Raw genomic sequence first — 69,931 nt, forward strand, 5'->3', positions numbered from 1 at the left:
CCTGCCAGCCAAATGCAGGAAATCCAATGATTTACATCCAAAATGCATCCAAGTGTCAACATACTTACCTTGCTTCATCCAGCCAAAACCAAACAGTTCAGTTATCTGCCTCCAATCCGAGTGTGCGTGTGTGAGTGTGTGTGTAAGGCAGGGAAGCAAAGCAACCAGATCTGAGAGATCCTTCATTATTTCTTAAGTACAGCCATCCTTCCTTTCCTTATTCCGTGACGAGGCTCATTCCTCAACATCTTACTTTGCCTTTGCAAAGGCTTCCTTCCACACGACGGGATTTCCCTAAGCAACATTCCCAGAGGATGGTTTCCAGCGATCGTCTGTATCAACTCAGCCAGCACAGGCAAAGATTTGGCTTCTGCTAATCCCATCACCTCGCCGCCACCACACACGCACTGTCCCCAAGACAGACAGACAGACAGACAGACACACACACACACTCTGCATCCACAGAACCTGTGTGGCGCCGACTCCGAAAGCTATTTTCTTCTCACGTTTGCCCCTCTCTCCCGGAAAGAATGCTTTTTCCAACTAACCCTTCGGCGGCGGCGGCGGCGGCGGCGGAGATCGCACGCCCCGCAGGGTGAAGAGCTGGAAAACGGGGGGATTCTTTTAGCATCCCAATCTCGGCGACCTTCTTCTTCGCCTCCTCAACCCCGAGTCTTAATTCTCCGAGTCCAAGGGCAAAACACCCGAACATTCGACCGACCGCGCTCTTGGGCTGTCCTGCTCCCGACCAACTCACTGCGGGCACCCGCACACGCACAGCCCAGCCACGCCGCGCCCGACCCGCACCCGCACCCCGGGCGAACGCGCCAGGCGAGCACCCGCCCAGCCGCTCACCTTCCCGGGCTTTCAGCAAGACCGTGTTGGCCACGATGTTTTCCAGCTCCATTGACAGTCGGCGGTCTGCGAGGGGGCCGGTCGGCGGGGCTGTCAGCGCCCGAGGCGCTGCCGCTGCTCGGGCTGCCGCCGCTCGGGCCGCCGCCGCCGCCGCTGCCGGAGCCGGGAGCCAGCCGCCCGCCGGGCTACCGCATTATTCCCGTCGGAGTCCTCGGAGTTTCCCCCTCTGCACCGAGGAGCCGCCGCCGCCGCTTCTTCCTCCCTCTGTGTCCCCCCTCCCCCCTCCCTCAACACTCTCCCCCCCACCCCCCACCCTCCGCGTGTCTCTGTCACTCCATTCTCCTCCCCTCCGGCTCCCTCGGATGCTTTAATGCCTCGGATGCTTCAGCCTCCCCTCCGTCCCTCCCGGGGGTGTGGTACTCCGGGCTCCGGCCGCCGCACCGCGCAGGCTCAGGTCCGGACGCGCCTCCCGACTCGCGCTCCGGGCGCGAAGCCTGCTGGGATTTGTAGTTCGCGGCCGCGCGAGGCGGAGCCGACGCCGCGGGGCTGTGAAGCCTCCGGGCCGCCCGAGACCGTCCCGGGAAGTCCCCTTTGCCTGAGCCTACCACTGGCTGAGTGGGAGCCCAGGATCCCGAGGCGTGGGTAACTTTCGACCCCCAGGAGTCTGGAAAGCAGAGTCCACAGGGCCACGGCAGCGGGGTGCTGGGGTGAGAGAACTGTCCGGCCGGCCGACCGCAGCTCGCTTCCCAGGGGCCTGGCCACGAGCGGGAGCCTCGGGGCGGCGACCCCACTCGCGGCCGCCGCAGCCGGCGCCGGCCGGCGCCCGCGCACGTGCGCCCGGGCGCTCACAAAGGTGCACTTTGTTTCCGCGAGAGCGGGAAGGTCCGCGAGCCCGCGCCGCGCTCCGCGACCACGCGGCCCGAGCGCCCTCAGGCGGCGGCGGCGGGGCCCAGCGGAGGAGCCGGCGCCGCCGATGCCGGGATCCGAGCGTGGGAAGCCGCGCGCTGTGTTAATAAGCCGCCTAGCACGGGAGGCCCCCGAGCCCGCGATCCTCGCCGCCAGCCAACTCCTTCGGATTAAGTTGTTCTCGCTTGAGTCCGCCGTGGGGCGTCTTAATGAGTAACGGCCTGGCCACGCCCGGCCGCCGTGGAAATGCATTCAGATTCCGGGCTTATTTATCTTGGGGTTCTTAGCTCCTTCCACAGACTCAGCACATCAAACTCCAGATCTGGGCTCAGCACCCACCCCTTTCCCCCGTCCCAAGCCCCGCTCCTGAGAAGTGGGATCTCTAGCCACCTGGGATATGGGGCGGAGCCGATAGGCCCCTGGAACAATGAGACTTTTGCCTCCTCTGCATCTTTCAGGCCGGATGTCCGTTCTGAAGCCAGCTCTAGACCTTCTCTGTCCAAAAGGAGGAAACCTTCTGTCCCCAAGGCTGCCAGGAAGTAGCTGGGAGGTGGTACAAGAAGAGATACTGAACAACTATTATGCATTGAATACTAAAATTAATTCTTTCCAGACCTTGAACTCAGGACTTGTGCTGATTCCAAACAGCTGTGGGTTGTCTTTCCTGGTGGACATAGCAGCTGCCACCACTTCCTAATTTCTAGATTTAGCTATTCCTGGACCTCAATTGTCTGTAGAACCAAGAACAGAACAGATCAGATAACACCCTAGGTACCTTGCATTGCAGAATGTATTGTGCTAAGCAACTCACACGTGCACACGCGCGCGCACACACACACACATACACAAACGCACAAACTTGTGCGAGCTCAGAGTCCTAACTTGTGATGAAAGGGCTTGTCTCAGAAACAGTACTGTCAGTCTTGGGGCTTAAATTCAGGGCCTGAGCACTGTCCTTGGGCTTTCTAAAGACTAGAGCTCTACCACTTGACACACAGGGTGCTGTCCTTGAGCTCTTTTCCTCAAGGCTAGTGATCTGCCACTTGAGCCACAGCTCCATTTCCAGCTTTTTGGATGGTTAATTGGAGATAAGAGCCTCATGGGCCTTCCTGCCTGAGAACTACAATCTTCAGATCTCAGCCTCTTGAGTAGGTAGGATTACAGATGTGAGCCACTGTCACTTGGCTAGAAAGACTTTTTTTTTTTATAAACCAAGGCCTGAGCACTGTCCTTGGCCTTTCTCAAGTCTAGAGCTCTACCACTTGAGCCACAACACCACTTCCAGCTTTTTCTATATATGTGGTACTCAGTAGAGGAATCAAACCTGGGTCTTCCTGCATGCTAGCTGAGCACTCTACCAGTAGGTCAAATTCCCTGCCTGAAAGAAAGACTTTTAAAGGTGGCAGCATCATGGAACTCCCAACTACAATGTTCAGTTTTAGCCTAGGGCCTGATATAACTCAGTGTCGGTTTACTTGGTTGACATTTAAAAAGTAATAACTAAGGCTGGCTTGATGGTTCATGCCTCAGGAGTAAAGATCAAGAAGATACAAGTTTGAGGCCAGCCCTAATGAAAAAGGCATGAGATCTCGTCTCATCCAATAAAAAAGCTGGGTATGGTGGCAAGCACCTGTCATACCATGTATTAAAAAGTAATATAAAATTAAAAAATAGAGCACAGTCCAGGCCAGCTCAGGCATAGATCTGAAACCTTACCTGAAAAATAATGAAAGCAAAAAAGGTTGGAGCAATGTTCCAGTAGTAGAACATCTGCCTAACAAATGTAAGGCTCTGTATTCAAACCCAGTACAAATTTAGTAATACTAGCTAAATTGGAATACCTTTAAATGGCTTATGCTGTGAAACAGCCTGCTCAGTCTTTCTGTGCTTACCAATCCTAAGAATCTTGCAGCAATACAGATTCTGATTAAAGTGCAGACCTAGGTCTGAGGCTGGTTCTGATAGTCTCCTGTTTCCATCAAACAGGGTCCCTGGACTACACTCCTTGAAGCAGTGAAGTTCTACAGTTAATTAATTATGATCCTCCTACTGGTCACGGTTTTATACCCAGTTCCAACTACCAGTGATTTTACTTATCTGGCCTCAAGTCTAGACACTTGCAATCCTGTAAAGTCCTGCCTGTCTCCCACATTTTATAGACTGTGAAACAGATCCAGAGGGCATCTATGACTCCGACTGGGCATGCAGCAGGTAAGTATCCAATTCTCTATCCACTCTGGGGTGATGCATCCTGCCTACAAAATAAATAGTTGTAGGTCAAGTATCTGTACTTCTGTAAGGAAATTAGGACATTCCAACACAAGAATGGAACAATGGCTAGCATTTACTCAACTCCCAACTGGGGGCCAGGCTCTGTGCTAACTGTTTGACATGGATTATCTCAGTGAACACAACATCCGGATGAGATAGGGAACATAGTTCTATTTTCTAGATAAAGTGAGGTTTTATAATTTGCCTGTGATCACATAACTAGCAAGTAAAGGGCCTGGGGTTTGAATCCAGCTGACTAACTCAGAGTTTGTGCACTTATTTTCCGCTTGGCCAGGCTAGACGGAATGACTTGGTTGTGAGTGTTCTGTTCAGTTACCAGAGTGAACTTACAAGAAGACAAATCAGTTGTGTGACAAAGTGGTTAAGACTTACAGGGGATTTCCATTCCAGTCCATAATGCCATCATTGAAGCCTTATTTTTTCCAATTAACTACATTAACAGTTTGATGTCTGCTTAAAAATGGGTATGTTTCAAGAAGAATAGTGAAGAGGCTTATTTGGGGGGCAGTACTAGACTTTGAACTCTGGGCCTTAAGAAGCAAATAGGCTACCACTTGGCCCATTCCCTCCCCCTCACCGCCATCCCTTTTATTTTATTTTTTACCAGTCCTAGAGCTTGAACTAAAGGCCTGGGTGCTGTCTCCAAGCTTTTTTGCACAAAGCTAGCACTCTACCACTTTGAGCCACAGCTCCACTTCAGCTATTTGGTGATTAATTAGACATAAGAGTCTCACAGGCCACGTGCTTGTAGTTCCTGCCTGTAATTCTAGCTACTCAGGAGGCTGAGATCTGAGGATCATGATTTGAAGCCAGTCCAAGCAGAAAAAGTCCCCATGAGACTCTTATCTCCAATTAACCACCAGAAAACCAGAAGTGGAACTGTGGCTCAAAGTAGTAGAGTTCTAGCCTTGAGCAAAAAACCTTAGGGACAGTGCCAGGTCCTGAGTTCAAGCTCTACAATTCAGAGGGGGGGGGAATGTAAGAGACTGAGACTCATAGACTTTAATGCCTTTAGTTTTTTCCAAATTGGATCTGGCATTTATACCTAGGGCCAGCCTGGAGTCTGATCTTCCTATTTATGCTTCTCACAGAACTGAGTTGAAAAGCACATGAGCACACACATCTGTTGGTTGAGATGGAGGTCTCATGAACTTATACCCTCACCACCTCAGCTGGCGTTGAACTGTAATACTCTTAATTTTAGCCTCCTGAATAGCTAGTGAAGTTAGGATTTAGGCATAAGCTTCCACACCCGGGGAAAAATAGATATTGAGTTATCTATATTGGAGTAGGGAACAGTTAACAGCTAAGAATAAGCATAGGAATCCAAATGGAGACTCCTAAAGTATGAAAGGGATGAGACTTTGTGGAAAACAAACACAGAGCTATGTTCTCAGAATCAGCTGAATCACAAACACAAAACAAACAAGGAATCTATATTCCCTAGACACCCATATCTCCCATGCATGAAACTGCTGATTCTGGAAAGCTCTATTTTCATCCGAAAATCTTTTGCCTGAGTAATTATATTGGCTTCCAAATGCTGGTGGAGCCAGAGTTCTTACTGTTAGTATGCCCTCAGTTTTCAGATCTTCAGGATACAGCTGGAGATTGAGATGTCATTCTCTCATTCTCCTCTCTAAAGGTTACCTTTATGTGCCAGCCACTTCAGGGAGTACAAGCAGTTTCCCAGGAATCTTGCTGGGTACAAAAGCAAGACGGAAAGCAAACCATCTGCCTGCTGGAATACAAGCCATTGTGTGTAGACATGAGCTGTGGCTCAAGTGGTACAGTGATAGAAGGCCTGCCTAGCAAATATGAGGCTCTGAGTTTGATTCCAGCACCACCAAATAAATAAATAAAGCCATCATGGAGACATACACAAAGAATTTTGCAAATGGAGAGAAAGAAATGATTTCAGGCACCAGAAAGACTCCAAGAGTGAATTGTAAGCTGAAAGAAGGTTGAGATATGAAGCTTCCCACTAACATTTCCTGTGCTCCTGAAGTCCTTTCCTAATGAGTTCCAGTGATTACCACAGTTGACATTTAAAAGGTTTCCGTACACCTATCACTTCTTCTAGAAACAATAGTTTTAAAGTCTTTAGGTTAAAAAAACAAAACAAAACAAAAAACTTCATTAGTCCAGATTCTACTGCCAATAACACAATTCTACAGCCTGGATAAGTTTTAATGAAAAGCAGTTTATTTCAGCTCCCACTTCTGGAGATCCAAAGGCGAGATGGGGGGGGGGGGCGGGGGGCACAGCGTTCAGTGTTGGCCTTCTTGCTGGCAAAGTCCTGAGAGGGTATAAAATGTTACAAGGTAAAAGTAAAAAACTTCTGTACCTTCAGAGTAGGGGAGGAAAAGCGGCCTTTTCTCTAGTAATTTACTTAAAAGCCAATAATTTTTTTTTCTCTTAACATAGGTAAAGAAAGAACCCAGTTTACCACCCGGGGTCAGGATGACCAGCATCCCAGAGGCAATCACATGGTAAAGCCAGGTTTACTTATGTTTCATGATAGCCTAGTATGGAAATGTGGATACGATGTTAACAAAAGTAGCTAAAGAACTCTTGTGAAGTGGAGTAGGAGGGAAACTGGTAGAAAGGCTCTAAAGAGCCTTTAGAACCAGATGACTCACACCAGCCACCTTCATGCTGCAGTAACAAACTCTTGCTCCAGAGCCTCTGGGCCTAATTGTCTTGGAAGCCTTAGAATAAAGCTTTTACTGGTTTAAGACAAACCATCACAGACATGTGATTATTTAAATGAATCCCTCCTCTTCCCCCCCAAAAGGACCTATTCTTCATTAAAGTCTCAGCTAGCTAGTTATATACTAAATGAAATCTAATGAATACTTGGATAATAAAATATATAATGCTTTACAGAGACTGATTTTTTATATCATAGTGACATAAAATAGACTATATTATCTTAATTCATCCAGTTGATTTGAGCAAGCCATTCCTCCTATAGTGAAATCTCAAATCCATGGCATGGTCTAGCAGCATGAAGCATGCAGGTGCAACTGGAGTTCTTGGTCCCTGGAGCTGCCAGTCTCCTCCATGGAGAGAGATTGCCATCTAGCATGGACTCTGGGAGCTGCAGCCAGCTTCCACATGGCAAACTAGACCTCAGGCATATTAAATTGGGGATATGAATATTATTCCCACTTACTATCAGGGAATTCTGCTCTTGAGGTGTTATTGAATCACAGGACGTGTCTATTCACAGGATCTATCTATTACTTATTGCTCAAGCTCTACAACCCACATATGCTCCAAGATCTGACTGGGATGCCAGTGAGTCCTCCCTCTCCAGGTTGAATCTGGCCTCTGTGTGTATAGGAGGGAGGTTGAGAGACACTGGTTATGGTTTGTCTCAGTCCATTTGGCTGCTGTAACAAAATATACACCTTACTGGGTAATTTCTGAACCATAGAAATTTATTGCTCTACTGGAGACATCTTCACATAAGGCTGAAGGAACTTCTTTAATAAGGCACTAATCCCATTCATAAGGACCCTACCCTAATGACCTAATTACCACCCTAGAAGCCCCACCATTTGATACCAATACATGAAAGATATAGCCATTCAGATATTCAGATTTAACACTGCTTTTCTTTTTCTTTTTTTTTCTTCTTCTTTTCTTGTGTCTTATTTCTTTCAAGATAGGATCTCTCTGTGTAGCCCATGCTGGCCTCAAACTTAAAATCCTGACTTAGCTTCCTGAGTGCTGGCATTACAGGTCTGCATCATCAACTGTGACAAGACCACAACATTGTTAAGTAGGTAATAGAAGTACTGGATACAGATCTCAGAAGGCACAAAGGGTGCACAGTAAAAGTGCAGAGGAAGACAGAAGCTCCTGAATTTCTTCCCAAGTGGCCCATTTACCCACTCTAGGGGTGGATTGACATCTTATTCTCTTATATGGCATCCCAATGACAATTCATGAATTCACAAACACACATGCATATATTTGTTCACCGTAAAAATTGAAGCATTCAGGGCCGGGAGTTTGGCCTAGTGGTAGAAGTGCTTGCCTAGCATGCACAAAGACCTGGATTCTACTCCTCGGTGCCACGTATACATAGAAAAAGCCGGAAGTGGTGCTGAGGCTCAAGTGGTAGAGCTCTAGTCTTGAGAAAGCCCAAGGACAGTGCTCAGGCCCTGAGCTCAAGGCCCAGGACTGACAAAAAAAAAATGGAAGCATTCTTCAGGCTTCATAGTACATCTTTTTACTTCATAATATAACTTGGAGAACAGTCCACATGGGAACACATTGGGTTACCTTGTCCTTTTTTTTTTTTTTTTTTTTTTTTTTTTTTGCCAGTCCTGGGCTTGAGCTCAGGGCCTGAGCACTGTCCTTGGACTTTCTCAAGGCTAGAGCTCTACCACTTGAGCCTCAGCACCACTTCTGGCTTTTTTCTATGTATGTGGTACCGAGGAATCGAACCCGGGTCTTCATGCATGCTAGGCAAGCACTTTAACCACTAGGCCAAACTCCCGGCCCCTACCTTGTCCTTTTTGTGTGCTGGTACTGGAGTACTTTACCACTTAGTCACATCTCTACTTCCAGCTTTTTTGGGGGAACGGGGGTGCCGGTCCTATGGCTTGAACTCAGGTTTGGGGTGCTGTCCCTGACCTATTTTGCTTAAGGATAGTATTCCATTACTTAGCCACAGCTCCACTTCTGGCTTTTTTTTTCCTGTGGGTCATAGGGCTTGAACTCTGAGCCTGGGTGTTGTCTTAAGCTCTTCAGCTCAAGGCTACCACCCTACTCCTGAGCCATAGCCCCACTTATCATTTTCTAGTGATTAATTGGAGATAAGAGTCTCACAGTCTTTAATAAGCTGGCTTTGAACCGTGTTCCTTAACTCTCATCCTCCTGAGTAGCTAGGATTACAGGTATGAGCCACCATGGTACGTGGCTGACTTTTTTTTTTCTAATTTGATAATTAATTGGAGATAGGAATCCTAACTACTCAGAAAGCTGAGATCTGGGGATCATGGCTTAAAGCCAGCCCAAAAGTCCATGAGACTCATCTCCAATTAACCACCAGAAAGCCAGAAGTAGTGCTGTGGCTCAAAGTGGTAGAGCACTAACTTTGAGCAAAAAAAAGCTCAAGGACAGCACCCAGACCCTGAATTCAAACCTGATGACCATCTCCACCAACAACAGGCTTTCCTGCCGTGGCTGGCTGGCTTTGAACTGTGATCCTCATATATAAGCTTCCTGAGTAGCTAGGGTTGTAGCAGGCATGAATCACTGGTGCCTGACCCTCTTTTTTTATTGATTTTTATTTATTTTATTTTATTTTTAAGCTCAGAATCAAACTCAGAGCCTTGTATTTACTAGGAACATGAAATGAAATCCACTCTGTTTAGTGGTTGTCTCTGGTTTAGACATAGGTATATAGTTCTGTAATTACTAGTACCCTGGAGTTACAGAATAATTTAATCAGTATTGATTTTGGTTTTTTTTTGGTGCTGGTCCTAGAGCTTGAACTGGCATCCTAGGGTGCTGTCCCTGGAGCTTTTGTGCTCAAGGATAGCACACTGGCACTTGAGCCACAGCTCCACTTCTAGTATTTTTGATGGTTAATTGGAAATAAGAATTTCATGGACTTTCCTGCTCTGACTGGCTTCGAGCTGTGATCCTCAGATCTCAGCCTCCTGAGCAACTAGGCTCCTAGCCCCCAGCCAAGAATTCTTACATTAGGCTAAGAGATGAATGACATCAGTGTGCTAAACAACAGCACACTGATAAACAGATCTGATAAACAGATGGTAGTATTATTCAAAATTTATAGATCCTTAAAGATATAGGCCAGAGAAATAATAAATAAAAGATTCATAACCAGAAAGTCAGAGTCAGGATTCCTGGAGTCCGTATGCAGTATTGTTTCCCTTCAACTGCATGGTATTCTGCAATGATCATAGGGTTAGCAGAGCTGAGAATGTGGCTTAGTGGTAGAGTGCTTGTCTAGCATTCATGAGCCCTGGATTCAATTCCTCAGTACCACATAACCAGAAAGAACTGGAAGTGGCACTGTGGCTCAAGTGGTAGAGTGCTTGCCTAGCATGCACAAAGCCTTGGGTTCGATTCCTCTATATCACATACACAGAAAATGCCAAAAGTGATGCTGTGGCTCAAGCAGCATAGTGCTAGCCTTGAGAAAGCTCAAGGACAGTGCCTAGGCTCTGATTTCAAGCCCCAGAACTGGCAACAAAAAAAATCCAGGCCAGGAGTGTGGCCTAGCAGTAGAGTGCCTGCTTAGTATATATGAAGCTGAGTTCAATTCCTCAGAACCACATATAACAGAAAAGGCTGGAGGCTGTGCTGTGGCTCAAGTGGTAGAATGTTGGTCTTGAGACAGCCCGGAACAGTACCCAGACCCTGAGTTCAAGCCTCAGAACTGGCAAAAAAATCCAAATTAAATTCTTGGCCATCCCAGTGTGCTGGAGGGTCTACTCCTCACCTGTGTTCACCATCACTTTTGTCTTTACTTCTGAGACACATCTTTATTTTGAACTTGGGAAGGATACAAACTTAACATCTTCATTTTCAACATAATGTCTTTCCCAATATCACATATTTCTCTCTGTCTCTCTGTCTCTGTCTCTGTCTCCCTCCCTCCCTCCCTCCCTCCCTCCCTCCCTCTCTCTCTCTCTCTCTCTCTCTCTCTCTCTCTCTCTCTCTCTCTCTCTCTCTCTCTCTCTCTCTCTCCCTCTTTCCCTCTCTCCCTCTCCCCCCCTCTCTCTGTCTCTCTCAGGTCCCAGCATCTCCAGCCTTTGTGGATATAGACAACACTTTTCTCTACATGACATTTGGAGCCCTTACTTAAGTATAGGACAGAGAGATAGAGGCCCTAGAAAGTCTTTGAAAACTGTTAACTTTTGTGTTTCTGTTGCATGCTTTGTAACTAGATGCTCTGGCTATAAAATGTTGAAAGGTAAAAGAGGTCTACTATTTAGACCAACTTTTTTTTTTCTGAAGCAATGAGAGTAGAGGAAAAACTCCTCTGAGAGTGAGAGGAAGGCTCTTATTTAGAGAAGACAATTTGAAGAGCTCTTAGTTGCTTGAAAATCAGGCCAGCTTCTTACTCTGAAATGGAGAAGGTGGGAATAATGATTTCAACTGCTGCAAAACTAGGGATGTAACTCAGTGACAGATTTCCTGCTTATGTAAGAAACTGAGTTCTAGCCCCAGGACAGCAATGAAAACAAAAATAATGTACTCAGAATAATCTAACAAGTATTTGTTCCTCAGGAGAGGGGTGGTCTCTGAAGGTTTTTTCCCTCCTCAGGGATTGGAGCAGAGAAAAGACCCAGCATGCTTCCAAAGAGAGAAGCTCAGGGCGCTCCACACAGCCTGCCTGTCTCCCAGATGAGCACATCTTACGGAGGAGAGAGTACTGCGAAGCAGAAAAATGGTCCTTTAAGGCCTCCTAAAAAGCCAAGAGGGTTGATACTTCTGATAATGTGAATCCCATTCTGCTGTGTTCCTTGACTTTCTTCCTTGACTTCCTTTACTTTAAGATTATTGCCTGTCTTAGTTGGCATTGGAGGATAGAGAAAAAGGTATGTGACTTCCTTGGGACACAGAGGTATGTATAAGAACAAGAGAATTTTCTAGAGCAAGAGCAAAGGGGAGAGCTGAGTAGCTCCCAGTTGTCTATAGTTGGGTGGAGAGCAAGCCTGGGATCTATTCAGACAAAAGGTAATGATTCTGTAGGGCTCTTGGGAGATCCTAGGTGTAGAACTATAGAACACTGTGCCACTTGCTCTTCTAGCCTAACAGAGGTTCTGATTGTTGTATTTGGGATCTCAATATTGGTATATTTGTGGTAACTTTGATGTATCGAATGTGTTCCCCAAAATTCATAGGTTGAAATCCTAAATGCCAATATGATGTTATTTGGAAGTGGGGCCATTGGGAGGTGATTAGGTCACAAAGCCAGAGCCTTCATGAGTGGGATTAGTGATTTTGTAAGGAAACCCCAAAGTACCAAAGTATTCTCTTGTCCTCTCTCTGCCATGTGAAGAAACAATGACAAGTTGGCTGTCAGCAATTCAGAACCTGACTACACTGGCTCCTTCATCTCAGACCTCAGCTTGAGAACTATGGGAAACAAATTTTTATTTGTTACCAGTCCCTCTATGAACGGTACTTTGTTTTGTCCACTTGAGCTAAGACAGCAGCCCAGAATGTTAGTGCAGAATATCATGGCTGTTTGTCATTATTCCATTGTTCATTACTTCCTTCCTCTGACATTTATTAAGTAGCCGCTTAGTAAGAAGCATGTTTAGGCTTGGGCAGAGATTACAATGATGAGTAAGACATGAAGTCTTTTTGTGTGTGTGTGTGGATCTTGGGGCTTGGCGCTGTTCTTGAACTCTTCAGCTCAAGGCTACCATCCTAGCCTTGAGTCAAGCCCCACTTCCCATTTTCTAGGGGTTAGTTGGAGATAAGAGTCTCAGATCCTTTTGTGCCCAGGCTGGCTTTGAACCTTGATCCTAGGATCTCAGCCTCCTGAGTAGCTAAGATTACAGGCATGAGCCACCACTCGCGGCTATGAAGTCTTTTCTTTAAGCAGCTCTGTGCTCTTAGGACATCCAATCCCATATACAAGACAGTAGAATAGAAGACAGAGCAGCTTGAGAAGTACATTATAAGAAAGATAGTCAAGCCAGCGTTGTGGCTCATGCCTGTAATCCTAGCCACTCAGGAGACTGAGATCTGAGGATCAGTGTTCAAAGCCAGTCCAGGTACAAAAGAACCTGAGACTTTTATTGCCAATTAACTTCTAGAAAATGGGAAGTGGAGCTGTGGCTCAAGGGGTAGGGCAGCAGCCTGGAGCTGAAGAGCTCGGGGACAATGCCCAGGCCCAGTGGTAGGGCAGTAGCCTTGAGCTGAAGAGCTCAGGGACAGCTCCCAGGCCGAGTTCAAACCCCATGACTCACAAAGGGGGGGGAGGGGGGAAGGAGGGAGAGAGAAAAGAAAAACAGGTATTCAAAACTGTCTGTCTAGATGCAGTGTTGACAAAATATCTTAGAAACCTGCATTGATATTCATAGGGAGGGAGGGTAAATTGGCACAGCCTTTCTGGAAGATATTTTGGCAATATATATCCAAAATCATGAAAACACATTTTTTTTTTTGCTAGTCCTGGGGCTTGAACTCTAGGCCTGGGCACTGTCCTTGAGCTTTTTCAAGGCTAACAATCTACTACATGGAACCACACCACCACTTCTAGCTTTTTTCTGTATATGTGGTATCAGAGAATCAAATGCAGGTCTTCATGCATTCTGGGGACGCATTCTACCACTAGGCCACATTCCCAGCTGAAAACAATCTTTATAGAAAGTTTCTTTTTTAAAAAATAGATATTTATTTACATAATTCTTAAATTGTATGTTTCAGGTTTATTAAGTAGTTAACAAATATTCTCTAAGGACAACTGCATTCACAGATTCCAACTATGTGATTACTTCTTTTGCCCATTCTTCTCTCTCTTTTCTTTCTCAAATAACCTCCTTCAGGTATGGTTCAAAATAGAATTTATCTTCTTCATATCTTGTCCACTGCTCCTTATGCAAGATCTGTTGCCTCTTATCAAGAGCTCTCTTGATGTGAAACACCCTGTCATTATAGTTTCTTAGGAAGCCTTCTTATGACTTCTTTTATATCTTCATCTGCCTATTATGGTATCATCTCACAATAATCCCAGTTTGTTTATCATGCAGCATTGTAATAGCATTTTCGAACACCATCTAGCCACCACCCACAGGCTGAAACAGCAGATCTGCCCACCATTGTGACTGGAGAGTGAAGGATTGCCTTCTCTAGAAGGTTTCTGTCTATCTATAAATAGATTAAAATGTATGGAAAATTTTTGCCATAAGAGCCAGGCACCAATGGTTCATACCTGTAATCCTATCTACTCAGGAGGCTGAGATGTGAGAATCACAGTTCAAAACCAGCCCAGGCATGAAATCTATGAGACTCTTATCTCCAATTAACCACCAGTAAACCAAAAGTGGTCCTGTAGCTCAAAGTGGTAGAGCACTATCCTTGAGCTGAAGAACTCAAGGACAGCACCCAGGCCCAGAATTTAAGCCTGTGACTGACAAAAAAAAAAAAAAAAGTTGGCTATAAGGATATATAAAGATGGCATCACTGGTTATAATATGAAGAAAAGGTTGAAGCAACATACACACTAGCAGATCAGCTAAGCAAATTATGGAATCATTGGCAGCTAGGACTCTGAAGGTGTGGGCATGGCAGCTCTCTAACTCTGTCCAGGAGAGAACTGAATAGCTGGAGGCTAGAGTGGCCTGGACCTTTTGATCAAGAAGTCTGCAGCCTGGCTCGTGGCTCCTGGCTCTAAATGTTGCTGGCCAAGGGAGACAGAGCCCTTACAGCAAGATTTTTTTTTTGGGTGGGTCTTGGGGCTTGAACTAGGTAGGCCTGGGCGCTGACCCTGAGCTCTTCAGCTCAAGTCTACCTCTCTACCCCTGGGCCTGGGCATTGTCCTGAGCTCTTCAGCTCAAGGCTACTGCCTACCCTTAGCCAGTCCTGTTTTCTAGGAGTTAATTGAAGATAAGAGTCTCAGGTCCTTTTGTACCCAGGCTGGTTTTGAACCTTGATCCTCAGATCTCAGCCTCCTGAGTAGCTAGGATTACAGGCACGAGCCACTGTGCCCCTTCTTACACCAAGATTTAAAGAACCTAATTTATACAGTCTTAAGCCACATAAACTGCAGATCCAAAAAGCTTCCAGCTTTTTGGTGATTAGAAATAAGAGTCTCATGGACTTTCTTCTCTGGGCTGGCTTTGAAGCACAATCATTAGATTTCAATCTCCTAAGTATTTGGGGTTTCAGGAGTAAACCTCCAGTGCCTCGCTTCAGTATTCAATTTTATTTTATTTTGTATTTATTTGCCAATCCTGGGCCTTCATCTCTGGACTTGAGCACTGTCCCTAAGCTCCTTTTGCTCAAGTCTAGCACTCTATCTTTTTAGAACTCCTTCAGGTTATTTTATGTGTTTGAGCATATGCACATGTATGTGTATCTACTCAGTTCTCTTTATTTTGCCTCACTCCCTTTTTTCCCTTACCCAACATGTTAGCTAGATTATTTTCTACTACTTTGCTCTACTTTTTCATCAGAAACTTCTATGAAACATAGCTGCCACCTCTTCCTTCACTATATAACCATATACCTTGTATTAGTTGCTGCTATCCTTCTATCTCCTTTCTATGTCCACCCTGATCTTCTTAGACCACCAAGGCACATCTTTGTTTCTATAATCGTTAAACATTGCTGGAGCAGCGTGATGACTAGTTTTCATTAGGGATTGCCACAAATACAAGATTGTATTTATCAACTGCAGTAGCTTTTGTAGGCAAGATTTTTCATCCTTACTGGAGAAGAGTTCCACACATAGGGTCTTGAGCATTGAAATTGCTCCCCTCCAATCTTGTAACAGGAAAATGCACCACAACTCATTACTCAGTCTTAAGTAATCTTCAAGAAATCACCAACTAAAAGGACACAGGACATAAAAATCTCTACCAAAATTTTGTCCCCATGTACATAAATCTCAGTGAATAAACTAAATTAGTGAATAAACAGGGCAACATGTCTCCCTCAAAGGCCAGCAACTCCACAATAAAGGACTTCAGTGTTAGTGAAGGGTAAGAAGTTTCAATGAGGGGCCAGGAGTTTGGCCTAGTGGTAGAGTGTTTGCCTAGCATGCATGAAGACCCAGCTTCAATTCCTCAGTCCACATACATAGAAAAGCCAGAAGTGGTGCTGTGGCTCGGGTGGTAGAGCACTACCTTGAGGAAAAGCCAAGGACAGTGCTCAGGCCCTGAGTTCAGTCCCCAGGACTGGCAAAAAAAAAAAAAAAAGTTCAATGAACTCAGTAAAACAATGACAAGAATGGCTGCCCCAAAACTGACTCAAAGAAGAAAGAAGCTAGGGGAGGAGGATGCAGGGAATACACTCATGGAGATAGCAGTAGGAGGATGGGCTGGCTAAATGCTAGGCAGAAAGCCAAGCTATGAGTACGCCTAAATAGTCCTGATTTATCTTACATGTGGCCAGTGACATGGGGCATGGGGCTGAAGCTGCTTCCAGCCAGCCACAGATAGTGGCATCTCAGACAAGAGGGAGTTAAGAGTTCTTGTCCTCTTCTGGATCTAAACATCTGTGTGGTTTTAGGAGTATCTTTTCATTTCTAACAGTTTTCATTTTCTTGTCTTTAAATTAATGGTCTGGATTACGGTATATAATTTATTGTTGTAAATCTGTTTCTTTTTTTTTTTAATTGAGATGGGTGTAATTCATATAACATAAAATTAGCTACTCTAAGATTGCAACTCAGTAGTATTTAGCAACTAATAATATTGTACAATTACCATCTCTGTCTTGTTCTGAAATATTTTCATCACATATTCCCTCCCCCCAAGCACCTCTAGCTTTCTGTCTCTATTACTTACTTATTCTAGATATTTCATAAAAAAGAAAACACAGCGTCTGGCTATTCGTGTTGGCTTCTTTCACTTCAAATAACATTCTGATTCATTCACATTGTATCCTGCATGTGTTCTTGCATCTTGCCTTCATGATTTTGAGCTCCAGAACTATGAATCCACTTTGTTGTTGGTCATGGAGCTTGAACTCAGGGCCTGGGTGCTACCCATGAGCTCTTTTGCTCAAGGCTAGTGCTCTACCACTTTGAGCCATGGTGCCATTTCTGTTTTTTTGAGTAGTTAATTGAAGATAAGAGTCTCATGGAGTTTTCTGCCTGGGTTCGCTTCAAACATGATCCTCAGATCTTAGACTCCTGAGTAGCTAAAATTACAGGGGTTAGCCACTGGCACCCAGCCCCCTTTGATTTTTTTTATTAAAGAATTTATTAACAGGGCCGGGAGTTTGGCCTAGTGGTTAAAGTGCTTGCCTATCATGCATGAAGGCCCGGGTTCGATTCCTCAGTACCACATACATAGAAAAAAGCCAGAAGTGGTGCTGAGGCTCAAGTGGTAGAGCTCCAGCCTTGAGAAAGTCCAAGGACAGTGCTGAGGCCCTGAGCTCAAGCCCAGGACTGGCAAAAACCAAACAAACAAACAAAAAAAAGAATTTATTAACATTGATTTTTACATCATATTTCAAATGACAAGTATTCAAGAAGGGAATCTCTATATACAATCACTGGCACTTAGATTTTAGAACATAATTAAAATTAAGCTGAGGGTTTGTATGTCCTCCTTTGATTTTTAATCTTCTTCTCAACACACACATAATGAGCTCTAGTTAAGCACAAAGTAGTTGTTGAGGGGAAGTGGTGAAGAATCATGTATCTCTTTGCATCTAAGGTTGTCCCCAAAGTACTGGGCAGATTCAGAATGGCATCCATTCAGAGTGGCAAATAGTGGTACTTGTGGCAGTTTTAGGAAATACACTGCTGGGAGCATGGGTTGCAAAATAGATAAATATTAAGTATGAACATGATGTGTGTGTGTGTGTGTGTGTGTGTGTGTGTGTGAGAGAGAGAGTACTGGAGCTTAAACTCAGGGCCTGGATGCTGTCCTTTAGCTTTTTCACTTAAGGTTGACACTACCACTTGAGCTACAGCTTTACCTCTGGCTTTTTGGGAGATAATTGAAGATAAGAATTGCATAGAAAAAAAAAAAGAGTTGCATAGATTTTTCTGTTGAGGTTGGCTTTGAATCTTGATCATTAGCTTATTAAGTATCTAGGATTACAACTGTGGGCCTCAGGCACCTAGCTAATTTTTGTCTTTTTAAAATTCATGTTATAATCCCATAGCTTGGTGCCAGTGACCCATGCCTATAATCCTAGCTTCTGAGGAAGCTGAGATCTAGACAATTGCAGTTTTGAGGTCAGCCCAGGCAGACAAGTTCCCTGGCATATCCAACTAACTAGCAAAAAGAGCACTGGCTCATGCCTGTAATTCTAGCTACTCAGGAGGTTGAGATCTGAGGATCTAGGTTCAAAGCCAGCCTGGGCACTAAAGAACCGGATACTCTTATCTCCAATTAATCACTAGAAAACAGAAAATGGGTCTGTGGCTCCAGGGGTAGCCTTGAGCTGAAGAGCTCAGAGACAGTGCTCAGGCCCAAGTACAAGCCCCATGACCCACAAAAAAAAAAGATGTGTAGACATGGCTCAAGTGGTTGTATGAAGTACACTGACTTCAAATCCCCATACAAGCAAGCCAAGCAAATAAAAACAAAACTTAGAGATGGAAATTTCTCATGTGTACTGTGAGACCACCATGTAACTTTTATCTTTGTTGTGCTGCTTCAAAAATACTGTGCTCACCACGAAGTTATTGGTTTTATTAATTGGTAAAAATTAAAACACATTTAAAATTTTGAGAAGAAAGGCCAAAGCGGAAGCCCACACACAATCCAGAAATGTTTTCAGGCCAACAAAGCTTTAATGTATCTGAGCCACTTAGCTTATTAACGAACTAAAATTGAATTAATAATTAGTTCCTTTTCATGTGGAAGCCAGAAAACTGCCTCAGGCAGAAATAGGAAGTGGGTTTATCCACAGGCAGAAACCATAATCCAAACAGCAAATCAGTAAGAAATACACAGATATTTAGTTCAGGACAACAAGCAGGCCAGGTATTTTGCTCATTCACAAAGTGTAGAAGTAATTTTCCTCTCCAAGTCCTCCAAAGGCCGGAAGGAGCTGCTGGCCCCGCCCCGTGCCGGCCACACCCACTCGCAGAGGCCCCGCCCCCTCCGGGGCTCGCTTCTCAGGTCCCTGCCCCGCCCCGCGGTTCCCGCGTGCACTTGAAGATGGCGGCTGCTGTTGCGAGTTTGCTCCGGGCCTCGGTGAGTGACTGTTGGCTGGGCACAGGCGTGGAAACACTGTGATGGCCGTGGGCATTGCTTCCCAGATAGTCTCGCGCTCCGGCCTGGGGCTATTCGCCCTTCTGGGAGGGTACGGGCGGGTAACGGACCCAGAGGCCTCCATGGACGTCCAGTGCGCTTGCGCAAGACTATCCTCCCCCCCCCCCCCCCCCCCCCCCCGCCTGCGTCCCTCCGCGCGGGGTCGCGGACCCTGGCCCCATGCCCCACCTCCACTAAGCATCTGGTCCTGGGGCTGGAATCAGGTGTCCTGACCCTGTCTCGGTCACTGACTTTGACCTTGCCAAGTTACTTCGCTTTCTGGGCTTCAATTTACTTGAATCCCAAGTAGGAAGAAGCGATGCCTGCTTGTAGCTGTTGCTCTGGACACACTCTTAAATGTTGAGAGGACCCAATGCTACTGTAACAAAAGCCTCTGCTCCCAGTGCCTTTTTGCTACCCTCCCTATCCTTTCTCATCATGGGGTTCAAGGCAGGCCCTTCCTCCTTCCTGCGTCACCCCCGACCTTAAAGTTGAGCAAACACTCCCGGAGGATGAACTTTGCTCTACTTGTTTGTTCGTTTCTGAGGAAACCTTGATTGGTGGAACATGGCAATATTTGGTGCAGGGAAATGGCTTATACTGGGGATCAGCCGGGTCTTCCTCAGTTGCTTTATAAAAGCAGAGACTTGAGTCTTGCTGTCATTTCAGAAGGTCTCCTCCTCCTTGCAATCTTGAAGGGAAGGAAGCAGAGGGAAGTGATAAGAACAGGGGGATCCAGTCTTTACCCAGAGTTGAGGGTTTGGTATTTGGTTTGCAAAGCCTAGAACTGCTGAAGCCATCATTAACATGATGTCTTTTCATCTCTGCCAGACTTAATCACCCTTATTGAGTGTCTTCCTAATAGAAAACCTCTCTTTACAGGTTGCCCGACATGCAAACACCATCTCTCAGGGAATTTCTGTGTCTGCGGCCCTTAGGCATGTTGCTTCTAGAAAATCGTGCTTAACAAACACATTGTGGTCTGGCTCTACTCAAGCAAAATTGGCCTTTAGCACTAGTAAGTGTCATTGTGCTTCCCATGTAAAGGAAACATGAATCATTATTTTTGGACAGGACAGTACCTCTGAACCCCAACTTGTGAAACCTAGAATGAAGATATACTGAAAAAGCAGCTGTATGGGGCATTACCAGCAAACAGTGCTTTATTGACCTCATTAAAACTAACATCTACCCATCAGAAAAATTGAAAAAAGAAAACAAAAAGAATAAAGCCAAGCCATAGCTTAAAGAATGTAATTCTTTTCTAAAAAGAATTTTTTTTTTCTTTTCTTTTTTTGTCAGTCCTGGGGCTTGAACTCAGTGCCTGAGCACTGTCCCTGGGCTTTTTCAAGGCTAGAGCCACTACACCACTTCCAGCTTTTTCTATGGATGTGGTATTGAGGAATCGAACCTAAGTTTTCATGCAAGCTAGGCAAGCACTCTACCACCAGGCCAAACTCCTGGCCCTAAGAATATAATTCTTAGGTAACAAATGAATTTTTCTAAGATGTCTAAAGAAATACAACTATTCAATAATGAAAAGATAACTGGGTAAAATAGAAACCTTGTCTCATCCCAAACAAATTAAGGCAGTCTCTGGGGTGAAACGAGGGATCAGTAATTTTTTTTTTCCATATGCGATCAGTAATTTTTAAAAGTTCACCAGGTAGTTGTAATATGCAACCAGAGTTGAGAATTACTCAGCTGCATTATACTCATCTCATTTCCTTATTGGTTGCCAGAGCTTTTAAACTGTGTTGAAGGGAACTGTGTATGTGTTTCTGTCTATCATATTCTTTCTGGACTTGCTGTGTATAAAGGGTAGAAGCAAGTCTTCTCCAGGTTTTTTAGTTGATTGGGTTTGGTGGGGGGTGAGAAAGTGGTGCTGGAGTAGAACCAGGCAGTCACACTTGCTGGACAAATGTTCTACCATTTTATTATACCACAACCCTCCTTTCTAGTCTCCATACATCTCTGTATCTATTCTTTCTATTCCCTGCCATACCTAAGTACCACTCACTGAGATAACTGAAATCACCACCTGACATCAGTCTTACACTCCTAATCTTCCCCCAAACAGCCATAAAGTCCACTCTTGCTTGGCTCCCTTATCTCCTCTGAGAAGTAGACACTCTGCTGCCTGACATTGGAGGACCTGCCTGGCTTAGCCTTCAACCAGTTTTCACCCAATTTGTCTTCTGCTCTTCTTCCCACCATACTCAAAGGCTCTGTGCATTGTAATCAGACTGAGCCATGAGCACTTTTCTGCCCCATCTCTTCCTGCCAGTCCTCCATGCTTCTTAGCATGTCCTGTCTCTGTTTTCTGAACCATGTTTAGAATTCATCTCCAACTCTCACATCTTCTTTATGTCCTCCCTACTGTCTGCCTCCCTGCCTTTAATTTCCAAAGCACCTTGAGAATTTGTGCCCATTTTAAATCTAGTGCACTAAAGATGGACAAATTTACCTGAATTTGTATTACAAATTAATTTTTATGAGCGTTTAAATAAAATCATAGTGTTTACCAGTGATGAATTAACTATGGATACGGATTCTTTATTTTTTTTATTTTTTCCTAGGTTCCTCATCGTATGCTCCTGCTGTCACCCAGCATGCACCTTACTTTAAAGGCACAGCTGTTGTCAATGGAGAGTTCAAAGAGCTTAGCCTTGATGATTTTAAGGGAAAATACTTGGTGCTTTTCTTCTATCCTTTGGATTTGTGAGTGATTTCTATGACATTTTCATATGATCCTAGGAGCAAGTACTGCCCCTTACCCTCATGCTGAAACTTCCCATTTGTACTTTATCTTCTACTGGGGGCGGAGAATTCCCTCTGACCATTCGTCACTGATGACCTTGTTCATCGCTTAGGAGTGACTAACTTAGTGGGAAGAATGTGTGGAGTTGAATATGACCTTGTCTTAGTACTTTTTTTGCAGCGGTGGTTCCCTAAGACAGCTAGAAGTAGAGGTATGGCTCAAGTTGTGAAGTGGTAACTTTGAGTGAAAAAGCTAAGCAAGATTGTAAAATTCTGAGTTCAAGCCCCAGTACCAGCCCACACAGAGAAAGAGAGAGAGAGAAAGTAATGGCTTCCCTAGTGTGACCCGAACACTGGAATCCCTTGAAGAGGCTTACATTTCCACCTTGGAACTAGTGTTTAGAATATTTAATGTTCATAATATTCATGCTTAAATTCATATTTCTAAATTATCTGATGCTCTTTTTTCCCCCCTAGCACCTTTGTGTGTCCTACAGAAATTGTTGCCTTCAGTGACAAAGCCAATGAGTTTCATGACGTGAACTGTGAAGTAATTGCAGTTTCGGTGGACTCTCACTTTAGCCATCTTGCCTGGATCAACACACCAAGGAAGGTACATTACCAGTCACCTCGCTGTGTACTCATGACTTTATTTATTTTATATTTTATTTTTAGTTATATAATCTATAGTAAAATCATGTTATTATTTATAAGATACATGGTGATAGTTTTATATATACACATGCATTGTCAGATGATCAAATCAGAAAATCCTCTCTTTTAGTCAGGCACCAGTGGTTCATACCTATAATCCTGGTTACTTAGGAGGCTGAAATCTGAGGATCATGGTTCAAAGCCTGCCTGGGCAGGAAAGTCTGGAATTTTCATCTCTAATTAACTGACAAAAAAGCCAAAAGCTGTGGTTCGAATACTAGGGTGCTAGCTCTAAGCACAAAAGCTCAGAGACAGTGCCCCACTTCTGAGTTTAAGCTCTAGGACTGACACACTTCCCCCTCCAAAAAAAAAAATCTCCGGCCGGGAGTTTGGCTTAGTGGTTGAGTGCTTGCCTAGCATTCATGAAGACCCGGGTTCGATTCCTCGGAATCACTTGCATAGAAAAAACGCCAGAAGTGGTGCTGTGGCTTAAGTGGTAGAGCTCTAGCCTTGAGAAAACCCAAGGGCAAAGCTCAGGCCCTGAGCCCAAGGCCAGGATGGGCAAAAATAAATAAATCTCTTTTTGGTCATTTGTAGTCACCACTTTGCTATGCCATAGAAGCCAAGAGCTTCTTCCTCCCATCTACCTTTGTACTTGCTGTTCAGCATCTCACCCCTCCCCTGGCTTCTTAACACATAGCTCCCCATAAAGACTGACCAAGAAGTTGTCAAAGCATGGCCAGTCTAAGCAGACTGTTTCTAAGTCTGTGCCTACTGGCAGTCTGTTTACTCTCTGTCTCCTGTGACACTACATGTATGTTTAGTGCACTGAAGTTGGTTTCGTTCTGTATGATCATGTTTGTGGGACTAGAAATATCAAATTATTCAGTGTTTATTTCTTTTCCATTTTTTTTTCTTTTCCATTTTTATATTTCAGAAATGTTATCTTTAACTCAAAGAGTGCTATAAAAGTTAGAATAAAGCTGGGCACCAGTGGCTCACACCTATAATCCATCTACTCAGGAAGATGAGATCTGAGGATCTTGGTTCAAAGCCAGCTCAGGCATGAAAGTCCGTGAAACTTTTATCTCCAATTAACCATCAAAAAACTGGAACTAGCCCTGTGGCTCCAGTGGTAGAGTGGCAACATTAAACTGAAGAGCTCAGGGACAGTGCCCAGGCCCAGAGTTCAAGCCCCATGACTGACCAAAAACAAAAAAAGTTAGAAAAAGGCTAAGAGTATCAGCTGAGTTTAAATCCTTGCTCTGCCTCTTTCTGGCTGTGAACTGGAGAAAGGAACTTAACCTTTCTGTGAAGTACCTTATCTATAAAATGGCCATGGTAGTAGAATCTGCTCCAGCAGGACTAAGGGAGGATATTAGTTAATAGGAAGAATTTTTTAGTTTGCATTGGCTGTTACATGGGCAGTTACTGTTAGATATTTACATGTTGCCATTATTGTTGGTTTCAAACATTGTTACATGGTTCAGAACTGTTAAGATTACCCCTGACAGCCATTTTGTGTTTGCGTTTTTATTAGAATGGAGGCTTGGGCCACATGAACATTGCACTCTTGTCGGATTTAACCAAACAAATTTCCCGGGACTATGGTGTGCTGTTGGAAGGTGCCGGCCTTGCACTCAGGTAAGATCCTGTTGATCATCAGCATGGTTTTCTGTATTTAGGATTGTCCAGACTCTTAGGAGACTTATATGGACTTTAAGAACCCAATTTTTGTTGTTGTCATGGTGGTGGTTTTTCTTTTTTGGATCTTTTAGTTTGTCTAGAATTCATTCCCTTTCCCTTTCCATCTCTCTCTCCCTCTCTTTTTCTCTCCCTTCCTTCCTTCCTTCCTTCCTTCCTTCCTTCCTTCCTTCCTTCCTTCCTTCCTTCCTCTGTTCCTCCCTTCCTCTTTCCCTCTTTTTCTCCTTTTCTCCCTCCCTCGTCCTGGGCTTGAACTCAGGGCTTTGGTGCTTTTTTGCTCAAGGCTAGCACTCTACCACTTGAGCCACAGTGCCCCTTCTGGCCTTTTCGGTTTATGTGGTACTGAGGAATCAAACCCTGAGCTTCATGCATGCTAATGCTAGGCAAGCTCTCTACCACTAAGCCAACATTCCCAGCCACAGTAAAGGCTTTTTTTTTTTTTTTTAATTTTTTTTGGTCGGTTGTGGAGCTTGAACTCTGGGCTTGGGCACTGTCCCTGACTTCTTTACCTTAAGACCAGTGCTCTACCACGTTGAGCCACAGCACCACTACTGGTTTTCTGGTGGTTCATTGGAGATAGGAAATAAGAGTTTCACAGACTTTCATGCCTGGGTTGGCTTTGAATTGCGATCCTCAGATCTCAGCCTCCTGAGTAGGTAGGATTACAAGAGTGAGGAAAACCACTTTTAAAAGCAAAAACATAGCAGAACATGGTGACTCAAGCCTATACCCCTAGCTCCTGGGAAGCAGAAATGGGAGATTACAGTTTGAGCAAGCACTTGCTGGGCATAATAGTGTCTATCCTCTCAAGCTACAGGGCAAAACACAGGGCCTGGCTACAATGACATACATGATCAGAGTAGTACAGATAGGAGGATCACAGTCCAGACTGACCCCAGAATAACTTGAGAAGCTGCCTCGAAAGTAACGGACACAAAACGGGCTGGAAGGGTGGGTTAGGTGCTATAATGCCTCCATAGCAGGTGTGATGGCCTGAATTCAACCTTAGCCCTTAGTACTTCCCCCCAAAACCCTGAAACAACAAAAACCCCTCAATTTTAGTCGGCATAGGTATTGATGAAATACCTCTTGTGAGTGTGGTCAGCTTTCTGGGCCAACATGTGTAGCCCAGTCTGCCAGTTCCTTCTCCTCTTAGAGAAGGATGTTCCATGATTGATGAACACACTGGTCTCTTCTCCCATCCAGTTCAGGCTGCTGCTGGCAGGGAGGCAGTCACACCATTTGGAGGAGGGCTCCACCTTGCCTGAGGCTGCCTCCTGGGTTGGTATTGGTCCTGACAACCCAAGATGTGGGTTTAGTTATCTGTTTTTACTCTGCTGCTTAGATGATGGGTGATTTAGAGAAAAGTATTTTTCTCCTGTTTTCTCAGAACAAAAATAAAGATGACCCTCACAGGTTGGTGATGAGGATTAACTGGGGGAGGTGCTAGAGTTTGGGGCAGTTTCGGGTAGTTAGCCTTCTGTTTCTGCATACCATCATTCCCTGGAGTGTGAAAGCAGTTGTCTGCAGACATGGGGCTCTTGATGTCTGCTAAGAATGAATGTGAAGGAGGGACTGGGGGGGCACTGACCTCAGGTGCCATGTGATTTTGTTGGGACTCTACACTTGAGCCATGTCTCCAGTTTAATAAAGACTAATTTAATAAATGCTTTATTAGAAAGAAAACCCAAAACAGAAGGGTATGTGTCAACCTGTTATGATGTCCAGTGCTGTTGATGTACTTACTAATGAGGATAAATGTGACACAGAGGTCTCTTCATAATTGATCCCAATGGAGTTATCAAGCATCTGAGTGTCAATGACCTGCCAGTGGGCCGGAGCGTAGAAGAGACCCTCCGCCTAGTGAAGGCATTCCAGTTTGTGGAAACCCATGGAGAAGTCTGCCCAGCAAACTGGACCCCAGATTCTCCTACAGTAAGTTCTCCCAAAGGCAGTGGGACCACAGTAGAGGATCCCAGGTCTTTTTCACTACCAAAGGAGCCCGGTTGGAAGCAAGGGCGCAAATAGCATCCATGGATGCAGCTGTGGGTTGGTGGGTGGGCTGTGGGGTGATACAGGCTATTTATGGGATAACTTCCCCATATTAATTTATTTATTTTTATTGTTTTTGTCAGTCATAGGACTTGAACTCTGGACCTGGGCATTGTCCCTAAGCTCTTCAGCTCCAGGCTACCACCCTACCCTTTGAGCCACAGTGCCACTTCCGGTTTTCTGGTGGTTAATTGGAGATAAGCCTGAGCTGGCTTTGAACCGAGATCCTTAGATCTCAGCCTCCTGAGTAGCTAAGATTACAAGCAGGAGCCACTGCACCTGGCTCCTCCATCTGTTTTGAAGGAAACAGACCAATCTGTAAAGGACCTTTAGGTCAAAATTGGGAGCTTTCAGCTCACTTTTGACACTGTTTGCACAAAGTCACTATTATCTAGTTAATTGACTTTATATTTTCAGATCAAGCCAAGTCCGACAGCTTCCAAAGAATACTTTGAGAAGGTACATCAGTAGATGATCGCTGTGCACCTGAAGCTTCACTACCGAAAAGAACCCCAGTCAGCGCCAGTTTAGCATTTCAAGGATTATTTATAGAAGGAAAAACTCAATCATGCTTATATTTATAGATACTGCTCTTTTTTGCTTTTAACAGAAAACCCTTTTGTTTTCATTTCCTGGAGAGCTATTACCCTTACTGTTTTTTTGTTTTTAAACACTGGCTGAAACTTTGTTCAGGTAGTTAGCTAACTAAGAAGTCCTTTATTGGCAACATTATTATTGATCATGTCTTCAGTGAGCAAAGGAGAAACTTCCTTCTTCCCTTCCAGGGCTTTGCTGTACCAAACTAACACAAGCACAGAATGCTTCTGATCAAGAGTCATGATTTTTTTTTTCTTGAAGGTCTTTGTATTAAATAAAGTGAATGTCTTTTACGGCAACATAGCTTTATGTTGTTAGACTCGGCTATCTGAGCTAACTCAAAATGACGGATGTCTATGTGATAGAAAAAAATGTGAATCAAGACTAAAACATGGTGGCAACAAGACTTAACTGATCATGCATGACCCTGCCCCTAAGGTTTACAATTTACAGTTTTTTTATTTACTAGCTGACTTAGTTCAGTGTGTATGTTCAGATAATGATTTGATATAATTATAAAGGATGTATATTAAATCCAGAGATTGAATTTTGATTCAAGTGCTTGGTGTAAAATGTATCATAAAAATAAATGCACCTTAAAATACTTGAATTTTTCATATCATTCACTATTGGGTCTCCTTGATCAAGGCTCTGTTTTTCTCTGATTTCCTCCATGCTTTGTGGGCATTTACACTGATGCTGCCTCCACCCAGGGAAGTCTAGAGGGGCAATCAGGAAAATACTATTTCAGTAAATTCTTGAGTGCTGGTGCCTGGGATAACAGGCCTGTTTTTCTCCAAAGGGCTCCCTAATTGATCTAGTATTTAACAAAGAAAGAACGGGTGAGGGGAACCTAACAAAAAGCCAGTCTGGCTGATGGGTGGCCCGCTACCACACTGCAGCTGCCAGGAGAGATACCAACTACACTTAATGTTCTTTTAAAAATTCTCTGTAGGGCTGGGAGTTTGGCCTAGCATGCCTAGCATGCATGAAGACCCGGGTTCGATTCCTTGGTACCACATACATAGAAGAAAGCCGGAAGTGGTGCTGAGGCTCAAGTGGTAGAGCTCTAGCCTTGAGAAAATCCAAGGACAGTGCTCAGGCCCTGAGCTCAAGCCCAGGACTGGCAAAAAAAAAAAAAAAAAAAATTCTCTGTAATTGGGCTGGTAGTTTGGCCTAGTGGTAGAGTGCTTGCTTAGCATGCACAAAGACCATGTATGTAGAGAGAGAGAAGCCAGAAGTGTGGCTTCAGTGGTAGAGCACTGGCCTTGAAGAAAGCTCAAGGACAGTGCTCATGCCCTGAGTTCAAGCCCCAGGACAGGCAAAAAAAATTTTTTTTTCACTGTAATTTTTTTTTTTTTTTTACCAGTCCTGGGACTTGTGTTCAAGGCCTAAGACACTGTCCTTGTACACTTTTTGCTCAGGCTAGCAGTCTGCCACTTGAGCCACAGCGCCACTTCTGGCTTTTTCTGTGTATGTGGTGCAGAGGAGTCTCACTGACTTTCCTGCCCTGGCTGGATTTGAACCATGATCCTCAGATCTCAGCTTCCTGAGTAGCTAGGATTACAGCGGAGCCACCCGTGCCCAGCTGTACATTGTTCTTGATGGACAATAGAGGAGACTTTCAAGGTTAATACGTACCAGCTTGGTGCGCCCCTGAGAGCCTGATAAGAAGGCACCCAGTCAGGACTAAGTATGGAGGGTCCCATGCGCTGCTTACCTCCGCCTATGGAGGAGGTGGGCTCACAGGACATGTGGGTGAGGACCTGGGGGTGGAGGGGAGGAGGGGGGCGGCTAGGGGGCGGGGATTGGTACATCGGGGCGGGGTCTTCGGAGGCTGGGAACGGGAGTCCGGGGCGGGGCTTTGGAGCCGGGGCGCAGGCGCACGGCTCCCTCCGGCGGCAGGAGGCGGGGCCGGAGCCCAGGCGCACGACCAAACGCGCCGCGGGGGCCGACCGTCGGCCTTGTTTTCCTGGCCCCACAGGCTGGCTCCCGCTTCTGCGGCCGCCACTGAGACACCCGGAAGAGGAGGAGGAAGTGCAGGGCCGGCAGCTCCCATCCAGCAGCGCCCGCCGCCCCTATGGAGCCCAACCTGCGCTTTGGCCTCTCCACACCCCAAGTACGCCCGGGCCGACGCGCTGGGGGCTGGGCGGGCGCGCGGCGTCAGGCTGGCCCGGGTGACCTGGGCAGCCCACGTGGCTGCCCGTGGCCCCCGATTCCTCCTCTCAGAGGAGCTCGGGAGTGCGCATTCCTCGCCCTCCCACCGCGGGAGGGGACCGAGCTTGCGGTCACCTTCCAGGCGCCCTGACGGAGGAGGCCCGGCCTCCCTGGAACCTCGGCCTGCGCCGCCGCTGCGAGCCGCACGCCGTGGGGAAGCGGGCCTCCCCGGAGCTCAGGCCTCCCCCCTGGAAAATCCCACGCTCACTCGGCGAGACCCCCTGCTAGGGGAAGAAGTCGCGGGCCACGCTCCCCGCAGCAGCGCCCTGGGTACCGCCGACCAGCCATCTACCATTTTAAACATTGAGTAAAGCCCTAGGCCCGTTATCCTAGCTCCTCTGAGGATCACGGTTCAGAAGCCAGCGCAGGCAGGAAAATCTGAGATTTAACGCCACCTAACCACTAAAGAGCTGGGAGTAGAACTGTGGTTTAGATGGTAGAGCACTGGCCTTGCGCACCAAAGCTCAGAGATAGGGCCCAGCCCCAGAGTTCCAGCTCAGGACTGACGCACACACACTAAAATGGCAAGAAGAAACAACTAAGAATAGTATATTAATTTTTAATAATTTTAGCCTATGGCTTGCCAAATAGTAACATATCAGCATATAATCTAAAAACAATGAGATAATTTCCACCTACTATTGCTATACTCTTTGAGGATCCGCTGTGTGACATACAGCCAGCCCATTTAGGCTTAGCCTGGCCCCATGTCACAGCTCAGCTACTTGGAACCAGGCATCCAGCACAGTTCCAGTATTCTTTTGAAGATCATGACTTACGTAGGGCCTTTTGTAGCAGTGGGATGTTGAGATGGGCATCTTAAGTGGTTCTTGTGGTGTGTTGGGGTGGGGGGTTTGTTGCAAACCAGACTGGTCTGTGGTACTGAGATCTTACTGGTCTGTTTACCCTTAGTTACTAGTGTTAACTATCCCTGAGAGCCAGGAAATATTCTGAGGCTGTGGAGTTCATTGCTTCAAGTGAAATGAATGTAGGTAGTTTGAACCCCAAAGACTGGGCTTGCAACCCTCAACCAGAACCCCTTGAGCACACTCAGGACCTCTTGTCAGCTTCAGCTTCCTCACCTGCAAAATGAGTCCAGCACCCATGCCGTAAGCCTAGCTACTCAGGAAGCTGAGATCTGAGCGCCAGAGTTTGAAGCCAGCCCACACAGGAAAGTCCTCGAGACATCTACTTTCAATTAACCATCAAAAAGCAAAAAATTGAGCTATGGCTCAAGTAGAATTTTAGCCTTGAGCTAAAAAAATAAATTCAGGGACAGTGGCCTAGGACAGGCACACACACACACTTCTCTGAGAAGATTCTAGGAGTTGGTTCAGGTGGCTCTTGTAATCCTAGCTACTCTGAAGGTTGAGAGCCGAGGATTGCAGTTCAAAGCTAGGCAGGACAGAACAGACTGGGATATTCAAACTACAAATGAAGGTAGATAAGTGAATTGTTACTACTGTCTTATTAATTTCTCTGGTGCTTTTCTCCTACTTTAGTCTTTTATTCAAAGATTTCTTCACTGGACAGAATTATTAGATCCTGCAAATCTGTTCATTTCAATTGTAAGTATTTTCTTGTTTTCAGAGATAATTTCACATTTTATATTGAAACTTGAAGATTGTGTACCTTTGGAAAATAGTGCATGGTGTGTGTGTGCATGTGTGTGCATGCATGCACGTGCATGCATTGCCACCCTAGTCTAGGTGCTGGTGATTCGAAGAGAATAAAAACCATTTTTTCAGCTGGCCAACGTGGTACACATCTATAAAGTCAGTATTTGGGAGGTAGAAGCAGCAGCAAGTTCTGAACCTGGGCTACAAAAATGAGATCCTGTCTCAAAACAAGAGCAAAGGTCAGGGATGTGGCTTATGTCTGTGATTCAAGCTACTTGAAAGATGACAGTGATCACAGTTCAAGGTAGTCCTGGCAGAAGTTATTAGTAGTCATCTCAGCAACAACAAAAGTTGGGTGTGGTAGGATGTGTCTGTCATCCCAGCTATGCAGAAGGCCTAATAGAAGGAATGAGATTCAGGCTCTCCTGAACAAAAAATGTGTTAACCCAGAGCCCAGAGTTTGGCCTAGTGGTAGAGTGCTTGTCTAGCACACACGAAGACCCGGGTTTGATTTCTCTGTACCACATACATAGAAAAGCCAGAAGTGATGCTGTGGCTCAAGTGGTAGAGCTCTAGCCTTGAGAAAGCCGAAGGACAGAGCTCAGCCCCAGAGCTCAAGCCCTGGACTAGCAAAAAAAAAAAAAAAAAAAAGTGTTGGGGCCAGGAGTTTGGCCTAGTGGTAGAGTGCTTGCCTAGCATGCACGAGGACCCGGGTTTGATTCCTCAGTACCACATACATAGAAAAAAGCCAGAAGTGGTGCTGAGGCTCAAGTAGTAGAGCTCTAGCCTTGAGAAAGTCCAAGGACAGTGCTCAGGCCCTGAGCCCAAGCCCAGGACTGGCAAAAAAAAAAAAAAAGTGGATTTGAGTCAGTGTGACTGGGGATGAAGAACTGCTCTTTGACCACTAGAAAACCTTTAGGGCCAGAATCTAATGGACGCGCCCTTCTTTGCGCAAGATGCTCCTTATAGTAATGTTAGCCATAAAGAAGACTAGGAAACAACCCAGTGGTGATGAACAGAAAAATAAAGTGCTATACTCGTGCAGTGGAGTATTGAGAAGTTCTGGAAGGATGAACTAGTTATAAGAAATCAATGGAAATTTGATGTTCGATGGAGAATCATAGAGCTGAAGATGGATGTAGCTCTGGTAGGACAGGAAAGGGATAAGATGGAGTAATGGTTCCTTTGAAAAGCAAACTGAGGGCCTGGAGTTTGACCTGTTGGTAGAGTGCTTGCCTAGCATGCACAAAGAACCAGGTTTGATTCCTTGGTACTACATACGTAGAAAAAGCCAGAAGTGCTTCTGCTGTAGCTCAAATGATAGAGCCCCAGTGTTGAGAAAGCTCAAGGACAATGCTCAGGCCCTGAGTTCAAGCTCCAGGACTGGCAAAAATAAAGAAAGAAAAGAAAAGAAAAATGAAAAGCAACTATATCCAGATGTTCACAGTTACTAATTCTGGTTGTGATTTTAGTGTATCACAGTTCTGTGTCTGTGTGTGTGTGTAATATATATATATATATTTTTTTTTCTCTCTCTCTCTCTCTCCCACATTAAGAAAAGGAGAGAAGAGCAGGGCGTGGTGGCTCATGCCTGTAATTCTAGCTACTCAGAAGACTGAGCTCTGAGGATCATGGTTCAAAGCCAGCCAGGGCACTAAAGTCTGAGATTCTTGTCTCCAATTAACCACCAGAAAACCAGAAGTGGTGCTGTGGCTCACAGGGTAGGGAAGTAGCTTTGAGCTAAAGAGCTTAGGGACAATGCTCAAGCCCAGAGTTCAAGCCCCTTGACCCACACAAAAAAAAGTAAAAGAAAGGAGAGAAGTAACAAGAACTGAATTGATTAGCCCTAGACATGGGTGAAATGCAGGAATTTCTGGGGGTTCTGACGTGTGCTACCAGGAAAGCAGTTGATGTCTGAAACCTGGAGTTCTGGTGGCCCCAATAAAGCTGGAAGAATCTAGGAAACTAGAGGACCTGTGTAACACTCAGGGCTGTCCTCATGCATATTCTCAGGGAGTGGAGAGCTGCAGTAATATGTTTGGGAGATGGACATGTGATTCCTAAATGCCTGCATAAATCTGATCAATGCTGACTGTTGTTTGATTTTTCCATATTTGATTATAGGAAAAAATAGAAAAATCCAGGCAACTATTGTTCACCAATGAAGATGCAGTCAGAAACAACCCAGATGACCAAAGGGTATGTCTTGTGAGTGCGGGTATACACAGATGTGCAAGTTACCTTCAGATGGTTTTAACTTTGCAGGGAGTAAAATCAGGTGGCATTTTGGCCATTAATCCTGTTATTGGACACACACTGTATAGGGGAACAGCTTAGTAAAACTGGGTTTGTAGGATTCTGTCACATAAACCCGCAGAAGTGTTCTTCCTATGCAGTGAATATAGCTGAGATTCTTTATAGCTGATTCCTGGAACCTGTAACCTCATGGTAAACTCCAGAATTCAGGCAGGCCCTCTGAAGTCAGAATCTACTTTCCATCACAGGCAGTGTTCTAGGACAGGGTTATATTCTTGCCTGTGGGCTCAAATCAAATATTTGTGACTTACCCTGCAACAGAGGGAGATTTCCAGAGCTCACAAACGTCAGTCCCTGGAGGGAGCCCTTGGCAAGTTCACAGTATTTTACTTGGTTTTTCTAAGAACTTCTTGTGGCCTCAGGGTTGACAGATCGACTCGGTTACAAATGATGTGGTCAGTGGTGTACTGTGAACTCTGCACGCAGCCAGCCTGAGCCAGGGGGTAAGCTGGATTCTGGATTTACCTAAAGGATAAATTCGGCATTGGTCCATTCCAAGTTTATATATGGCTTTTTCATATTCTGGGCAGCTTCTTTATAATGATCATTTCCTATCATTAGTTCATTTCTTTATGTGGTCCATTTGATTCATTCCTTTTGATTTGCTCCATCCACATAGTAGAACAAAACCCTGGTTTGCCCTGCCTTCCTGGGAAGTGTCATCAGAAGTAAGACTGCTCATCCCAGTGCTGGTGGCTCACGCCTGTAATCCTAGCTACTCAGAAGGCTGAGATCTGAGGATCACAGGTCAAAGCCAGCCTAGGCACTAAAGTCTGTAAGACTCTTATCTCCAGTTAACCACCAGAAAACTGGAAATGGCGCTGTGGCTCAAGGGGTAGAGTACTAGCCTTGAGCTATAGCTCCCAGGCCCAAAGTTTAAGCAAAGAAGAAGGAGAAGGAGAGGAAGGGGAAGAAGAGGACGAGAAGGAAGAGGGGGGGTGGGGGAGAGAAGGGCTACTCAGTAGTCATGTAATTGAGTGTAGCAAATAAGGCAACCAGTATGCAGCTTTTTTTTTTTTTTTTTTTTTTTTGCCAGTCCTGGGCTTGAGCTCAGGGCATGAGCACTGTTCTTGGGCTTTTCTCAAGGCTAGCACTCTGCCACTTGAGCCACAGCACCACTTCCAGCCTTTTTCTATGTATGTGGTACCGAGGAATCGAACATGGGTCTTTGTCATGCTAGGCAGGCACTCTACCTCTAGGCCAAACCCCCGGCCCAGTATGCAGCTTTCTTAAGAAAGTAAAGCCAGCAGGCCAGGATAGGAATGTCCATGCCACTCTTTATCTCCAGTTAAGCAGCAAAAAGCTGGATGTGGAGCTGTGGCTCAAGAGGTAGAGTACTAGCCTTGAGGAAAAACAAAATCTAGGGATAGCATTCATACCCTGGGTTCAAGGACCAGCACAAACAAACAAACAAACAAACAGCAACAACAAAAATTAAAACTAAAACTACTCTGTGGCCCTTCTTAACCACTCCTAGGCACGTGTCTGAAGTAGTGTGTCAATAGAGATAATGGAATCTCGTTTCTTGTAGACTTAGACACCGTAGCCAAGTTGTGGAATCAGCTTAGTCCTACTACTGATGATTGGATAAAGAAAATGTGCCACATGTATATGGCGTATTATCGGAAGTTTGGCCTAGTGGTGCCTAGCATGCACAGATCTGGGTTCAATTCCTTGGTATCACATACTTATAGAAAAGTCGGAAGTGGTGCTGTGACTCACTGGTAAAGCTCTAGCCTTGAGAAAGCCCAAGGACAGTGCTCAGGCCCTGAGTTCAAGCCCTAGGACTGGAAAAAAGAAAGAAAAAAAAGAAAGAAAAAAAAAAAAAGAAGGAAGTGTCGGGCACAATGGCCTGTAATTGTAGCTACTCAGGAGGCCGAGATCTGAGGATCAAGGTTCAAGGCCAGCCCAGGCACTAAAGTCCTTGAGACTCTTATCTCCAATTAACCACTAGAAAACCGAAAGTGGCTCTGTGGCTCAAGGGGTAGGGTGGTAGCCTTGAGCTGAAGAGCTCCAGGCTCAGAGTTCAAGCACCACAACAGGCCAAAAAAAAAAAAAAAAAAAAAAGCTATGCAAGGCAGGTATGGTGGCTCACACCTGTAATCCTAGCTATTCAGGAGGCTAAGATCTGAGGATTGTGGTTTAAAGCCAGCCCAGGAACACGTGCACACACACACACACACGCACACACATGGAAAGGAAAAAAGGAAGAGGAAGGAGAATGGGAAAAGGAGAGGGAAAAGAGACTGGCTAGGAGAATTCTGATGCTGAACTGTCTTTAAAATCTGCTTATTTTCCCTCTTTTTAGATTAAGGAAGCGTGGAAAATGAGTCTTGTAAGTTTCAGCCCCTTCCTAATTTTTAGCCTCCTATAATAAAAGCAAACATGTAGCTAACTTTTGCATCTGTCCTTTGAAGTCCACCGTGCATCCCGACAGCAGCAGTTTGATCCCTTTGTTCTTCCGGCCAGCAGGTGAGCCTGTGCTTCTGTGCAGAAGTGGGCTGGGAAAACATAGCTGCAAACAAAGAACTGCTTTATTTCTTTGTTCTGTTCCCCACCCTGTCCTTGAGGGGTTTCTTGTCTGGAAGCCACAACTTAACAATAATACTCCAAGGTTATTGGGTTGATAGTGAAGAGCAGGCTGTGGGCCCGGAGTTGAGTCCAGTGCTATGGAAAGATTTGAGCTTTAGGCAGCAGGGCCTGGGCTTGTTGGGGAGCCTGCCCTGATGTGTCAGGTTGGTGATGGTATCTGATGGTTTAGCCCTGACAGCTTGTAAGTGCTGCATGTGTTATGGATACTATGTAGTGTCTTTCTCTGGCTTCTGTCACATTCACTAAGATGCTGGGAGTAACATCCACAATCCTTCAATTGTAAGCCATATATGGGAAATAAGTGTCCAACCATTCAAATTCTACTTCAGCAATTCATGAGAAAGAATAAGGTTAAGTACAGGAATTAATGTTAAGGGGGAAGGGCAAAACCCGGGACAGTGTGTAGAGACTGATTACATACTAAAAGTCTATAGATGTGTGTGTGACAAAATTTGTGTCCGTCGTTACAAAGATCTTGGGCACTTCATCTGAAGCCATGCTTCTAATCCCAGTTACTTGGAAGGTAGTCTGGGTATTGTTTTACGCCTGCACAGGGAATATATTTATTGAGTATTGATCTCAGTCAACAGCTGGGTATGGTGCCATGTACCTGTCGTCTCACTGGCACCAGACAAAAACATGAGGCCTTACCTGAAAATAAGAAGTGAAAATAAAAAGTGAGGGGGGAGTGGAGAAAAAAGAAGCTGAGTGCTGATGGCTTACGCCTATAATCTTAGCTACTCAGGAGGCTGAGATCTGAGGATCAAGATCTAAGATTCAAAACCAGCCTGGGCAGAAAAATCCAGAGACTCTTTATCTCCAATTAACAAGCAGAAAGCTGGATGTTAGCTCAAGTTGTAGAGCGCCGGCTTTGAGCAAAAAGAAGCCAAGTGAGGGTTGCAAGGCAGAATTCAAACCCTAATACTAACAAGAGAAAAAGAAAGAAAATTTCATCTAGAAGGCTGAGTTAGTATCAGTTGACACCGCTTACCGTTAGGGAGAGGCCAGGCCAGGCTGGTGGGTTATCTCCTGATTAGATCTTTCTGTCTTGTGTTTTCATTTTTTGCCATATGCTTATAGTTATTTTGTTGTTGTTGTTGTTTTTGCCAGTCCTGGGCCCTGAACTCAGGGCCTCAGCACTGTCCTTTGGCTTTTTCAAGGCTAATGCTCTACCACTTGAGCCACAGCACCATTTCTGGCCTTTTTCTATGTATGTGGTACCGAGGAATCGAACCTGGGTCCTCGTGCCTGCTAGGCAAGCACTTTGCCACTAGGCCAAACTCCCAGCCGCCTATAGTTATTTTTCTTAGTGACAAGAAATGCCCCTTTGGTTCTGTCCTCTTGGAAAGTTCAGTAGGTAGTGCCATTTTAGGCCTGATCTGATTGTTGGCCCATATTGCTGACTCTGTTCTCTTCTCTCTTTCCAGCTTTGCTGCCCTTAACGGCACCCTTGGTAAGTAAAGCTGCTGCCACTTGCATTAGGTTTGGGCAGATGTCTGCCCATCCACCTATCTTAGCTGTGTCCCTCCAGCCCTGGATCTCTCCCTGTCCCAGGATGGCCAGATAGATGGACTGTCCTGTGATCCTGGCTCCTCTGTCCTCACATTCCCCTTCCCCCCACCATCCTTGAGCTTCTGCATACCACACCTGAAGCACTGTAGGAGGGACCAATGCCCCATAGGATTGCCCATTTTCACTTACTGTCACAAATACCTGAGGTCATCAACTTATTCAAAGAAAAGGTCTCCGTTGGCTCCTGGTTTCAGAGACTTCAGGCCATGGTCCCCTTGGTCTAGGGCTTATAGTGAGACAACAAGCACATGGAGGTAGAAGAATGTGGGAGAGCAAAGCTGCCTCCCTCAGGGCACTTAGGCAGCAAAAGAGAGAGGAAGGTCATGTCTTCAAGGATATGACCCAGCAGCCTGACATTTTCTTCACCTAGTGTCACCTCAAGACCAGGCCTTCATATGTTCAGATGCAACTGAAACGTTTAGAAAGACATTCCAGATCTAAACAACAGTCTAGTCGCTGTCCCCAGTCCTCCCCCAGGACTGTTCCTCACCTGGGGCTGGGAGCTGCCCTCCAGGAAGACTTATTTGTCTAGTGGTGTTTGGGTGTTATTATTCTTTAAATCACATTACAGACCATCACTTCTTTTGCACACACCCCTGTTTGGCTGATGCCCACAGGGAGGTTCTTAGGTGTCCTTGTAGCCGTTAGCTCAGGACCAACTAATTGCTCAACTGAACCGAGGCCAGCCAGGGCCACCTTCCTCCCCTGCCCTAGCTCTAGTGAGTTCCCCTGTGTTACCCTATGTTAGACCTGTGTCACACCTAGAAAGGTTTTTTTCGCTCCTATAACTCCACTCTGCTTTCTTCTGAAAAGCTATATTTCTCAATGATGCCAACAAAAGTAATGGTATCCACGCTTGTACCTCAGGTAAGAATTTTTTTACTTATATGACGACTGGGTTCTGTGGAGCTGGAAGCCACAAAACCACAGCATAATCCCCCTGCCTCATGTCCTGCAGATTTCTTTTTATGGCTACACAACAGCTTTCAACATCATCAATGGCAACTCCAGTTACGTGAGTAATAAGAACCCAGGCAGGGCGTGACTTGGGGTTACGTTGGACTTAGGATTTGTATATGTGTGCGTGTACTACCTCTTGAACTCCAGACCTTATGTCATCCCTTGGCTTTTTCACTTGAAGCTAGTACTCTACTGCTTAAACCACAGCTTCACATCTGACTTTTTGGGGGTTCATTGGTGATAGAGTCTCACAGACTTTCCTGCCTGGGTCTCTAACTCTTTGGCTTTCTGAGGATTATAGGCATGAACCACCATCACCCCACTGTTGTGTTTTGTTTTGTTTGTTGTTGTTATTGATTATCTTTGCAGGGCAAAGACTATCACCTACTAACGGTGTACTTTGGTTTTTCCCTTAGAGTCATAACTGGGTAGAGCGTGTGTTTTTAGGAACGGGAGCATTCGTTTCTTCAGCCGCATTTGGAGTAGGTATTTTTATAACCTGTTGGATCCTTTCTCTTCCTCAGAATTTACTGAGCTTCCTTCTGTCTACAAATGTATGTTCTAACCTAAACAACTTAGAATATATAAGCTGCAAATTTAAATCAATCTATGAGCATATCGCTCAAAATAGTCACATTGTGAGTCCCAGATTTTCAGGCCCATACACTGGACCCAGCATTCACAAGTTCTACTTCCATGTATCTGTACTGAACATGTTACAGCTATAAACATTGCAGTATGATAACAACATACCTCGCATTTACATTGTATCAGGTACTCTTAAGTCATCACAGATGCTTTAAGGTACAAAGAAGATATGCACAGGTTATAAGAGAGAACCCAAGAGTCTGGAGAGCTTGATATCTGTAAGAAGTGGGGTTCCTTACCCTAATAACCACTAGATACTGAGGGACAACTGGAATCGATGGATTTGTTATATAGATTGTGTCTTGCTTTGCATCTCAAGATACTATAATGGTGAGAAATGCAAACTATAAAATCAGTGTAGCTGGACACTGGTGAGTCATGCCTGTAATCCTAGCTACTCAGGAGGCCACGATCTGGGGATTATGGTTCAAAGCCAACCCAGACAGGGAAAGTCCATGAGTCTTATCTCCAAGTTACCACTAGAAAACTAAAGTGGCACTGTGGCTCAAAGTGGTAGAGCAGTAGCCTTGAGACAGAGAACTCAGGGACAATACGCAGGCCCTGAGGTCAAGCCCCCATGCTCACCACCACCACCAAAACATGAGATGTGCCACACACCTAGAACTCCAGCACTTGGGATGCTAAGGTAAAGAAAACCTTGAGTTTGAAGGCCAGTACAGGCTACATAGTAAGATGCTATCTGTGACCATGGACAGAAGGGTTAATTAACCGCTTTAGGCCCTGTTTACTCCTGGGCTAAGCAGGAAGACACACACATACATACAAAAATGTGTTGTAAGACATAAACACATGCATGAAGACTTTGCTACACAGGAGGCTGAGAGCTAGAGATCAAAGTTTGAAACCAGCTCAGGCAGGAAACCAAAAAATCAGAAGTGAAGCTATAGCTCAAGCAGTAGGGCATCCACTGTAAGCAGAAAAGCAAAGGAACCGTATCCAGGCCCTTCGATTACCTAGTGCTGTCACACACCTGAGAGTAGCAACCACAGTGTGAGCGGAGGTGGGAACTAATTGAGCTAGCTTTGTCACTGATGTGTTGCTCACCCTACCCCAGTGATGTTTCTCTTTTATTTTCTAGTTGTTCCCTCATTTGATTCAAATAAAGTATCCTCTGAATAACCCTTTGCTCCAGAGAGCCTTATTGCTCATATTTTTCAGTGAGTATAAAGGGCAAGGAGTGTGTGGTTGTGCTGCTGTCTGGATCTTCCTCTGTCCCCTGAGACTTCGGATGCCATGACTGTCGACAGCTGTTGATGTGCATTCTCCTGGGCCCCAGGCTCAAATTGTGTTTTTGACTGGAGACATGACAACCTCTCAGTTGTCAAAGGATGATCACAAAAACACAAACCTAGAAACAAATTTATTTCTTTTGTTTATTGACTTTTTGTCTATCATTGGACTTGAACTCTGGACCTTGAACTCTGGGCCTGGGTGCTGTCCCTCAGTTCTTCAGCTCAAGGCTATTGCCCTACTCCCTTGAGCCACAGCACCACTTCCAGTTTTCTAGTGGTTAAATGGAGAAAAGAGTCTCATAGACTTTAGTGTCTGGGCTGGCCTTGAACCGCAATCCTCAGATCTCAACTTTCTGAGTAGGATTACAGGCGTGAGCCACCACACTCAGCTCTGGTCAAGCAATCTTAAGCAAAGATGGGAAGTATATTTCAAGGATCTTTGGGTTTCTTGTGAATCCTGTCTGGGAGTCAAGACCCAAGACTAAATGGCTAATAGCTCCAATTCTGCCTCCACAGTCCCAAGGAGAGAGTTTCGTTTTCTGGGCCCCAGTCAGACACTGCCTAAGAGGGGCTTGAGGTAGACAGACCTTATAGAAAGGTGTTTTTAGCCAGTGTGGTGGCTCACACCTGCAATCCTAGCTACTCAGGAGGCTGAGATCTGAGGATTGTGGTTCAAAGCCAGCCCTGGCAATACAAAGCCCTGAGACTCTTATCTCAGGTTAACCTCTAGAAAATGGAAAGTGGGGCTATGGCTCAAGGGTAGGTTGGTAGCCTTGAGCTGTAGAGCTCAGGAACAACGCCCAGGCCAGAGTTCAAGCCCTATGATCCCCCACCCCCCACACACAAAAAAAAGAAAGAAAGAAAGAAAGAAAGAAAGAAAAAGATGTTTTGCTGGCCTGAAACCCATCCTATGTTCTCTTTCTCTACAGCTCAAGCCAGTGCAGTGAATGTCTTTGCATCCCGAAGTTTTGAGCCCACTCGCGGGATTAAGGTCATGGACAAGGAAGGCCGTGTTGTAGGCCTTTCCAGAAAAGCTGCGGAAAAGGTATGCATTAGGCTGAAGGTATGCATTAGGGTGAAGACATCACTTGCTCGATGTGTAAGCACAGAATGGGATTTTTCTGTTGGAAAACCAATCACACATCCACATCTGCCTTTACTTTTTTTTTTTTTTTTTGCCAGTCCTGGGCCTTGAACTCAGGGCCAGGGCACTGTCTTGGGGTTTCTCAAGGCAAGAGCTCTATCACTGAGCCACAACTCCAATTCTGCCTTTTTGTATGTCTGTGCTACTGAGGAATCGAACCCAGGTCTTCGTGCATGCTAGGCAAGCACTCTACCACTAGGCTAAACTCCCGGCCCTACTTTTTTTTTTTTTTTTGCCAGTCCTGGGCTTGAGCTCAGGGCCTGAGCAACGTCCTTGGATTTTCTCAAGGCTAGAGCTCTACCACTTGAGCCTCAGCACCACTTCCGGCTTTTTTCTATGTATGTGGTACCAAGGAATCGAACTCGGGTCTTCATGCATGCTAGGCAAGCACTTTAACCACCTGGCCAAACTCCCGGCCCCCTACTTTTTTTTTTAACCTTTCTTTTTACCTTTCTTTTTTTTTTTTTCTTTTGGTGGATCATGGGGTTTGAACTCAGCCTGGGTGCTGTCCCTAAGCTCCTCAGCTCAAGGCTACCACCCTACCCTTGAGCCATAGCCCCACTTCCCATTCTCTAGAGGTTAATTGGAGATAAGAGTCTCAGGTCCTTTTGTGCCCAAGCTGGCTTTGAACTTGGATCCTCAGATCTCATTCTCCTGAGTAGCTAGGATTACAAGCGTGAACCACCATACCGCCTCTTTTTATCTTTCTTTGGACCATCATCCCTCCTTGTGCCAAAAAAAGAGTCTGCATTTCCCCCTACACCCTCCCCACCCTCCCCACCCCCGCAAGTCCTGGAACTTGAACTCAGGGTCTGAGCACTGTTCTTAGGCTTTCCTCAAGGCTAGCATTTTACCACTGAGCCATAGCATCACTTCTGGCTTTTTCTGTGTATGTGGTATGGAGGAATTGAACCCTGTTTTTTGTTATTTGGGTTGTAGGACTTGAACTTGGTTAGGGCACTGGTTTCTCAAGGCTAGCACTCTACCACTTTGAGCCACACCACCACGTACAGTTTTCTGCTGGTTTAATTAGAGATAAAAATCTCATAGCAGGCCAGGAATTTGGCCTAGTGGTAGAGTGCTTGTCTAGCATGCACGAAGACCTGGGCTGTATTCCTCGGTACCACATACATAGAAAAAGCCGGAAGTGGTGCTGTGGCTCAAAAGGTAAAGCTTTCGCATTGAGAAAGTCCAAAGACAGTGCGACTGAGCACTGTATTTTATTTTATAAAAATAAAAATCAGGCCAGGAGTTTGGCCTAGTGGTAGAGTGCTTGCCTAGCATGCATGAAGACCCAGGTTCGATTCCTTGGTAGCACATATATAGAAAAAAGCCAGAACTGGTGCTGTGGCTCAAGTGGTAGAGTTCTAGCTTTGAGAAAACACAAGGACAGTGCTCAGGCCTTGAGTTCCATCCCCACGACTGGCAAAATAAAAAAATAAATAAAGGGGTCAGGAGTTAGACATAGTGGTAGAGTGCTTGCCTAGCATGCACAGAGACCTGGGTTCAATTCCTTTGTACCACATACATAGAAAAAAAGCTAGAACTGGTGCTGAGGCTCAAGTGGTAGAGCTCTAGCCTTGAGAAAGTCCAAGGACAGTGCTCAGGCCCTGAGCTCAAGCCCAGGACTGGCAAAAAAAAAAAAAAAAAAAAATCATATCCTGGACCAGAGTTTGGCCTAGTGATAGAGTGCTTACCTAGCATGCACGAAGACTCAGGTTCAATTCCTCAGTACCTCATACATAGAAAAAAACTGGAAGTGGTGCTGAGGCCCAAGTGATAGAGTTCTAGCCTTGAGAAAGTCCAAGGACTGTGCTTAGGCCCTGAACTCAAGCCCAGGACTGGCAAAATAAATAAATAAATAATAAATAGATAGATAGATAAATAAAATAAAATAAATAAAAATAAATTGCTCATTGTAGTTTAGTGCTGGATGCCAGTGGCTCACACCTGTAATCCTAGCATCTCAGGAAGCTGAGATCTGAGGATCCCAGTCTGCAGCCAATCCAAAAAGAAAAAGTCTGTGAAACTTATGGGGCTTGAACTCAGCCTGGGCGCTGTCCCTGAGCTCTTCAGCTCAAGGCTACTGCCCTACCCTAATTGGAGATGAGTCTCAGGTCCTTTTGTGCCCGGGCTGGCTTTTCTGTGAGACTCTTATCTCCAGTTAACCAGAAGAAATCCAGAAGTGGAACTTTGGCAGCATATACAAACCTATATATGTGTGTGTCTAGGAATAGGTTTATGTGTATATAGTTGGATGAATTTCTGTCAGCTCTATAGTTATGTGACCATCGCCCTGCCCAATATTAGAACATTTCTTTACAAGCTTCCTATCTGCTCAAGTAGTCAGTCTTTGCTCCCAACCCACGCTCTAGGGAAACACTGTCTATCTTCCTACTTTTGCCCCTTCTAGAAATTTCATATAAATGAATCATCCAGTAGATTTGTTTGTTTGGGCCATTCCTAGGGCTTGAACTCAGGGCCTGGTGCAGCCCTTCAACTCTTTTTGCTTAAGACTAATGCTCTATTACTTGAGCCACAGATCCACTTCCAAGTTTTTGGTAGTTAATTGGAGCTAAGAGTCTCACAGACTTTTCTGCTTGGGCTGACTTAGATTTGTAATCTTCAGATTTCAGCCCTCTGAGTAGCTACGTTTATAGGTGTGAGCCACCTGTACCTAGCCCCAGTAGTTTTTTTTTTTTACTTTTATGGCTCATCCATCTTGAACCACCACCAGTGTTTTGCAGTTTTCCATCTTTACTTTCATGTGTGAGAGAGACCTTTTACAAACCAGGCAGTGGATCATGGGGTCGGGCTAGTTTGTGGCTACACTGAGCCTTGACTGGACCCGTGTTTGATTCCTGGGTGTCGGTAATGCTGAGAATGGCTCATAAAGCTGGAGGACAGAGTGAGAGCAAGTGTTTCATTAGCCACTCGTTACCTAGCCCTCCTGCCTGCCAGCTGCCATGTTAGGTTCCAGGGATCTGCGCTCTCCCCTGTGAGGGGCCTGCTCCCTCAGGCTGTACAGCCTGTGACCGGGGGAACCGGTGAGCCTTCCTGTAGCCTTTTTCACAGGGGAACCTGGTTTCTTTCAGGAGGTTGGTTGAGGGTGAAAGAAAGGATTTGATGATCTGCTTTAGGGAGGAAAAAAAAAAGTTGGTCTTTCTCATAAAGAATAAAGTGTTTACAGCTGTGCGTAAGCATGCGCATTCTTTTACCATGTCCCTGTTGCTGGAAGATCTATTTTCTTTGGGTAAAATTTCAGAAACTGCGTAACCAGCAGTATCTGATTGTAATAGGGCACCTTGTGTCAGCTTTCAGGAGGACAGCGGCAAGGCTTTCCCCACTGGTCACATCAGCCGCATAAGCTCCTGCAAGTGGCCAGGCGTCATCCAGTACCTCTGGATGATGGGTGTCCTTTGGGGGTGTCTTCCCCTCTCATATGGGCCAGACAGAGAGACACAGCCTCGCCCATCAGCGTGGAAACCCCGCAGGCTCCGCAGCGCCTGCTTTCTTCCTAACAGCATTGTTCTCCTGAAAGCGTGGTTTGAAATGATCCTCTGGCCTCTTCCTATTCGTGTTCAGGGAAAGGCATTCTCTCCAGAGGGCCTGGCCAGGTCTGAGCTGGAGTGCGAGTGTCACAGGCTGTCGGATGCACAGTGACATGAAGGCAGCACCTGGAGCACTGGGGAGGACGTGGGAAAGACGGATGTAGGCCAGTTCTAGGAGCTGGGAAACACAAAGGATACCTGTAAGGGTTTTGTTTTTTGTTTTTCTGGCAGTGCAGGGCCTCATGAATGCTGTGTAAATGTTCTACCTAAGCTCTACCTCAGCCCTCAAGTGTCAGCCTTCCCACCACCCGCTGTGGGGATGGCATGGAACCCAGGGCCTTGCACGTACAAGGAAGGTGCTCTACCACTGCACCACACCTCCAGCCCCTGCCTGCTCATCTTGCTCGTGAAGTCATAGCTATCTGACCGGAGTCTGTAAAGTTAGTATGTGAGGCAAGAGTCCAAATTTCTCAAGTCAAGCACTGGTGTTAAGCTCATGCCTTAAATCTTGCCCACTCAGGAGGCTAAGACATGAATGATCTCAGTTCAAAGCCTGATGAGGACTGGGAAGGTGGCTTAGTGGAAGAGTACTTGCCTAGCATGCATCAGGTGCTGGGTTTGATTCCTCAGTACCACGTAAACGGAGAAAGCAGGAAGGGGCACTGTGACTCAAGCACTAGAGTGCCAGCTAGTGTTGAGCAAAAGAAGCTCAAGGACAGTATGCAGGCCCTGAGTTCAAGCACCACAACTGGCAAAAAAAAAAAAAAAAAAAAAAAAAGTCCATGTGATTTCTACCTCCAAAGGAACCAGCAAAAAGCTAGGTTGGAGGCATGGCTCACTGATAGAATGCCAGTAGAGAAAAAAATAATGCTAAGCAAGCTGGACAAGTGTGTGAGGCCTAGCATTCAAACCTCAGTGCTGACAAGGTAAAAACGAAATTCTCTTCACTCAAAGTCCCTACATTTCTCTCAGGAAGGAGACATGGTTTGTACCTTTAATTCATACAGCAAATTGATGCTGTATGAATGTCTTATTATATGAAAAAAGATATAGTATAGAAAAGGTGGGAGAATGTTATAAACTATAAATATATACTTATGCAAAATACAGTTTTATAGCAAACTTCTCTGACACTTGGCTTCCAGTGGCGTCTACCATTAACAGTGTGGGAATGACTAGGATTGGATTTAAGGTTGGAGGCCAGTGGCAGAGGCCTAGGTGGAAGGAAATGTGGAGCCAACTTCAATGGCAAATTTCATGTCTCCTCCAAGGGGTTGTTCTCAGTAAGGCTTTATCGCAATCCCTAAGCGATGGGTCATTTGAGAGTGGAAACCACAGCTGAGTCGGTACTGTTGCTTCCAGCCCCAGACGCCTTCCCTGTCCTCACCCTTGGAAAGGCCCCAGGACATGTGCATCCCTTGCCAACACGTCTTGCTGACATGTTTTTTCAGTGTGGATGGAAGATCCCCAGGCTCATCTCACTCCATGTATTCAACTGCCCCCCTTTTTTTTTTTCATTTTTGCCAGGCTGTTAGGGAAACATCGTTCTCCAGGGTGGTGCTGGTTGGGATCTCAGTTTTGATCCCGGAAGTCTTCATCCACTTTTACAAAAGGTAAGAGAGATCCTTCTTGTAGGTAGGAGGGATCATGTTAACCGTTAAGACCCTTAGAAAGCTTGTGGAACACGTGGGCCGGGAGTTTGGCCTAGTGGTAGATTGCTTGCCTAGCATGCATGAAGACCCAGGTTCAATTCCTGGGTACCAAATACATAGAAAAAAGCCGGAACTGGTGCTGAGGCTCAAGTGATAGAGTTCTATCCTTGAGAAAAATCCAAGAACAGTGCTCAGGCCCTGAGCAAAAGAAAAAAAAAAAGCTTGTTGGGATACAAACCTAGGGGGAAGGGTGTAAAGAGGGGGCTGCAGTTACCTTCCTAAACACTTATTTTACGAAGACCAGAAGACATCAGGAGAGGTACTCACAGTTTCCTCATGGGCATGAAATAATCTAGAAGCTAACCGAGCTATCAGTGATCTCAAAGAAGCACCATTCCAGAACTACAACATCTGTGCTGAAAACCTTGGTAGATCTCCTAACTCAACTCCCTCATTTTGCATCAGAAAAAACACAGAGGGTAGATTTGCCAGGGTCTGCAGGTTTGTCAGTGGTGCACACAGCATGAGATATCTTGGGTTTCAAACCCCTGGAGTTTTTCACTCAAGGCTGGTGTGCCACCACTTGAACCAGTTTTTTAGTGGCTAATTGGAGATGAGTCTCAGTAATTTCCCTTTGGGACTGGCTTTCAGCTGTGATGCTCAGATCTCGGCCTCTTGAGTAACTAGGATTCCAGGCATGAGCCACCAGCTCCTGACTCATCCACCACTTTTGAACTACAAGGTTTTGGACAAGTTGCTTACCTCATAGCCATGTGTCCATTTATTTATTATTTATTATTTTTTTTTGTGGGGGGCGGGTGGTTCAGTCGTGGGGCTTGAACTCTGGGCCTGGGCACTGTCCCTCAGTTCTTCAGCTCAAGGCTACGATCCTACTCATTCAGCCAAAGCACCACTTTCAGTTTTCTAGTGGTTAATTGGAGATAAGAGTCTCAAGACCTTAGTGCCTGGGCTGGCTTTGAACCGCAGCCCTCAGATCTCAGCCTCCTGAGTAGCTAGCATTACAGGCATGGGCCACCGCACTTGACTGTGTCCTTTTCATTTGTGTAAAGCTTATGATCACACAAACCTCACACACAGGACACAGGCTGTGGGTTGTGAGCCACAATGGAGCCACGTGCACACACACACATACACACATGCAGCTTTTAGGACCTACACCAGTGGGGCAAAGGGTCACCCACAAAAGAGGCCGAAAGTCGGTGTCTGTTGTGAACTCTGCCTTATCTCTTACAGGACCCAGTTTTTCTTGCAAAATCCACCATCATTATGGGCTGCCAAATTATCTTGTACTATCCTGGTGATGGGACTCATGGTGCCGGTATCATTTAGCATGTTTCCTCAAGTTGGACAGGTGAGTGTCCCCACTTCATCTCCAGAGTAATGGATCTATCACATATTTATCAGGGTACAGTGATTATCATTAGTATTATTTGTCAGTTGTGGGGCCTGGGAGCTGTTCCTGAGCTCTTCAGCTCCTTCAGCTCAAGGCCATTGCTCTACCCTTTGAGCCACAACACTACTTCTGGTTTTCTGGTGTTTAATCATGAAAGAGTCTCACAGACTTTAGTGCCCAGGCTGGCTTTGAACTGCAATCTTCGGATCTCAGCTTCCTGAGTAGCTAGGATTACAGGTGTGAGCCACTGTACCGGGCTCAAAAGTTAAGAAAGTGGTGCTATGGCTCAAGTGATAGAGCACTAACCTTGAGAAAGTTCAGGGACAGTGCCAAGACCCTGAGTTCAAAAAAGATGGAGAGGGGCTGGAGATGTGGCTTAGTGGTAGAGTGATTGCCTAGCATGCATAAAGCCCTCCGTTCAGGGTCAATTCCTCCATACCACATAAACAGAAAAAGCCAGAAGTAGCACTGCAGCTCAAGTAGTAGAGCAGTAACCTTGAGCAAAGAGAAGTTCAGATACAGAGCTTCAGGCTCTGAGTTCAAGCTCCAGGACTGGCAAAAATAAGTAACTAAATAAAAATAAAAAGATGGAGTATGAGGGGCTAAGAGTTTGGCCTAGTGGTAGAGTGCTTGCCAAGCATGCACGAAGACCTGGGTTCGATTCCTCCATACCACATGCATAGAAAAGTCGGAAGTGGTCTTGTGCCTCAAGTGGTAGAGCTCTAGCCTTGAGGAAAGCCCAAGGACAGTGGCTCAGGCCCTGTCAAGGCCCAGGACTGGCAAAAAAAAGATGAGTATGAAATGGTTAGGTTTTTTGACAGTGTTAGGGTTTAAATTTAGGTCCTCAAGCTTACTAGGTGGTCAGTACACTTGGTGAGCATGCCCTTATCCCTTTATTTTTTGTTATTATAAACATGATATACAGAGGGGTTACAGTTACATCATTCAGATAGAGAGAGCATTTCTTTTGTTTTTGTTTTGCCAGTCCTAGTGCTTGAACTCAGGAGCTGGGCACTGTCCTTGAATTTTCTCAAGGCCACACTCTGCCAGCTTTTTTTGTGTATGTGGTACTGAGGAATTGAACCCAGGGCTTCATGCATGCTAGTTGAACACTTTACCACTAGCCACACTCCTGACTCCGAAAACATTTCTTTTTTTTCCCATATATCTTTTATTATAATTAATAGAAGGGTTACATTATATTCACCAGGTAGAAGGTGCATTGTGTAGTTCATTTTCAACATAGTGTCTGTGAGGACCACAGCTCTGCTTGTTTACTTTGTTCCTCCATTTCTTTTTCTTTTTTGGTCAAACGCAGGGCCTGGGTGATGTTCCTGAGCTGTTTTGCGCAAGACTAGCACTCTACCACTTGAGCCACATCGCTTTTTCTGGTTTCTGGTGGTTAATAAGAGAAAAGAATCTCACAGGCTTTCCTGCCTGGGCCGGCTTGGAGCTGTTATCCTCAGATCTGTCTTCTGAGTAGCTAGGATTGCAGGCGTGAGCCACCATACTTAACTGTCAAGTTTGTGTGTGTGTGGTGGTTTTTTGTTGTTGTTGCTGTTTTTGTTTTGTTTTTTTGTCCAGGTGGGACTCAGCCTAGGATCCTCCTACCTGCACTTTCTAAGTAGCTGGATCCATGAGAGTCCACCATCTACCTGGCATCTTGCTTGAAATTGGGTTTTTGTAACTTTTTTCCAGATCAGCTTTGAACCTCTCTCTTCTCAATCTCTGTTTTCCAAGTAGCTAGGATTGCAGATGGAGCCACACCACCAGGCCCTGTTGTTTAACTTCTAGGGCAGAAGTTTGTGCATACAAATATTAAGAATTTCATTTTGGCTGGGCGTGGTAGCTCACACCTGTAATCCTAGCTACTCAGGAGGCTGAGATCTAAGGATCAAGGTTCAAAGCCAGCCTGGACACAAAAGGACCTGAGACTCTTATCTCCAATTAACCTGTAGAAAATGTCAAGTGGGGCTTGGCTCAAGGGTAGGGTGGTAGCCTTGAGCTGAAGAGCTCAGGGACAGCGCCTAGGCCTAGTTCAAGCCCCAAGACCCACAAAAAAAATAATAATTTCATTTTGCTTTTCAGATACAGAGCAGAAAGCTTGAAGAAGAGATTCAGTCTTCTACAGAAGAAACAGAACTGTTCTATCACCGAGGAGTGTAGGCTATTATTTTAGGTGAATTTATCTGGCTCCTGCCTAGAATCCTCCCTCCCTTCGAGATCTCGGGGAGACCCTGTGCAAAACAGACTCACTTTGGAGCTGGGTTCTCAGGCTGGAAGGAGAGGGTCAAGAGAGTACTAGCTGGCACCGATAGGCTGGCTTGTGAAAAGATACTGTGAAATACTAATAAACATCTAAAGCTGAATGTTACAAAAATTACAGGCAAAGGTTGCTTCTTGCTCATCTCCAGATAAGCAAGCAGCTCTGCAGAGTCCAGGAGGGCCCGCCCCAGTGCATGCCATTTCCTGCTCAGCTAGACGATTCCAGATAACCAGTGCCCACCTGCCACCTCCCCTGTCTCCTCACTCCCTGTTGCCTCCTTCACTGGGTCAGCTACAGCCACTGTCAGCAGCAGTTCTTCTTCATGGCCCCATCCCTCCGGTGCTCATGTCCCTGTTCTGCTGTTTCTGTGGTCCCCTGTGTCTCCAGCCTCCCTCTCCGTTGGCTCTTCCCAGCCATTTGCATAAAAAAAGCAACAAAAGCCCTTCAGAGTCAGACTTGGCCGGCACTGAGACCCCAGTGGATTGGTCCAAATTATTATTATTATTTTTTTTTTTTTGCCAGTCCTGGCTTGGGCTCAGGGCTTGAGCACTGTCCTTGGACTTTCTCAAGGCTAGCACTCTACCACTTGAGCCTCAGCACCACTTCCAGCCTTTTGCTGTGTATGTGGGGTACCAAGGAATTGAACCTGGGTCTTTGTGCATGCTAGGCAAGCACTCTACCACTAGGCCAAACTCCCGGCCCCTGGTCCAAATTATTTTGCAGCAACTCGTTCCCCACCTGTACCCCATCCCAAAACTACACTACCATGCTAATGGGCCCCTACACCCGTCCTGGCTGTAAGCAGCAGACTTCTTTTGACCATTAAGGCGTCCCACAGATACAAAGCCGGCCCACTCACACCTGGACTCAGCTCCCTTGTCTGGTACCACTGTTGAGAATGGTGCTGCTACTTAACCACATCAGACAGTGTTAGGACACCCTTTCTCCACCTCTTTCTACAGGATGCCTCATCTTCTCAACTGTCCAGAAAACCTTGGCCTTGGCTGCCATCCAGCTCAGTGCAATAGCGCCCCCTGCTGGTGCTGCTCTTCACATACCTGCTGACAAAATTGAACTGGGCTCTCAGGGCTAGGTGACCAAGTTGATTCCTCACTTGGTCCTGGAGAACCCTTACCTTTCTTGGTAGTTTCCTTTCCTGGTTCTGAACCAACATCTGGTTTTCCACCTGGGCTATGGGCCTCTCTGGGCCTTCCCATAAGCTGTCCCTTCTGCTCTGGACTGACTTGTACATATTAATCATTGCCTCCAGGTCTCCAGCATTCACAGGACTGAACAAGGTGCCCTTGCCATAGGATTCCATCTTACCCTGTACCCGCTATCAGGTATGACCTTGCCTGCATTAATACATCAGCCTGCAGGCGGATCCTATTCGCCAGTAGACTCTTCCAGGCAGCTTTGCCCTGCAGATAGCTCAGGACACAGCAGAAGGTGGGTCCCTGTTTGGATGTTGGATCAATGTTTCCCACACACCCTACATACATCACCAAAGACTGAGCCTTGTACCTTTCTGTTTTTCTTAGGCCAAAATGAAAGGGTAGTTCCAATTTTCATAAAAAGGACTTTCAGAGCAACCCAAAATGAATCCATAATTATCTACCAGATGGCTTGTCTGGCCATAGGTTTACACTGAGCAAAATGAATGGTGGAGAAGGATGAGCAAAAGCTGACCTCATCTAGGAGGTATATGAAGCCTCTTCAAGGAGAGGAGCAGTGATGGAGAACGTGGAGAAGGCTTGAGCACTCACAGACCACATAATCCCTGATCCCTGCAGGGCTGGGGAAAAAGGTTGTTTTCCTTTTTCATTTCTGTGTTTGGAGTAAGGAGTAAGAGTGGACAGGATCTCTCAGTGTACAGAACTTTCTTGACCATGAAAACACTTTAATTTGATTTTTGTACTGTAAGTTTATGGTTTTAACTACTCAATCAGTAGCTAAAAATACTATGAGGAAAAAGATGTTTGTACTATTTGGCACAAAGTGCAAATTTAACTTTCACTGGTTGGTCTCAGTAAACATCATCTCATTCCAGGTCTTCTCAGTCCCCACCCAAGGAGGGAAGGGAATGCCTATTTTTTTACTTAACAAATGTCTAAGAACAAGAAAAGAGAAAGATCCCCTACATTTTTTTTTTTTTTTTTTTTTTTGCCAGTCCTGGGCTTGAGCTCAGGGCCTGAGCACTGTCCTTGGACTTTATCAAGCCTACAGCTCTACCGCTTGAGCCTCAGCACCACTTCCGGCTTTTTTTGTATGTATGTGGTACCGAGGAATCGAACCCAGGTCTTTGTGCATGCTAGGCAAGCACTTTAACCACTAGGCCAAACTCCCACCCCCCCCTACATATTTTTTGCAAACATGTTTCCAGGTAAAATTTCAAAGGACTTACAGTACTGAGTGGAAAGTAACCTTTCCTACTTAATATGAGTTAGATATGAGTATATAATTTAGACCTCTATGCTTATTTGGCATTAGTAAGGCCTTCAACTATGAAAAAGATACACGTGGTCAAGACTACTTTCACTGAAGCCTTTGAAAATGCTCACATTCCCTGGTCTTGTCCCCTGCGAGAAGTTGATTCACTCCCTTACCAATCATGTTTCAGGCCCAGAGATTCATTTTGAAAGGGGCTTCTATGTATGCTATCAGACACGGACTGGTTCCTTTCTAAATAATGCCAGAACTGGGTTAACTAAAGAGTGTTGGTGGCTTAAATTGGCCAAATGCTTGCATCTGTGCAGTACAAATATGGATTATCAAAGTTGTCTACTCAAGTATAAAATCTCTGCAAAACCTTTATAGGCAAAATTTTCAAAGGCCAAGAAAAGAAAAATCTTTTACAATAAAGTGCAACTGCAGAGCCTCTTGAATGATCTAGACAATTCTGCAGAAAACTTAGCAGTTTGGTTCAGAAAGTATAGTTCGTTGTGAGGCATTACCCTTCTTTGTCGGGAAGAAGATAAAGCAAAACTTCAGGCAGCTTTCTGAAAATCAGCATTAGTTTATGGCTATGGGAGGAGGCAAAAGGGAATGTGTACTGAGGCTTTTGCCTGAGTAGGGTTCTTCCCTCACTCCAGAATGACGCTGCCCACACCATATGTAGCAGAAATAACATTCCCACACGGATAGCAGGCAGGGCTTTTGGGGTCAGATCTCAATACTTTCAAATAAATTGCCAAAAATATAACATTTCCTCTGTAATCTTCAGTAATTTACATTGTTAATGGAAAATCAGAATGAAAGGAAAGCTTTGTGTCAGTCAACCAGACAGTCTGGTTCACAGTCAGATTTTCAGCATTTGCTCAGCTGCTGCTAGATGGTATAGATAGTTTTCTGTTGCTGGTGGAAATCGTTTCTGCTTTAGTGCCTCAAAATTGAGGACTCTCTTTCCTCCATCGTTGGAGACTTCTGAAAATGGCGCTAGGTTGGTGAAGATTTCTTTTGTTTTTAAGGCAATGTCCTTCAATAGAGCAGAATACAAAGCAGAAATGTTAGTACCTAAAAACATGAAATTTTTCCTCTAGAATTAGCTGTTTATCGGGATTAACTGTACAAGTTATGAAAATTAACATCACAGTTATTTTAAGGTGGCATTAAATATAATCATGGTGTGAATATCCATGAACACTTGATTTCTAGTCTTTTCCCCATCCCTAAGAGAAGCCATAGCAGTACCCACCCATCCCCAACCTTCAGAATCCTAATGCCCCTTCCTCTACTTCTTCCTCTTAAGTCTGCCCATTCTGGGTACGTAAGTACATTCACAAAACACAATCCTTAATATCACTATTATTTCATTCATTATTGTATTGTTAGCATAATGCTCATTTTGTAGCATGAATCAACTTTTTTTTTTTTTTTTTTTTGCCAGTCCTGGGGCTTGAACTGAGAGCCTGAGCACTCTCGTGGGTGTTCTCAACCATAGAGCTCTACCACTTGAGCCACAGCACCACTTTTGGCTTTTTCTATGTATGTGGTACCAACAAGTCGAACCTGGGTGTGTGCTAGGCAAGCACTCTACCACTAGGCCAAACTCCCGGCTGCCTCAGCCCTTTGGCTCAAAGGTAGCACTCTTCCACTTTGAACCACAATATCACTTATGATTTTCTCCAGGTTAATAAGAGGTAAGAGTCTCATGGACTTTACTGCCCAAGCTGGCTTTGAGATGCAGTCTCAGATTTCAGCCTCCTGAGTAGCTAGGATTATAGGTGTGAGCTACCAGTGCTTGGCTTCAACTTTATCTTTCTAACACTGCAAAATATTTTATTATGTGTGCACACCATATTGTGTTTATCCATTCATCGGTTGAACTCTTGGGTGACTTCTTCCTTTTGCTAACTCTGACCAATACTGCTGTGACCCTGGGCAGATAGACATCTGAAACTGCTTCAGTTCTTTGGGTACATACCAAGGAGGAGGATGCTGTGCCACGGGACATTCAATATTTACTGTTGGAACACCTCTCTTCCTGAGAGCCTCCATTGTACCCACCACTGATGATTCACAGGACCTTTCAGCAAAGTCATGTTTTTGGCCTCATTTGCTGACATCATTTACTCATTTAAATATTTTTCAATCCCACAACCTGCCTATTTCACTTGCCTTCCCACGATCTCAGACATTATAGTCATGTATGCTCTAGTTATGTTCTAGGTATGTTTTAATTATCCAAACCTAAATAATCCCACACTTGAACCTCCATATGTGACCAACATTGTAAAAATGAGTGGTTTTGATCTAATATTGGCAGAGGATGGGTGGAGGGTTAGTGATTCTGATTTACATGGGAGCAAGTCTCAGCCTCCAGATCCTCAGGACAAGTGCTAGCCATCCTTCCTGGTCATTTGTAGACAGGCCGCCTACCCTGAGCAGGAAAAAAAGCCATTCGCTACCAAATTTTTGCTTATCTGACCTTCTGTTCATATCACCAGCTCAGAAAGCTGTCTTACCACCACTCAACATTCTCATCTCACCCCTTGTTTCTGTCACAGCACTTATCAAGGCTCATGACTGTCTTGTCAGTTATTTTGTATTTATCTGCGTGACTAAAAGACAGGTTCTATGAGGGCAGGCCTTTGCTCATGTTGGTTTGTACTGTATGGAGCATGTTCTGAGTAAGCAAGTGCACAGACAAGGAAATGTACCAGGAGGCACGAGTTGAAGACGGCCTGCTTCCCAGAGGTGCCCTGGTGGCACAGGTGAAGACAAGGCAGGTAGTTCTCCAGACCTGGGCCCCAGAGTCTAACAGGGGTCTGGATGGGCAGGGAGAGGCAAGGCTATAACCCCTGAGGAGAGGAACCAGGATCTGGGAACAGGCAAAAGGCCCAGAGGCAGCAAAGAAGGGGCCAGAAAGCATTTTGATATCCAAGGAAAGTCCTAGAAGTGAGAGCCAGTCCTCCAGTCTGGCAAGGGCTGCAGGGAGGTGCCACAGGTATGCGTGGATATTGTTAGCTTGACAGGCAGACCCTAGGGTGAGCAGGCCCTGCAGACTGTCGCCATAGTCCTTAAAGAATACTTTGTTTCTGAAGTCAGATCCACATAGGTAAGACCTTACTTGTTTAACAAAATGCTTCACCCCAGTAAAAAAGTAGAAAAAAAAAAAACTACTATAATTTCTATATCAATATTGTATTCATTTCTAGACAATGTCGACTCAACTTTGTAAACAAATACTTTTTTTCCCCAAACTCGGTAGCATAGCTCAAGTTTCCAAAAATTCCAAAAATTTGTGTATATACATACACAAATGCATATATTTATACTTATATATAAATAAAAGGATGACTATCTAGCTAGTACAGCTAGATGACAACTACCTGTCTACCTCCTCAGGCTCAGGCAGCAATCTTGTGTTTACATCTGTGCTTCTGTGAAAACGGACTCTCCTGCAGAGAGAATGCTCTGGCGGGCCCCTAAAATCATTCTTCCAGTTGCATGCCCCACCACCTGTGGTGGGCTTCAGTTCCAGCCAGCGACAACCATCCCCATGTTGGCCTGCACCTGTGTCCATATAACCCACCATGCAGCTGGCCTGTCCCAGGCACCTCACTCTGCCTCGGCCCTCTGCTGCTGGAACGCCTACTAGGGGGACAGATCAGTGAGTTACCTGAATAACTTGGCTATCGGACTTCTCCGGGTCTTCTGCAGACTGAACAATGAATTGGCCAATGTCTTTGTGCAGTTTGCCCATTGTCATGGCCTCTGTGAAGTAAGAAAAACGTGTAGGCAGCTGACAACCTCATGATTCCACTGATTTTTTTTTTTTTTTTGCCTGTCCTGGGCTTAAGCTCAGGGCCTGAGCACTGTCCTTGGAGTTTTTTCAAGGTTAGAACTCTACCACTTGAACGTCAGCACCACTTCCCGCTTTTTCTAAGTATGTGGTACCAAGGGATTGAACCTGGGTCTTCGTGCATGCTAGGCAAGCACTCTACCACTAGGCCAAACTCCCGGCCCATGATTCTACTGATTACTAAACAAATGGAACAGCATACTGGAGGTAAAGCATGAACATGATTTATATTCTTCATGGGCCAAAAAAAATATACAACACCAAACTGAACTTCCCTTGCACTTACCTGATAAAAATAATTATTCTTTCAAACAAAACTGAGTAAAAAGCAAAGCAAACAAACATAAAAGTGACTAGAAATAAACTGCAACTTGAAGGGGAGAGCCCGTCATTGACAGTGAAGAACTTCGGTATATCTTTGCAGGGAAGGTTGCAAAGGATGTGCTTCCTGCCAGTGTGGTGGGAAGCAGCTGAAAAACCACATGGGCTCAGGCCCTTTGCCACCAGCGGAAGGAAGAAACAATTCACATCGACTGCAGCCAGGCTGCTGTCTGCAACAAGACTGACAGTTCTTGTCACCTCCAGGGACAAAACCTATTCAAAATAGAGCCAATAGGGATGTGCCTGCTTTACAGACTCAGAGAAGAGATGCTCTTTCTGATCTCAGCCTAAGTTTAAGTGGCCTTGGCTACAGCTAGTTTTCTATCTCAACCAGGTCTGGTGGTAAACACCTTTAATCCCAGTACCTGAGAAGCTGAGGCAGGAGGATTAAAAGTTTGAGTCCAGCTAGACTACATAGTAAGATCCTGTCTCGAAGAAGAAGAAGAAGGAGAAGAAGAGGAGGAGGAGGAGGAGGAGGAGGAAGATCTTTTACAGGCCTAATCATGTGGTTTAAATTTTCCCTATGAACATAAATTATGCTTGAAAATTTAAAAACCAATGAAAAGGGCCAGAAGCGTGGCCTAGTGGTAGAGTGCTCGCCTAGCATGCACAAAGCCCTGAGTTCTGTTCCTCACTACCACATATACAGAAAGAGCCAGAAGCAGTACTGTGGCTAAAGTGGTTGAGCACTAGCCTTGAACCAAAAAGCTCGGGGACAGCACCCAGACACCCAGACCAAAAGTTCAATGAGAAGAAAACGAATTCTAGCTTTCTCTGCCTCCTAAGAATGAGCCATGAGCACTCAAGCCCAATTCTGGCTTTCTCCCTTTGTGGGGGGGGAGGGGCATGGATCCTGGGACTTGAACTCAGCCTGGGCACTGTCCCTGAGCTCTTCAACTCAAGGCTACCACCCTACCCTTGAGCCAAACCCCACTTCCCATTGTCTGGAGGTTAATTGGAGATAAGAATCTCAGGTCCTGGCATGCACAAAAACCCAGGTTCGATTCCTTGGTACCACATACATAGAAAAAAGCCGGAAGTGGTGCTGAGGCTCAAGTGGTAGAGCTCTAGCCTTGAGAAAGTCCAAGGACAGTGCTCAGGCCCTGAGCTCAAGCCCAGGACTGGCAAAAAAAATAATAAAAAAAAAAAGAATCTCAGGTCCTTTTGTGCCCAAGCTGGCTTTGAACCTGGATCCTCATATCTCAGCCTCCAGAGTAGCTAGTATTACAGGCGTGAGCTACCACACCCGGCCCAATTCTGGCCTTCTTCATTTCAAGTTGCTAGATAAAATCTCACAGAGATAGAACGTAAGACAGATTCCTAACAAGCTAGCACTCAACTATTCCTACTCCCCACTTTTAGAAAAAAGGTAATGACCACACAAAACGATTACAACTAATGCTGTCTGCACTAACATGTCTAGGTATGAAGGAAAAAAATGACACATTCTAGACATGGAATAGTCTTTCCAGCTTCCACAGACCAGGTTAAGTGGGCTCTTAAATACTGGTTTCCAAAAATCACCCTAAAAATGAGGCTAGGCACTGGTGGTTCATATCTATAATCCTAGCTACTCAGGAAGCTAAGAGCTAAGGATTGTGGTTCAAAGCCAGCCAGGGCAGAAAAGACTCCCTTTTCTTTTTGGTCAGTTGTGGGGCTTGAACTCAGGGCCTACACACTATCTGTGAGCGTTTTTACTTAAGGCTAGTGTTCTACCATGTCGAGCCACAACACCACTTCCAGTTTTCTGGTGGCAAATGGACAGGAGAGTCTCACAGACTTTCCTGCCCAGGCTGGTTTCAAACCATGATCCTCAGATCTCAGTCTCCAGAGTAGCAAGGATTATAGGAGTGAGCAACCAGAAGTGACACTATGGCTCAATGTGGTGGAGCATTAGTTTTGAGCAAAAATGTTCAGAGTCAGTGCCCAGGCCTCAAGTTCAAGCCCCATGACCAACAAAAACAAAACAAAAAACTTCTTAGAGGGGCCGGGAGTTTGGCCTGGTGGTAAAGTGTTTGCCTACCATGCACAAAGACCCGGATTCGATTCCTTGGTACCACATACATAGAAAAAAGCCAGAAGTGGTGCAGAGGCTCAAGTGGTAGAGTTCTAGCCTTGAGAAAGTCCAAGGACAGTGCTCAGGCCCTGAGCTCAAGCCTAGGACTGGCAAAAAAAAAAAAAACAAAAAACAAAAAAAAACTTCTTAGAGCCTGGCGAGGTGGTTCACACCAGTAATCCTAGCTACTCACGAGGCTGAGATCTGAGGATTGCGGTTCAGAGCCAGCCTGGGCACTAAAGTCCAAAATCTGTGAGACTCTTATCTCCAATTAACCACCAGAAAACCAGAAGTGGTGCTGTGGCCCAAAGGGTAGGGTGGTAGCCTTGAGTTGAAGAGCTCAGGGACAGCGTCCAGGCCCAGAGTTCAAGTCCCATGACCAAAAAAAAAAAAAAAAAAAAAAAAGATGAAACTGCGTGGCTTGTGTCTCAATGCATGCCAGTTACAGCCCAGAGAAAAACAGAACAGAATAGAGAACTAACCTTTTGCAAGTGGAGCAATGCTGATCTCACTATCGGCCAGATTCACAAACACATCATACAGGTCTGGTCTATTGCTCACCTCCAAGTCTACAAAGCCAGCAATGTAACCTGTATTACAAAGATGACAAATTATTAGAGCAGGAAGAAATCATGATTTGAATGTAGTAAGAGCGAGCTGAGTCTCACAAGTCATCATCTACTTTCCTTCATGATTTTCTTTATGCAGGGATATTTGCTATTCCCTATGGCATAAGCAATATAAGTTAATATTACAATGAAATACCCCTACATAAACAATTCAAGTTGGCAAACAGTTTGAAGTTTTATAATACCACTTGGTGTAAAGACCACTTGGTCTTAAGGGAATGGAACACTGGAACCTCTCCTCTACACTGCACCGAGGGCAAACCCGGCACAATCTCTGAGGGACACATCAGGCACTGTAGGTACGAACATATTATTAGATTACACCCAGAATATTACTATTATACAAGTATAATAATATCATTTAAAAATAGTTTTCTAAGCCTAGCACAGTGGCTCACACCTACAATTCGAGCTACTTAGAAGGCTGAGATCTGAGGATCACAGTTCAAAGCCAACTCTGGCACTAATTCTGTGACTCATCTCCATTTAACCACTAGAAAACCAGAAGTGGCGCTATGGCTCAAGGGGTAGGGTGGTAGCCTTGAGCTGAAGAGCTCAAAAAAAAAGCTTTCAGTGGGCTGGGAGTTGTCCCTGAGCTCTTCAGCTCCAAGCTACCAACCTACAGCTTAAGCCCTACCCCATAAGCTGTAGCACCACTTCTCCACTTCCAGTTTTCTAGTGATTAATTGGAGATAAGACTTTCATGGACTTTAGTGCCAGGGCTGGCTCTGAACTGTGATCCTCAGATCTCAGCCTCCTGAGTAGCTAGGATTACAGGCATGAGTCACTGCACCCAGCAGAAAATGTACTTTATTATGTGACATATGAAAAGGTAAGCTGCTGCATATCACCTCTAAAACAATAAAGTAATTAAAAACTAGCTTTTCTTGAGAAAAAAAATATTGGAGGGCTTAAGATAAAGTCTAAAATTAAAAATTCAAATCACAGCAAGGCATGGTGGCTCATGCCTGTAATCCTAGCTACTCAGGAAGCTGAGATCTAAGGCTCTCAGTTCCAAGCCAGCGCTAGCACTAATGTCCTTAAAGTCAATGAGACTCTTATCTCCAATTAATCTCTAGAAATTGGGGCAGTAGCTCAAAGGGTAGGGCAGTGAATTGAGCTGAATAGCTCAGGGACAACGCCCAGGCCCAGAGTCAAGCCCCAAGACAGGGGAAAAAAAATTCAAATCACTTGTAAAAAAAACAGATTAGCACGTGCATAGGTGCATTGCTCCTGTAATTGCCTTGCTCCTGTAATTGTAGCTACTCAGGAGGCTGAGAGATCTGAAGATCAAGGTTCAAAGCCAGTCCAGGCAAGAAAGTAAGTCCTAAGACTCTAATCTCCCAATTAATGGGACAAGAAAGTAAGTCAAGTATGTGAGACTTTTATCTCCAAATTAACCACCAGAAAACAGGAAGTGAGCATTTGGCTTAAAGTGGTAGAGTGAAGGGCTCAGGGACAGTACCCAGGCCCAGCGTTCAAGCCCCATGACTAACAAAGACAATTTTTTTTTTTTTTTGTCAGTCCTGGGCTTGAGCTCAGAGCCTGAGCACTGTCCTTGGACTTTCTCAAGGCTAGAACTTGAGCCTCAGCACCACTTCCGGCTTTTTCTATATATGTGGTACCAAGGAATCAAACCCAGGTCTTCGTGCATGCTAGGCAAGCACTTTAACCACTAGGCCAAACTCCCGGCCCAAAGACAATTTTTTAAAAAGAAACAGAACATTGAATTTAGGGGTAGGGATGAGGTCAGTGGTAGATTACCTGACTAGCATGCATAGGACTCTTTTTATTTATTTGTTTTTTTTTTTTTTGGTCGGTGGTGGGACTTGAACTCTGGGTCTGGGGTGTTGTCCCTGAGCTCTTCAACTCAAGGCTACTGCCGTACCCCTTGAGCCACAGTGGCACTTCTACTAGGATTACAGGGGTGAGTCACCACACTTGGCTAGGACTCTGTTTTAATTAGAATTATTTTTAAGTTAGGTATCAGTGGTTTATACTAGCTATTCAAGAGGCTGAAATCTAGAGGTTTGCGATTTAAGTTCAACCCAAACAAAAAAAGTCCTTGAGACTTCATTTCCAAGTAATCAGCAGAAAGCTAGACTGGAAGCATGGCTCAAGGGATACAGAGCCACTCATGTGTGAGACCTTGAGTTCAATCTCTGGTGCCAGGAAATATAAACAAGCAAACAAATAGAAAAGAAAATTCACTGAATTTGGGGCCTGGAGTTTGGCCTAGTGGTAGAGTGCTTGCCTAGCATGTATGAAGACCCAGGTTCAATTCCTTGGTACCACATACAAAGAAACTGCCGGAAGTGGTGCTGTGGCTCAAGTGGTAGGGCTCTAGCTTGAGAAAGCCCAAGGACAGTGCTCAGGTCCTGAGTTCAAGCCCCAGGACTGGCAAAAACAATTCAGTGAATTTGCCTAAGAAACCATGGTGGTCAGCACTCCCTTTGGGAATGCACATAACAAAACATCTTAAACAAAGTACAAACAGTCCTAAAGCAAAAGTCCTCCCCAGATACTACTGCCTACCTGTGCACATCTGCAAGGCTTCCAGCTCGTCGGCACTGAGGTGCACATAAGAATGCAGGATAGTCCAGTCCTGTCGATGCCATACCAAGGCAGGCAGAGTCCTGAGGAATCAAGGCAAGAACTCTATCACATGGTTGCTGGCTCACAGCTTGGATGTTCACTTCCTCATCCTGACGGGAAACAAAGGAGTACAGTCCTACAGCTACTCAGGGGCAAAGGACAGACCAAAACCAAACCATGCTAATAACCATAGGCTTTGCATTAAAATGTCCTATCTGTGTGTGTGTGTGTGTGTGTGTGTGTGTGTGTGTGTGTGTGTGTGTGTGTGTGTGTGTGTGTGTGTGTGTGTGTGTGTGTGTGTGCGCGCGCGCGCGCCAATACTGGGGCTTGAATTCAGCTGTCCTTAAGCTTTTTTGCTCAAGGCTAGAACTTACTACTTCGGCCACACCTCTACTTCTGGCTTTTTGATGATTAATTAAAGATAAGGGTCTCAAGGACTTTCCTGTTTTGGTTGGCTTTAAATCTTAAACCTCTGATCTCAGCCTCCTGAGTTGCTAGGATAACAGGCATAAGCCACTGGCATCTGGCTACCACTGTCACATTTCAAATTGCCCCCCCCCCCCTTTTAAGTAGGATCATCTACAAAAAGCTCAATATGCAGTCTGTAAAGATCTGAAACAAGAGATGATTCTAAAGTCTTTCTTCAAGACTACTGTGTAAACTGCCATGGAGAGGGAGCTTGGGACTAGTAACCAAAATAATCCCTGTGAACAAGAATTTATAGGGCTGGGAGTTTGGCCTAGTGGTAGAGTGCTTACCTAGCATGCACGAAGGCCCGGGTTCGATTCCTCGGTACCATATACATAGAAACAAAAAGCCAGAAGTGGTGCTGAGGCTCAAGTGGTAGAGCTCTAGCCTTGAGAAAAGTCCAAGGACAGTGCTCAGGCCCTGAGCTCAAGCCCAGGACTGGCAAAAAAAAAAAAAAAAAAAAAGAAAAAAGAAAAAGAATTTCTATATACGTCTCCCATTTATATTTAAGATTCTGGCCATACTTGCAAATCATGTCATGTTTGTTTTCAGAAAACATAGGTTTCCATCAAAATCCTAAAGGCAACACAGGTACCATAGAAAGATGCACAAAATGTATCCGTAGCTTTGGACATCCCTGGTGCACAGTGACAGCTCAGCAGCTGTGGACACCCAGTTTAAGAAGCAATAGGCCATACTATATCAAAATACAGAATTTTAGCCTGGCGTCGTAGCTCACACCTGTAATCCTAGCCACTCAGGAGGCTGAGATTTGAGGATCATGGTTCAAAGCCAACTCAGGCACTAAAGACAGTGAGACTCTTATCTCCAATTAACCACTAGCCCCATGACCAAAAACAAAACAAAACAAAACAAAAAACAGAGTTTTGAGGCCCAGTGGGGAGGATGAAAATTCTGGTGCTCATACTTAAGGTAAAACAATCATAATACTAATCATCCTTCCTAAAGCAGACATTAAGGGCAAGGCACATGATTAAGCACATTATCTATTTCCAGTCCCCCAATCAAACTTAAGAAGCAAGTATTATAATTTTCTTTTTTTTTTCCTTTTGGTCAGTCGTGGGACTTGAACTCTGGGCCTGGGTGTTGTTCCTGAGCTCTTCAGCTCAAGGCTATTCCTCTAACCCTTAAGCCACAGCGTGCCATTTCTGGTTTTCTGGTGACTACTTGGAAATGAATCTCACGGACTTTAGTACCCAGGCTAGATCTGAATTGAGATCCGCAAATCTCAGCCTCCTGAGTAACTAGGATTACAGGCAGGAGCCACCATGCTTGGCATCATCTTCATTCTATAAATAAAGACATTAGTCAGGTGCTGGTGGCTCATGTGGTAGAGCGATAGCCTTGAGCTGAAAAGCTCATGGACAGCACCCAAGTCCAGAGTTCTCAAGTCCCATGACGGACAAGAAAATAAAACAAAATAAAATAGAACAAATCAATAAATACTTTAAGGCTTAGGGAAACTCACTATGTTTTTTGTGGTCACAGAGCTAACAAACTTCCCTCTCAGAATTTATACACAGGCCTTTCTGTCTATGAAGCGCTTCTCCTTTTCATTAGCTTACTGCTTAGCTTCTGCTAGCCTCAATTTTCTCATTCATAAAACAGAGTAATGATGCTTCCTTGAAGAGGCTTAATAATTTGTCTTACTTAGATAATGCTCATCATGCAATAAACTCAGAACAAATACTAACTTGTATTCTCAAAAAGAACTGAAGAACAAGTTAGACTTAGTAAACAAAAACTTTTAAAAACTCATAACAGGTCGGGAGTTTGGCCTAGTGGTAGAGTGCTTGCCTAGCATGCACAAAGACCCAGGTTCAATTCCTCAGTACCACATACATAGAAAAAAGCCAGAAGTGGTACTGATGCTCAAGTGGTAGAGCTCTAGCCTTGAGAAAGTCCAGGGATAGTGCTCAGGCCCTGAGCTCAAGCCCAGGACTGGTGAAAAAAAAAAAAGCAAAAAAACAGAAGTAGAGCTGTGGCTCAAGTGGTACATTACTAGCCCTAAGCAAAAAAGAAGAGCTCAAGGACAATGTGTAGGCACTGAATTCAACCCCCCAATGGACACAAACAACAACAACCACAAAAATACAGATCAATGAACTATGAATTGTGGGCCAGCTGCCTGTTTTTATACATAAAGTTTTATTGACACATCCATACTCACTTATTTACATATATATTGCATATGGTTACTTTCCTGTTACCTAGGCAGCTAAGAAGTCGGGCGCTGGTGGCTCACCCTTATCTCCCAATTAATGGACAGAAAAGTAAGTCAAGTCTGTGAGACTCTTTTTGGGTTTTTTTTTTTTTTTGCCAGTCCTGGGCTTGGACTCAGAGCCTGAGCACTGTCCCTGGGTTTTCTCAAGGATAGGGCTCTACCACTTGAGCCACAGTACCAATTCTGGCTTTTTGCTACATATGTGGTACTGAGGAATCGAACCCGGGTCTTCGTGCATGCTAGGCAAGCACTCTACCACTAGGTCAAACTCCCAGCTCAAGTCTGTGAGACTCTTATCTCCAATTAACCACCAGAAAACGGGGAAGTGGCACTATGGCTCAAGGGGTAGGGCGGTAGCCTTGAGCAAAAGAGCTCAGGGACAGCACCCAAGCCCAGAGTTCAAGTCCTACTACAGACAAAAAAAAAAGTTGGAAAAAGACCATAGAGCTCAAAAGCCTCATATCTTTATTCTACAGAAAGAAAAGTTTGCTCTCTATTTTAAAACATGCCTATTTATAATGCTAAAGAATCTTCAAATTTAGTGACCTTGAGCCACTAGATCTAAACTGATCAAAATAGTATATCTGTATATGTGTGTGTGTGTGCTTGTACTACACCTGAACTCAAGGCCTGTGTTCTCACTTTTTTTTCTTTTTTTCTGCCAGTCCTGGGGCTATAACTCGGGGCCCGGGCACTGTCCTTGGACACATTTTTTTCATATATTTTTATGGTAATTAATAGAAGGGTTACCTTATATTCACCAGATAGAAGACGCATTATTTCACATGCATTGACACCCTTTCTCATGTCTTGGTCCCCATTTCTCCCCCATACCCCTGCCCCTCATCTTGTTTTCCCCCTTCCCTATCCTATTTCAAATAACCCAATAAGCATATATATAACATATCAGATAACAAGGTAAAATACTGTAACAATATGAGATAACCAAGGGACAGCAAAGGAGATGAGAGATAACATAGTACATTAAGGACAATAATCACTCATTATATGGCTTTTGTTTCTATATCCTGGAGATCCTTTCATTTAGCTCATACTATATGGCCTTACGTATCTAACCCCATTTGTAAGGAAATAGAAAGACTTGGGAAAAAAATCATATTAAGTGAAGTAAGCCAGACTCAAAGGAACATAGGCTCAATGGTTTCCCTCATTTGTCATAATCAGTAGAAACCTTGGGCTCTCCTTGGACACTTTTTGCTCAAAGCTACCATGCTCACTTGAGCCAAGCACTACTTCTGGCTTTTTCTGTGTATGTGGTTCCAGAGAATCAAACTCAGGGCTTCATGCAGGCTAGGTGAGCACTATACCAGGCCATGCTCCCGGCCCTCGCTCTTTTTTGTTTTTTGTAATTCACAACTGGAGCTCTAACACTTGAGTCATGCTTCTAGTATAGTATTTTGCTGGTTAATTACAGAAAGAATCTCAAACTTTTTTACCAGGGTGGCTTCACTCTATGATCCTCAGATCTCAATCACGTCAGTAGCTAGGATTTTAGGTATGAGCCAGGCTAATACATACTACTTATATGCAAATATGCAACAGAAGAGAGCACACAGTGGCATCTAGTATCTCAATCTGCCAAGAAAATTCACACTGTTTAAACAATTAATGTTGATACCTCGTAAACTCCTGGACAGCTTCTATTTTAGGGTGATAGACGACAATTCGTTTTTTTAGCATCAGGGCAGTATGTAATATAACAGTTTCCATTCCAAATTGAGATACAATGTCTAAAAGTAAACAGAAATGATTATGTTGCTGCATTAAATGTTATAGAATAGCATAGAACTTTAATCAAAACAAATCTCATCATACAAATAGAATTTGTTGTTAATATAGAAGAGAGACTTAGGCATATGTTAAGCCAGAAGCACCTCATTTGGTGGGTGGGTATATTATCCATTTGTTGCATGCCAGGATGAGTCTTAGCTGCTGATAACTGACCCACGAGGGACTCTGTGATGGATGTACAGAGAAGCCAGACTAACAAGGAAGCAAAATAAATTATGTGAAGAACCAATATCTTTCTTATTACTTATTCAAAATTTCACTAACCCCCTTCAGTGACATTACTTAGGTCCTTACTAGCTAACTTGAATGAACATTAAATACCTCAATATTCTCAGAAACTACAAAGGACAGTGGGTAGGGGATAGCCTGGAGGTGTCAGTGGCTCATGCCTAAAATCTTAACTACTCAGGAGGCTGAGATCTGAGGATCATGGTTCAAAGCTAATCTTCACAGGAAAGTGTATGGGTCTCTTTAATCACCAAAAATCTGGACGTGGCTCACATAGTACAGCACTAGCCTTAAGCTGTGTCCTTGAGGACCCTGAGTTCAAGTCCCAGGACTTGAACACACACAAAAAGCAATCAGTCAGGCTAAGAGTTTGGCCTAGTGGTAGAGTGCTTGTCTAGCATGCACGAAGACTTGGGTTCGATTCCTTGGTACCACATACATAGAAAAAAGCCAGAAGTGGTGCTGTGGCTCAAGTAGTAGAGTTCTAGCCTTGAGAAAGCCCAAGGACAATGCTCAGACCCTCAGTTCAAGGCCCAAGACTGACAAAAAGAAAAAAGTAATTGGACTGTGTGGGAGGACATGGAGGAATGGAGGACATCTCACCTCAGAGTTTCCCTTCTCCTTCCTCTAAAGTAATTTACAGAGTGACCTCTGCCATCTTAGATTTTCCAGATAAGAGCTGTAATAGGGACTCTGGGCCACCAGCTTGAGGGTTCTAGATGGAAGAGCTAACTGCTAAGGTGTAAGGAAAGAACAACTATGAAAGTCAGGGAAGCACTCAAGCCATGAAATTCAGCTTACTGGTGAAAGAACATTTCTATAATAACCAAGATAGTAATATAGAAAATAATGCCATAAGAATGTTCTCTAACCCGGGCGCGGTGGCTCAAGCCTGTAATCCTAGCTACTCAGGAGGCTGAGATTGGAGGATCAAGGTTCAAAGCCAGCCTGGGCACAAAAGGACCTGAGACTTTTATCTCCAAAGAAACTCCAGAAAATGGGAAGTGGGGCTTAGCTCAAGAATAGGCCTTGAACTGAAGAGCTCAGGGACAGTGCCAAGGCCTAGTTCAAGCCCCATGACCCACAAAAAAAAAAAAAAAAAAAAATTACAGAGATGAAAATGAGACATTTTGATATTGGTCTGGCTTTGTTTCTTTTTTCTTTCTTCTTACCTTTGATGGAACCTGCTAAGTATGCCTTTCGAACATCAAAATCTTTACTAAAGAATGACCCATTTTCTTCACTCTGGCATATCCCTTTGGTGAGAACTGCAATATAACTCTCCATCATTTTAACTGGACTCCCATGTTTCAGGTACATTCTGTAAGAAAGGGCAAGAAATGGCCATACTTTCACCTGGTTTGAATCACATGGCAAAATGCACTGAGGTTAGGCAGTCTACAGCCAGCTTACTAATACAACCTGAACCTTTCCCAATGTATTTCTTTTCTCATAAAGTTAGATAACACTTCACAGGGGCCGGGAATGTGGCCTAGTGGTAGAGTGCTCGCCTATCATGCACGAAGCTCTGGGTTTGACTCCTCAGTACCACATACACAGAAAAAGCCAGAAGTAGTGATGTGGCTCAAGTGGTAGTGTGCTAGCCTTGAGCTAAAAATGTCCAAGAACAGTGCCTAGGCCCTGAGTTATAGTCCCAGGGCTGGCAAAAATAAATAAATAAATAAATAAATAAAATTTAAAAAAAAAGAAAAGAAAAACTTCACAGATCTATCACAATTTCTGAAGGCAGCTTTCCCTTCACATATGGAGAAGACTATAGAAGTTCACTATCAAAGAAGAATTAACTAGGGGCTTTCTAAGACCCATTATTCCCAGGAATATTGCATTATGTTTTATGTCGTAAGTTCTCAGCTAGTGCTCTTAGTCATACAACTGGTTTACTGCTGCAATTTCCTTTGGCAGGAAGTTTTATGCATTGTTCTCAGCAAAAGTAGTAATTAGCTGTAAGCCCAAACTTATTATCAGGGTTCGCAGAGGTAGCTATATTTAGATAATTAAGAAATCCAAGCTCTTTCAAGTTTACAGTGATAAATACACATTAGAAACATTTTTCAAGCTGGGCATGGTAGCTCAAACCTGTAATCCTACAGGAAGTTGAGATCTGAGGATCAAGGTTCAAAGCCAACCTGGGCACAAAAAGGTACAAAAGGATCTGAGACTCTTATCTCCAATTAACTTCTAGAAAACGGGAAAATGGGGCTAGGCTCAAGGGTAGGGTGGAAGCCTTTAGCTGACAACCCCCAGGACGAGTTCAAGCTCCATGACCCTCAAAAAATAAAAAAAAAAGAAGAAAAGAAAAATATTTTTCAAGTTTAGCCTTTCAAAAATTGCTGACAGGAAACTGACTGCATTTATAGCTCAAGTGTGGCACTGGTCTCTTCCCCTTGCGAATTCTTAACAGTGACTAAAATTAAATTTTGCTTGAAAAATATCACTGGGAACTGGTGGTGGAACTCAATGGTAAAAAGGGTGCTTTTGCCTACAGGAGGCCCTGGGTTTCATATGCAGCACCAAGAAGAGACAAAGCTGGGCACTGGTGGCTTATGCCTGTGATCCTAGCTACTTTAAGAGGCTGAAATTTGACTGTGATTTGAAGTCAACCTCTCAAAAAGCTGGAAGTGGAGATGTGGTTCAAGTGGTAAAGCACGAGCCTGGAGCACAAAAGCTCAGAGCCAGCATTCAGATCCCAGTACACATACACACACACACACACACACACACACACACACACACAGAGGAAAAAAAAGCATGATCAAAGAAAGGAGAGAAGACAGGGAAGGAGTGAGGAAGGGCATGAGGGGAGAAAGCACACCACAGTGAGCAGCAGCATAAAGGTGAATCCAGTTATCATCTCCATGATGAAAAAGTGATTTCTCTGAGTGTGTGCACATGCCGTGTGTATAGGTGTGCATGGGCATGTGTGTGTGTGTGTGTGTGTGTGTGTGTGTGTGTGTGTGTGGCAGGAAGCACCTGTGGAAGGGCAGGAGGCTGGCAATAGCAGAGTCCTCATTTCTTCTCTGTAACAGTAGAGTCCAGAATATTATAATGCATTCTGCAAAAGCTAGAAAATCTCTGGGCTTCCACCTGGCCAGAAAGTAGGATCTGAAGCAATGCTGCTTTCTAGGCCCCAGAATAATTCCCAGGGAATTCCACTAAGTAACCTAATCCTGACTTAAAACTAATGCAGTGGAGTACAGTTTTTGTTCAAAAATACCTCTGCTGTGGT

General features: G+C 44.8%; 4 protein-coding genes and 1 pseudogene across 7 annotated transcripts in view; 2 read left to right on the plus strand and 3 right to left on the minus strand.

Annotated features, from left to right (window-relative positions):
• Positions 1-1,134, minus strand: part of Grk5 (G protein-coupled receptor kinase 5) — a 190,166-nt gene extending 189,032 nt beyond the window's left edge. Inside the window, exon 1 of one of the 2 annotated variants that reach the window (XM_090345760.1) lies at positions 856-1,134. In XM_090345760.1, the coding sequence (XP_090201886.1) occupies positions 856-907 (52 nt within the window). In that variant the 5' untranslated portion in view covers positions 908-1,134. Of the gene's footprint in view, positions 1-68; positions 116-855 lie in introns of those variants that run through there. The other variant, XM_090345761.1, reaches the window with a different exon arrangement.
• Positions 1,135-13,541: 12,407 nt separating this feature from the next.
• On the minus strand, positions 13,542-13,878 carry LOC150053766 (cytochrome b-c1 complex subunit 7 pseudogene; annotated as a pseudogene).
• A 4,981-nt stretch (positions 13,879-18,859) lies between these two features.
• Prdx3 (peroxiredoxin 3) lies at positions 18,860-27,366 on the plus strand. The gene is made up of 7 exons (XM_090345762.1): positions 18,860-18,938; positions 19,878-20,013; positions 21,575-21,716; positions 22,233-22,368; positions 23,950-24,053; positions 25,883-26,048; positions 26,583-27,366. The coding sequence occupies exons 1-7, from the start codon at positions 18,903-18,905 to the stop codon at positions 26,634-26,636; spliced, it is 774 nt and encodes a 257-aa protein (XP_090201888.1). The 5' UTR covers positions 18,860-18,902; the 3' UTR covers positions 26,637-27,366.
• Positions 27,367-28,684: 1,318 nt separating this feature from the next.
• Positions 28,685-50,080, plus strand: Sfxn4 (sideroflexin 4). 2 transcript variants are annotated; one of them, XM_090345765.1, is made up of 14 exons: positions 28,685-28,881; positions 30,482-30,547; positions 32,723-32,797; positions 35,223-35,249; positions 35,332-35,386; positions 36,934-36,959; positions 37,892-37,945; positions 38,037-38,093; positions 38,455-38,520; positions 39,786-39,864; positions 40,869-40,984; positions 46,162-46,247; positions 47,541-47,658; positions 49,789-50,080. In XM_090345765.1, exons 1-14 carry the CDS (start codon positions 28,843-28,845, stop codon positions 49,864-49,866), a joined length of 942 nt encoding a protein of 313 aa, XP_090201891.1. In that variant the 5' UTR covers positions 28,685-28,842; the 3' UTR covers positions 49,867-50,080. The 2 variants fall into 2 exon arrangements, with proteins under 2 accessions (XP_090201891.1, XP_090201892.1); XM_090345766.1 differs by lacking the exon at positions 37,892-37,945.
• Positions 50,081-52,758: 2,678 nt separating this feature from the next.
• Dennd10 (DENN domain containing 10) overlaps positions 52,759-69,931 on the minus strand; it is a 25,084-nt gene continuing 7,911 nt past the window's right edge. For both annotated transcript variants that reach the window (XM_090345763.1, XM_090345764.1), the window contains 6 exons: positions 67,857-68,005; positions 66,284-66,395; positions 61,872-61,972; positions 59,190-59,297; positions 56,088-56,182; positions 52,759-53,441 (listed from right to left, as the gene is read on the minus strand). In XM_090345763.1, coding sequence (XP_090201889.1) covers positions 53,265-53,441; positions 56,088-56,182; positions 59,190-59,297; positions 61,872-61,972; positions 66,284-66,395; positions 67,857-68,005 — 742 coding nt within the window. In that variant the 3' untranslated portion in view covers positions 52,759-53,264. The remainder of the gene's footprint in view (positions 53,442-56,087; positions 56,183-59,189; positions 59,298-61,871; positions 61,973-66,283; positions 66,396-67,856; positions 68,006-69,931) is intronic.

This window comes from Megascapheus bottae, chromosome 15, assembly GCF_031878675.1.
Source record: "Megascapheus bottae isolate mThoBot1 chromosome 15, mThoBot2.hap1, whole genome shotgun sequence".
Lineage (NCBI taxonomy): Eukaryota > Metazoa > Chordata > Mammalia > Rodentia > Geomyidae > Megascapheus > Megascapheus bottae.

Coding starts and splice junctions, on each gene's coding strand:
- Sfxn4 (XM_090345765.1), top strand. CDS start 28,843: ATGGAGCCCAACCTGCGCTTTGGCCTCTCCACACCCCAA. Junction 32,798..35,222: donor ACAACCCAGATGACCAAAGG/GTATGTCTTGTG, acceptor CCCTCTTTTTAG/ATTAAGGAAGCGTGGAAAAT. Junction 38,521..39,785: donor TTTCTTCAGCCGCATTTGGA/GTAGGTATTTTT, acceptor TTTATTTTCTAG/TTGTTCCCTCATTTGATTCA.
- Prdx3 (XM_090345762.1), top strand. CDS start 18,903: ATGGCGGCTGCTGTTGCGAGTTTGCTCCGGGCCTCG. Junction 21,717..22,232: donor TTCTTCTATCCTTTGGATTT/GTGAGTGATTTC, acceptor TTTCCCCCCTAG/CACCTTTGTGTGTCCTACAG. Junction 22,369..23,949: donor GGATCAACACACCAAGGAAG/GTACATTACCAG, acceptor CGTTTTTATTAG/AATGGAGGCTTGGGCCACAT.